The 72,089-nt window shown below is 42.3% G+C and overlaps 1 protein-coding gene across 2 annotated transcripts; it reads left to right on the top strand.

The window, feature by feature from the left end:
- Nucleotides 1-12,243: 12,243 nt before the first annotated feature.
- On the top strand, nucleotides 12,244-52,372 carry YKT6 (YKT6 v-SNARE homolog). Of its 2 annotated transcripts, none has more exons than XM_073622186.1 (8): nucleotides 12,244-12,424; nucleotides 13,639-13,753; nucleotides 16,696-16,778; nucleotides 18,661-18,761; nucleotides 39,010-39,114; nucleotides 44,206-44,271; nucleotides 47,921-48,022; nucleotides 51,839-52,372. In XM_073622186.1, the coding sequence occupies exons 2-8, from the start codon at nucleotides 13,650-13,652 to the stop codon at nucleotides 51,872-51,874; spliced, it is 597 nt and encodes a 198-aa protein (XP_073478287.1). In that variant the 5' UTR covers nucleotides 12,244-12,424; nucleotides 13,639-13,649; the 3' UTR covers nucleotides 51,875-52,372. The 2 variants fall into 2 exon arrangements, with proteins under 2 accessions (XP_073478287.1, XP_073478286.1); XM_073622185.1 differs by having other exon boundaries at nucleotides 12,245-12,424; nucleotides 13,642-13,753.
- Nucleotides 52,373-72,089: the final 19,717 nt, after the last annotated feature.

Here is a 72,089-nt window from a genome sequence, read left to right as displayed (position 1 = left end):
GTCCTCCACTCATTACCTGTATTAATGGCACCTGTTTGAACTTGTTATCAGTATAAAAGACACCTGTCCACAACCTCAAACAGTCACACTCCAAACTCCACTATAGTGAAGAGCAAAGAGCAGTCGAAGGACACCAGAAACAAAATTGTAGACCTGCACCAGGCTGGGAAGACTGAATCTGCAATAGGTAAGCAGCTTGGTGTGAAGAAATCAACTGTAGGAGCAATAATTAGAAAATGGAAGACATACAAGACCACTGATAATCTCCCTCGATCTGGGGCTCCACGCTAGATCTCACCCCGTGGGGTCAAAATGATCACAAGAACGGTGAGCAAAAATACCAGAACCACACAGGGGGACCTAGTGAATGACCTGCAGGGAGATGGGACCAACGTAACAAAGGCTACCATCAGTAACACACTACGCCGCCAGGGACTCGGATCCTGCAGTGCCAGACGTGTTCCCCTGCTTAAGCCAGTACATGTCCGGGCCCGTCTGAGGTTTGCTAGAGAGCATTTGGATGGTCCAGAAGAGGATTGGGAGAATGTCATATGGTCAGATGAAACCAAAGTAGAACTGTTTGGTAGAAACACAACTCGTCATGTTTGGAGGAGAAAGAATGCTGAGTTGCAACCAAAGAACACCATACCTACTGTGAAGCATGGGGGTGGCAACATCATGCTTTGGGGCTGTTTCTCTGCAAAGGGAACAGGACGACTGATCCGTGTACATGAAAGAATGAATGGGGCCATGTATCGTTAGATTTTGAATGCAAACCTCCCATCAGCAAGGGCATTAAAGGTGAAACGTGGCTGGGTCTTTCAGCATGACAATGATCCCAAACACACTGCTTGGGCAACGAAGGAGTGGCTTCATAAGAAGCATTTCAAGGTCCTGGAGTGGCCTAGCCAGTCTTCAGTTCTAAACCCCATAGAAAACCTTTTGAGGGAGTTGAAAGTCCGTGTTGCCCAGCGACAGCCCCAAAACATCACTGCTCTAGAGGAGATCTGCATGGAGGAATGGGCCAACATACCAGCAACAGTGTGTGACAACCTTGTGAAGACTTACAGAAAATGTTTGACCTCTATCATTGCCAACAAAGGCTATATAACAAAGTATTGAGATGAACTTTTAATATTGACCAGGGGGCGCATGCGCGGCGCGATGAGGGGAAAACGCGAGTAGCTTAAGCTCCGTCAGACCCGCTCACAGCAGGCTCAAAATACCAGGGCTAAACAGCACAAACGGCGGCGAAAACAACACCTATACCGGGGCAACATCCCCGCTCATGCCTACAAGGAGATCCAGGCATTTAAACCGCTCAAAACATAACCTGACGAACTTTCTCCTTGACACTGCTTCCAGACAAAGCAGGAAGATGTCCCAAGATGGCGCCGGCGCCAGCTCTCATGCCAGCACACAGGGGAAACATTCATCCATCCATCCAAACATCTCAACTAACAACGGGAACTGTGAGTACACCTCTCCCCTTTCCAAGGCTGATTTAGATGCCAGTCTGACTGCAATCTTTGATAAACTGGTAGACAAAATAGAAAAAGAAGTACACAAATCCACTGAGGCCTTGTCCCAGGAGATAGCAGGCATTGGCAGTCGCACAGACATCCTGGAAACAAAACATGACGAACTCTCACTCGCCCATAATGATTTAAGGAAAGATTATGAATCGCTTGCTGACAGCTTTGCATTTATGCAAGCTCAAGTCGAAGATCTCGACAATAGAAACAGACGACATAACATTAGATTACGTGGAGTCCCTGAATCGGTCACAGATCTCATGCCCACAGTCTCCAAGATTTTTCATAACCTCCTCCCAGACAAACCGCTATCCGCATTTACATGCGACAGAATACACAGAGCACTACGCCCTAAACCCACTTCTGATAAACCTCCCAGAGACATTATTATGTGCATGAAGGATTTCCTGGTTAAAGAGGACATCATGCGCGCTGCGAGAAACTCGCCCAATATTGCCCTGGATGGTAAAAAATTACAAATTTACCCAGATATCTCCCCTGCCACGTTGGACAGAAGACGCAGGATGAAAGAGGTCACTAATATTCTGCAAGCAGCAAGAATAAAATATAGATGGGGTTTCCCATTTAAACTCACTATTCCATACAACGGTTCTACATACACAGTGTACAACATTATTGAGGGCAAAGAATTGCTCGTAAAATTGGGCCTACTGGAACCAGAACCCCCTAACCGTTTCCCATCAACTCCAAGACCCTCTCCAATTTGGTCTACACCGTCCTCCAGACGCAATACAAACGACCGAAGAAGTTGGCGCCAACCATTTCAAGATCAAGCCCCCTGAATACATCCCACGCCTAACCACTTACTGGAAATTTTTATTTATGTGCTAAATATATATATATATATATTTTTTTTTTTTCTCTCTCTAAGAAAAATGGAATGACTCTTTTTTGATTTTTCTGGTTTCTTTTTTCCTTTTATTCTCCAATCAACACTGTTTATCGTGCTCCTCGGTTCGATTGTCTTCATAAACTGTATCACATACATCTCCGGTAACCCCTATCCTCTGAAGACGGAAGGAACTTTGATACCTATGACACTTCTTCCACCCCCCCCCCCCTTTTTTTTTTTTTTTTCTTTTTTCCCTACTACTTCCTTTCTCCCCCTTACTCTTCCCTCCCCCCCATTTCCCCCCTTCCCCTCCCCTCTCCTAACCTACTCACCCCCTGGTAACAATTTCTTACTGTTTTAAACTAGTTTAATCAAAAAGCCTATGTGGTCCGCCGCCGCTGGATTGTCCCCCCTCCTGCTTTTGTGGTTAACTGCAGCGCCCTTACTTGTAGGGGTGTTGCACCTGGCCATGACTGCAGGTCTAGGACAGATTTGTCCTTCAAAAATGATGTTCAGTGACAAGAAAATTCTTGTCCCAATGTTCTTTTATTTCTTTATGTTGTTACATATTATATTCGCCCTTAAGGCCAATGGAAAATTTTTCTCCAAAATTGGAAGTTACTGGTTTTTTTTTCAGTTACAACAGATAAAACAAAGTTATGTTTATCTTTGCTACTACGGGATAATTTCAAAGTATGATGTGCAATTCAGGTTGTTTCACCAAAAATCATCACACATCTCCCCCCAACTCCTAAATACCCTCGACATAATATTTTCTGAATATACTCCAGAACTATATACTTTTATGCTACCCTATTTATACAAGTTTGACTCTTTTCTTAAACATTATCATTTACCCATAACCAATGGTTCTTAAAGTATTATCACATAACGTACAAGGTTTTAACTCACCCCATAAACGGAAAAAAGCCTTCCAACACTATAAGAGACTAGGGGCTGACATCATTCTTATGCAAGAAACACACTTTTCTACTACTAATCACCCAAACTATTTTAACAAGACCTATAACCAATATTATTATACTACTTTCCATAACAAAACTAGAGGTGTGGCCATTTTTATTCGTAATACCATTGTCTTTGATATACAAAATATATATAAAGATCTAGATAGCCGCTATATCATTCTTAAAGGACAAATAAATAACAAAGCAATAACTATAGCTTCTATATATGCACCTAATGAATCTCAATCTACTTTTTTTATAAACTTCTTTGAAAAGCTTGACAAATATAGCTCTCCCCACATAATTTTGGGTGGGGACTTTAACCTAACCTCACACCCGACCCTTGATAGAAGCAGGACATCATCTTCCTCCAAAGCGTTTTCCAAATCATTGAACCGCTCCCTAAACAAATTCCAACTGGTTGACTCTTGGAGGGCCCATAATGTTGGAATCAAAGCGTATACACACTACTCTCATCCCCATGAAGTCTATGCCAGACTCGACTATATATTCTGCACTCCCATCTTGTTAGCCAACTCCTCCAAAGCTCTTATCCATCCCTGCCCATGGTCGGACCATGACATCACCTCATTTGACACATCACATATTGGACTCTTGCCCTCCCCCTACAATTGGCGACTAAATGATTCAATTTTAACTGACCCATCAATAACACAAGCTATTACATCACATATTGAAAACTATTTTATAGAAAACGCGGTAGACGACACTCCCCCTACAACACTTTGGGTAGCACATAAAGCCGTTATCCGAGGCCATCTAATCAGCCTAGCGGCAAACAAAAATAAAGAAAGAATCTCCAACATCAAAAGTCTCACTAAAGATCTAAACTCTTTATATAACAAATTACAACACAACTCAACTCACGAAATCACAAAACAAATACAAGACAAACGCAAGGCCTTGGACCTTATTTTATCCGCAAATACAGAAAAATCCCTCAGATTTTCAAAAGCTAAGTTTCTACTTCATAGTAACTCCCCTTCAACTATGTTTGCCAAAAAACTAAACAATGAACACAAACCCCCACATATTTACAAACTAAGAGATCAAACCGGTAACATGATTACCCACCCTCAGGAAGTTCTTAAAATATTCTCCACATTTTACAAAGATTTCCTTTCCAGTTCACAACCCCCTCTTAACCAATCCGCAAAATCATGGCTAGATGATATACAATTACCTACCCTCAACTCACAACAAATAGAATTCCTTAATGCTCCATGTACAGAGATGGAGATAACCAAAATAATTAAATCCCTCAAGACATCCACCGCCCCTGGTCCAGATGGTTTCTCATCTTCATACTATAAAAAATTCACTTCCTCATTAACACCTTACCTGACCAAACTCTTTAACCATATTCTCAACGGCAACCACTTCCCAGATGAGATGCTCCTAGCTAACCTTTCCCTTATCCCTAAACCACTGAAAGACCACTCCCTTCCCCAAAACTATCGCCCTATCTCGGTCCTTAATAATGACCTTAAAATCTTTGGGAGAATGCTTTCTGACAGATTGGCTACGGTCATTACAAATCTAATACATGTTGATCAAACTGGCTTCATCCCAGGACGACAGATTGTCGATAATGTTAGATTAGTAACCAATATTATACAAGATGCTAAGATACACTCCCGCCAAGTATGTCTCCTTAGTTTAGATATCCATAAAGCGTTTGACAGCGTTAGCTGGTCTTACCTTAATTTTCTCCTGCCCAAATACGGAATCTCAGATAAATTCCTGCAAGGATTTAACGCACTCTATCACTACCCTCAAACTAGAATCAAAATCCCTGGACATATCTCTGAATTCTTCCCCCTTAGTAGAGGTACTAGACAAGGTTGCCCCTTATCGCCACTATTATTTGCCCTCGCAATTGAACCCCTAGCCCACAAAATTAGAAACAGCATTGATATTAAAGGATACACTAAAGGAAATAAGGATTTCAAACTCAGTTTATACGCTGATGATGCACTTATTTTTCTCACAGAACCCCTTACTTCTATCCCATCTCTCCTCAAGGAACTCCAGTCTTTCCTCACTATTTCAGGACTCAAAATTAATACTAACAAATGTTCTGCCCTACCAATTAATTATACCCAAGAAACGCAATCCTCACTTTCAAAAAATTTCCCATTTGTATGGTGTCCTCAGTCATTTAAATATCTAGGTGTCACAATCCCCTCATCACATAAGCTCTTGTATAAATCCAATTATATTCCACTATTTTCGCAGATCACAACCCTTTTAAAATCTTGGTCATCTTTTCACATATCATTCCTGGGCAGAATATGCGCCATTAAAATGACGATCCTTCCTAAACTCCTATATTATTTCCGTGCCCTACCAATTAATGTTCCAAAATCCAAATTGATCTCCCTTCAAAGAGAAATCAATAAATTTATATGGGCGGAAAGAAAACCCAGATTTAGTTATACCCTCATGCATAGACCTCAATCAGCAGGAGGCTTAGGCCTTCCTAATTTATGGCTTTATTACCTCGCTGCCAGATTAATACAACTTACCCAATGGTTCACACCTACCAATGAATTACCTTGGAAACAATTCGAAACCATCTCTATATCCCCGCTACACCTACAAGGAATATTGTGGTCTAATTACACCTCATACAACAAACTTGTTAAATATAATACTATCATTGCTCAATTCTATCAAATATGGAATAAATGCAAAGATACATTCAAGCTCTCATCTGACACCCCACCATTAGCTTCCTTTCTAGGTAACCCTAGATTCCCATATGCTTATAACAATAGCCAATCCTTCTCCCTTTGGATCAACAAAAATATCACCACACTTAGATCCCTTCAACTAAAATGGGAATTTGTCCCATTCTCTACATTACAAGCTACACATGGCCTACCCATTACCGAACTCCATCATTACCATATAATTAAAAATTTCTATGCCAAATACTTTTCACTCACCACACACCCCACTCACACTACATTTGAACAAATATGTATCTCATCTCCCAGAGACAGAGGCCTCATCTCAAGACTATATAATTATCTTAGAGATTTTGGATTGCCAGATAAATCCACACTGATGCTTCATTGGGAGACAGACATGGATGTCGTACTCAATATGGAAGATTGGACCTCCATGTCAGATAATCTCCGCAAAAGTAATAGAGCTATTTCCTTTAGAGAAACCCCAATAAAAAATTTTTCCAGATGGTACCTAACTCCCTCCAAACTTCACACATACTATCCATCCATCTCTCCAAACTGTTTCAGGGGATGCTCAGAATCGGGCACTCTTTTACATACATTTTGGGGTTGCAGACATCTTAATCAAATTTGGCTCAAAGCCATTGAGATAATAGAAAACTCCTCTAATCAAAAAATTATACCCACCCCTCAGATATGCTTACTGTACGCCAACATACCAAACATTCCCTCTCCCTGTATGAGACTATTCCACTCCTTGTGCAGTTCTATACAATGGATGATAGCCTATAACTGGAAATCTGATACGCTACCCTGGCAACAAGTAATTAATAGAATGGAATCACTTAAACTCACTGAATGGATATACCATACTCTAAATGATACAATTCACATTCACAAAAGAAAATGGTCTTAATGGAACCCTATGTAAATATTCACTGTGATACTATATTATTTCTCTATAATTATATATTTTTCTATTGTACTATACCGCATATCATCCCTGTATAAGCAATTTGTTAATAATTTTACTACCGTGTTGACAACTTAATGTTATATTCCTTTATTATGACACAATTTATATAATTGTAAAACACAATATGCAAATATACTTAATGATTGTTTATTTGAACTTCCAAATAAAACTTTTGTAAACAGAACTTTTAATATTGACCAAATACTTATTTTCCGCCATAATTTGCAAATGAATTCTTTCAAAAATCAGACAATGTGATTGTCTGGATTTGTTTCCACATTTTGTCTCTCATAGTTGAGATATACCTATGATGACAATTACAGGCCTCTCTCATCTTTTTAAGTGGGAGAACTTGCACAGTTGGTGGCTGACTAAATACTTTTTTGCCCCACTGTACATGGAAAAGTCCTTGTAATAAAAAGGAAAGGACTTTAACTTATCATTATGATTTTTTAATTATGTTTTAATCAATATTGATTTTAAAGGGATATATACCCCCATAAGAGCTTGCAACAGACGTGTCACCAATAACTGTTGTTATCTTACTATATCAATCAATTATGTATATATCAATGACTGTATGTGTGTTTGGTACAGAGGAAGAGACATATATTCATCAATTTTCTTGTCAGATTTGGCAAATTAATTTGTCTTCACTGAGGAAAAGCCGAGGGCTGTAAGGTCCCTTGGGGCTTTGAATTCTCTCATAGATTACCTAGAAACATTCTTTTACATCCTGGTCATTATTAGGTTTGGCATCTAGACATTTGAGTAACAAATTGCATCCAAATAATTGTAGGTCTTTTGTGACTTCAAAAATATCTTTATCTTGTTTTGGACAAAAACTAAGACCTCTAGAAAGGACGTTTTTTTCTGTGTGTGTTAGGTTGTATGGGGAAAGGTTAATGACATTTAAGGGGTTAGTGATTTCAACATTACATGATTCTGTGTTCAATTTTGGTATAGGTATGGCCTTATTCCCCTGCCCCCTCGGCCTCTCTGTAGGGGGGGTAAACTCCCCAAGTGTTTAAAGTATATGTGGCCACAGAGCTTTGGCAGTTGAGGATTTTATTTCCAGACACCCACTGTGGATGCCACTCATTAGCCAGCATACTCTCATTACACTCATAGATATCATTTTCCCTTTTGTTATCCACTTTTGTTGCTGCTGCTTATACTCATACAAGAATTATTTCTCCTGCCCCAATATTGCCCTTTCCTGGCACCTCTCCTCCATCTCTATGAAAACAAAAAAACAAATTCAAATGAAGTTCTTATTGTTTAGGGAAGCTTCTCTATGTGACTTTGCAATCAAAGCCTTTTGGCACTGCCATCAAGCTCTGTTGCCACTGGCTAAATTGCCCCACCCAAAAATTTTTGCTTTAGCTCTCATTTTTATTTATATATTTTATTTTGGAAAAATAGCTGCTTATGTCTTGTGTCTCTGCATTTAAACCTGTACGTGCGGGCTGCCATTAAACTGCTGTGTCCATGCCACTTTATACTCACCCATAACAGAAGGCTATAGCTCAAATTTTTTGGAGAGGCTGACTGCCTGTGTCTTGTTTCTCCACATTAGCCCGTTTTGTTGCAGCTGTCATGATGTCTAAATGTTACCCATCACTTACGGGATGTAGTTCCAATTTTTGTAGGAAAACAGCTGCCTATGTCCTTTGTCTCTGCATTTGAGCTGCCTTGTGGTGCTGCTGGCCAATTTCTTCTAAAACCTACACCTGTCAAATCCTTCAGCACCCTTATCTTGCCACCCTTAGCCACAAGACCACCACCTTCATCCGGCAAGGCTCTGATGCCAGCCTCACCATCACACCACTCCTGCCATGATTCAGTGGTCAGAATTAGCCTCATTCTCATTAACTCCATCAACACCTGGAAACCCCCTGCAACGCCACACTCATTTTGGGCAGCTTTACCCACAACACCACTTACATCTGGCTTGCCCTCCATATAACGCACAACATGCTTGCAATGGCTCAGCCTCATTACTCTATCACCAGCCTTTTTTCTTAACCTACACCTGTGTAGCACCCTCTGCTGTCACACTCTATTATAACATATTTATATCACTGATATATTGCAGAGTGCTGTACAGAGAAAACTCAGCTTTTCACACCCTTACCAGAAGAGCTTACACTCTAATGTCCCCTCAACTACTATACATTCTTATTGTTTAATAATTCTATCACTCTGATGTATTGCAAAGTGACGTACAGAGAACACTGAGCTATTCACATCTATACCAGATAAGCTTGCACTTTATTGCCCCCTCTGCTGTCACACTATAATACAGTGATGCCTCGGTTCACGAACCCTTCTGTCCACGAACAACTCGGTTCGCTAACAGAAGAGTTCACAAATATTTGCTTCGGTATTCGAACTCCGCTTCGGTTCACGAACATGGGCCGTGGCCATCTTTCTTGCTCTGACACTATATTGAGAAGCTTTTTGGCACATACTGCACTGTACAACCCTGTGCACACTTGCTGTAAAGCTTTTTTGTGCGCTTTTAATCACATATTGTACTGTACTGTACCGGACATCCAGTATGGCTCCAAAGAAAATTCAAAGCAGGCATGGTGGTAAGAAGAAAGTGCGGAGCAGTAATGAAGGTGACAAGACTGTTCCTTCACGCCAGAAGTTGTCTCAAGCAAGGTTAGTGTTCTCTCTGTTCATACTGTACTGTACTTTGTTTCATATTTTTGCGGTTCAAAAAAAAAAAAAATAGTTCAGAATGGATTAACCTGATTTACATTGAACCCTATGGGAAATTTGCCTCGGTTCACAAACAATTCAGTTCGGGACCAGAGTCATAGTTTCATAGTTACATAGTAGGTGAGGTTGAAAAAAGACACAAGTCCAACCTATGTGTGTGATTATATGTCAGTATTACATTGTATATACCTGTATGTTGCAGTAGTTCAGGTGCTTATCTAATAGTTTCTTGAAACTATCGATGATGCCTGCTGAGACCACTGCCTGTGGAAGGGAATTCCACATCCTTGTTGATCTTACAGTAAAGAACCCTCTATGTAGTTTAAGGTTAAACCTCTTTTCTTCTAATTTGGCCACGTGTCTTGTTAAACTCCCTTCTGCGAAAAAGTTTTATCCCTATCGTGGGGTCACCAGTACGGTATTTGTACAGTATATTGAAATCATATACCCTCTCAAGCGTCTCTTCTCCAGAGAGAATAAGTTCAGTGCTTGTAACCTTTCCTCATAACTAATATCCTCCAGACCCTTTATTAGCTTTGTTGCCCTTTTTTGTACTTGCTCCATTTCCAGTACATCCTTCCTGAGGACTGGTGCCCAGAACTGGACAGCATACTCTAGGTGCGGCCGGACCAGAGTCTTGTAGAGTGGGAGAATTATCATTTTATCTCTTTAATTAATCCCCTTTTTAATGCATGTCAATATTCTGTTTGCTTTGTTAGCAGCAGCTTGGTATTACATGCCATTGCTGAGCCTATCATCTACTAGGACCCCCAGGTCCTTTTCCATCCTAGATTCCCCCAGAGGTTCTCCCCCCAGTGTATAGATTGCATTCATATTTTTGCCACCCAAATGCATTATTTTAAATTTTTCTACATTAAACCTCATTTGCCATGTAGTTGCCCATCCCATTAATTTGTTCGGATCTTTTTGCAAGGTTTCCACATACTGCGGAGAAGTTATTGTCCTGCTTAGCTTAGTATCGACCGCAAATACAGAGATTGAACTGTTTATCCCATCCTCCAGGTCATTTATGAATAAATTAAATAGGATTGGTCCCAGCACAGAACCCTGGGGAACCCCACTACCCACCCCTAACCATTCTGAGTACTCCCCATTTATCACCACCCTCTGAACTCGCCCTTGTAGCCAGTTTTCAATCCATGTACTCACCCTATGGTCCATGCCAACGGACCTTATTTTGTACAGTAAACGTTTATGGGGAACTGTATAGAATGCTTTTGCAAAATCCAGATACACCACGTCTACGGGCCTTCCTTTATCTAGATGGCAACTTCCCTCCTCATAGAAGGTTAATGGATTGGTTTGGCAAGAACGATTCTTCATGAATCCATGTTGATTACTGCTAATGATACCGTTCTCATTACTAAAATCTTCTCCTCTCTATAATCCCTTATCATCCCTTCCAAGAGTTTACATACTATTGATGTTAGGCTAACTGGTCTGTAATTCCCAGGGATGTATTTTGGGCCCTTTTTAAATATTTCACGAATTAAGTTGGTGAACCGAGGTATTGCTGTATCACATATTTCTATCACTCTGATATATTGCAGAGTGCTGTACAGAAAACACTGAGCTATTCACACCCTTAGCAGAAGAGCTTACACTCTAATGTCCCCTCTACTGTTATTATTATATAATTCTATCAGTCTGATATACTGCAGAGTGCTGTACAGAGAACACTGAGCTAATCACATCTATACCAGAAGAGCTTACACTCTATTGTCCCCTCTACTGTCACACTCTATTATTAAATATTTATATCACTCTGATATATTGCAGAGTGCTGTACAGAAAACACAGAACTATTCACACCCTTACCCATACCTCCCAACTGTCCCTGATTTGGAGGGACTGTCCCTGATTTGGAGCAATGTCCCTCTGTTCCTCATCCCTCCTCATTTGTCCCTCATTTTGGTCTGATCTATTTAGTTGTATTTAAATGCACTTTTTATCTTTCAAAAAAGTGCTAAACCTTTCTTCCAAATTGTAATTTTTAAAAGCCAATATAAAGTAATAGTAGTAGTAAAAAAAAAGCCCCTGTGGATTTAATTAACCCTTTTTTCTGTTAATTCTCCTTTAAGGGGGTGTGGCAGTGGGCGTGTCCTATGCCTACATACATTTGCTAGTAGGTGTCCCTCATTCCCATCTCAAAATGTTGGGAGGTATGCTTACCAGAAGAGCTTACACTCTAATGTTGCCTCCACTGTTGTTATTAAATAATTCTATCACTCTGATATATTGCAGAGTGCTGTCGGGAGAACACATATTTATTCGCACCCTTGCCAGAAGAGCTTACACTCTAGTCACTGTCACACACTATTATTATTCTGCAGCTGCTTTTCCAAAGTTCCCATTCGCCCCGCCCCCTTCCCGCCACTGAGCTTCTGATTGGCTTTCAGCACCCCCACCCGACACCCTTACTGGCGTGCACAGCGCATTGCACCTTGGGAGACGTAGTTTTCCTGACGGAAACAAGTGGGAGACGTACCCGTTTCCGCTGCGTGACGTGTACGGGAAGGGCCGCTTCCGGGCTTTTCAGCTGGACCGACAGAGCGGCTAGAGAGGAGAAAGAAAGCGATAGAGAGGAAGAGGAGACCCCGAGGAAGAAGGGAAGAGAGGCTGAGGTGAGGCTCTGCATATATTGTACCTGCTCTGAGCACACTGTGTGTATGTGAGAGCTACAAGACCCAGCTGGAGGACTACAAGTCCCAGCATGCCTCTGCACACACACACACATTACAGGGACTTGGGAAGGACTTCAGGACTCAGCATGCCTTGGCAGACTCTGCTGCTGGTGGAGGACTACAAGTCCCATCATGCTGTGGAAGAGTTGGGCAGACATGCTGAGAGTTGTTGTTCCTGTACAGCTAGTGGGGTCAGGTAGATTGCGTGCCTATGGCCTCGTTCACATGGAAATGTGTGTGTTTTTTTGGAGGGGCAGTCGGGTTCCTGTTGGCAGAAAACCGCATCTGTTTAGACACTTTAAGACGAGTTTTATATGTGTAATGTTCGACACGTTCTGTCCATTACTTTTAAATGCATTTTAGAAGCATTTGCGCGCACACATGCAGTAAAGATGCAGGTCTGTGTGGCAGCGGACACATCTCCGCTCTATTTTGTAGCCAATGTAAAAAAAAACAAAAAACCACCCCCGTCACACTGGTTTGAATGGTCCAGTTCATTTTGCCACATACAGACCTGGACATTGCTGGCATCTGTATGCAGTATTTTCTGAACGTTCTGTGTGAACAAGGCTGTAATCTATACAATGTGCTGGGCCTTGTGTACCGGAGTCGGGATCTACAGGTGTTGCTTAAACCTCCCCCCAGGCTGAAAGTCCCATAGTTGTCAGTTGGGATGCAGCTAGGGTTGCCACCTCATCCCTTTAAACCAGAACACCTATTAATTACACAGGTTCTGAGGCTAATTTATTGCAGATAAGGCAACACGTGAGTTTAATTACCACTTAATAAGCCACAGAACCTGTGTAATTTTAATATGTGTTCGGGTTTAAAGGGATGAGGTGGCAACCCTAGATGCAGCGGTTGTTCAGACAAAGCCACTGCTCCCAGTGCGAGATCCGTGCGGGTGTACGGCCTAGGGTGCATTAGAAGCCGTGCACCCGCATGGATGTCACATTAGGAGCAGTGGCTGCATCAATGCATTCGCCTCCTTCCAATAGACAGCTATGGGGCTGCTGGCACGTTGATGCACACAACACTGTGCATGCCAGTAAAACTCGGCCCTGCATGGGGCATAGATCATATTGCCCTGTGTGAGCGAGAACTACATCTGAATACATAAAGCAGTGTGTAACCGTAATTGTGTGTCCTTCCAGCAGAAGCCACCATGAAGTTGTACAGCTTGAGTATACTCTACAAGGGGGATTACAAGGTCCACCTTCTTAAAAGTGCCTACGATGTCTCCTCATTCAGCTTCTTCCAGAGGTCCAGGTAAAGCCTTGTCTTCCCTTCTCAAAGTACAAATGTTCTCCTGATGTCCATAGAAGTCAGTGCTACAAAGAAGCAGGCATGACATTCCAGTGCTCTGTTTGGCCTTGATGACAGTAATAGCTCCTTTTGTTATCCTGTTCGCCATGGTCACTGCACAGTAAATCTTTAAAGGCGTGTAAATGAGTCACCGCTGTACAGAACAAGGCATGGCAGCTTTCATTTTTTTCTCCAAGATAGAAAATGAAAGCAGAAGCCTGGCTAGCTGTTTTGGGTGATGTAATCAGTTCTCAATGTATCCAGTCTTTAGTCAAATTTTTTTTTCCATAGTAGCCAACTGGGACTCATACAAATGGGTGTATGAATTAATGCAGAAGCTTGCCACAAGGATCCAATTTTTAAAGTTGTTCTGTACGCAAGTAACATTAGTGCTACGTTTGAATACATACAGCCAAAAAAAAAGTGCATTTTGTTTTTTTCACAGTAGCCTGCAAAGCATTGCACCCGCCATCGGTGGATGGCGGGTGCAGTGTCTGGCTCCTGCATTACTCCTCCTCCGGCTCTCTGCGCATACCTCTGTACGGACTTTCAGTTATGCCCCGTACACACGATCGGACATTCCGACAACAAAATTCATGGATTTTTTTTCCAACGGATGTTGGCTCAAACTTGTCTTGCATACACTCGGTCACACAAATCTTGTCGGAGATTCCGAACGTCAAGAACGCGGTGAAGTACAACATGTACGACGAGCCAAGAAAAAAGAAGTTCAATAGCCAGTGCGGCTCTTCTGCTTGATTCCGAGCATGCGTGGAACTTTGTGCGTCAGAATTGTGAACATGCGATCGGATTTTACGACAACGGATTTCGTTGTCGGAAAATTTGAGATTCAGATATCAAATTTTGTGACACAGAAATTCCGATGAAAAATGTCCAATGGAGCCTACACACGGTCAGAATTTCCGACAACAAGCTCCCATCAAACATTTCCAATCGGAAAATCCGACCGTGTGTACGGGGCATTAGAATGCTGGAGGAAGAGTGAATAAACTAAGAGTCCTCTAAATACCACAATTGTATTCCATTGAGAACTGCAAGTCTGTCTGCTGCAGTGGAAGATGGGACTTGTCATTCATTAATTCAGAGATCTCTATGAATGAATAACCCGACTGTGCAGGCGGAACTTTGCACAGCCTTGCTGATTTTCAGGCCTAACAGCTGCTGGTCACTGGCTACCGATCATGAGTGGGGACCGAGAGCTATCTTTGACAGCTCACTCTCAACACAGAAACATCAGCCACCAGTGTTTCATATGTGCAACGTGTGGATGTTAAGGCCCGCCCTTTTTCCACCACGCATGTTATGTGGGCGGCAACAGGTTAACATGGTATATTGTACAATTTGTTTTTCTTGATCTATGGAAGATTTAACCCCCCCCCCCCCCACATAACAGGTCATTTTTTGCGATACAGCACTGCGTTACTTTAATTGACAATTGCACGGTCATGCAACGGTGCACACAAAATTTGTTTGGTTTTTTTTTTCCCACAGATATAGCTTTCTTTTGGTGGTATTTGATCACCTCCTATGGCTTTCTTTTTTGCACTATAAACACAAAACAGACTGACAACTTTGGAAAAAAAAACAATGTTTTTTACTTTCTGCTATAAAACATATCCATTGTAAAAAAAAAAAAAATCTAATTTTTTCATAAATTTAGGCCAATATGTATTCTGCTACATATTTTTGGTATAAAAAAAATCCCAGTATCTGTATATTGATTGGTGTGCGCAAAGGTTATAGTGTCTACAAACTGTGAGATATATTTATTGAATTTTTTTATTTTTTATGCTAGTAATGGCGACGATGAGCGACTTGACCGTGGTATTGAAGCGGACAATCGGACACTGACACTTTGTGGGAACCAGTGACACTAATACCTAAAAATATACACTGTCACTGTACTAATGACACTGGCTCGGAAGGGGTTAAACATTTAGGGTGATCATAGTGTTACCTGTGCATAGCCATTGTTTTTCTGTAGTGTTAGCTGCTTTTACTAAGGCTACTTTCACACTGAGGCGGTTTTCAGTCGCTTTAGCGCTAGAAAAAGCCTCTGAAAACAGCCTCCCATTAATTGCAGTGTCTCTTTTCACACTGGGGCAGTGCACTTGCAGAACGTTACGAAAAGTCCTGCAAGCAGCATCTTTGAGGCGGGTTTAGGAGCGCTGTAAATAGCACTCCCAAAACACCCTGCCCATTGCAATGAATGGGCAGCCCTTCCAAAGCGCCTTAAAAGCGCTGCAAAACTGGACGTTTTACCTTTTGGTTTTTAAAGTAAGAACTGCCACACTAGCGGCCGAAAAGCGCCGCAAAAATTCTTTAGCACTAATGGCCGAGCGCTGCGGTGTGAAAGTAGCCTTAGGGAAGTATATCCATTCCTCCTCTCCCAGTGGCCATATATAGATAAATGAGTCCAAGAAATGCTGCACTTGTGATTTATCGAAAACAAATAAACAAAAATTTTCATACAAAATAGTTACGTGTTCCACAAATGCTGCTATACAGGGTGCAACATTAGACATAGCTGTCTGAATGGGTCTGTAAATATGTGTACTGCTGTGTACAGATGCATAAAAAAAACAGAAGCTAAATGCTGATATCAGCTGGTTCAGTAGAAACCGGCTGACATTCAGCCCGTGTGTACGACAGCTGATTTGGCTTGTCTATGGGGCATGACGGAAAAAGGTCTGCCAACTGGCTCCCGATCCGTGCTCTCAGCCAATGGAGTCTGGCCATGCAAGGCCATAATGCTGTACATTAAGCCAATCTGTTTTGGTTGGCAACACATGCACTTTCTTTTAATAGTTGACCCATAGATTTGTTATGTTACGTATTCTCTTGGTACATATCCCCTCCCTGCTTAGTTTTCCATGTCTTTACAGTTTGCAAGAGTTTATGACATTTACCAGCCAGCTGATTGTTGAGCGGTCAGAGAAAGGGAGCCGATCGTCAGTGAAAGAACAAGGTAAGACTCTAATGGTCAGTACACAAAGCCATGCATTAGTTCAAGAAAACATACAGGGGTTTTGTGATCAACTTTCAAAAAAAAAAGGAAAAAAATCAACACCTTTAAGGTAACTCCACCCTTACCCTGTTCTCTTGTTGTTCAGATTAGGCTGTGTGGCAGAAATAATAAAAACTGACAATAATGGACAACTGTTCCTAAACTCTTGATTTGGTTAATGGCAAGTTGAATCAAATGCCGGATCTTATGTCTAGGAGATTCCAGTCTAAATTCCAACTACTGCAAAGTTAACAAAACCAACGGTGTCAGTTTTGCACAATGGACTATAAGGCCCCTTTTCACAGCAGCGTGCCGATTCACACTAGTGCGATGCGAGAACCCTGCCAATCCGGTGCAGGTTCCCGAATCGCACAGTGGTTCACACTGAGATCTGCAAACTACTGCAGGTGTCAATGTAACGTTAACGACACCCCCAGATTGGTCAATAGATCGCAGCGCGAACTGTGAAATGGTGCAGGAATCGGATCGCATAATTTTGGTGCGACTGTGATGCAATTTCAGCCATACAGTTTGTATATGGCTGAAATCGCATCGCACAGACATCGCGTGTGATCTGAACAGCAATGCGATGCGAATCACATGCGATGGGCCTTAAGGAGACATTAGCATTTTATATAGGTTTGTAACAACCTAGTCTCTCAAAATGTATAACCAATACTGGGGAGGCTTCTTTAAGTAATGAGTTTTGGGAAAAACTCTAGGGCCTCTTTTCATGCAGGCAGCAAAGGGATGGGGAAAAACAGATGGTCGAGTTACGTTTTTAACACCCCCAGAACACTTACCTTTTTTGGAGCTTTTTTACCTCCTTTTGTATAAGAGGATACTTTTTTTTTTTTTTTAATTAATTTTTTTAAATTCTACATAGAATTTTAGAATGGAGTCAGAACATAAAAGTAATTTGTCTATTCAATCTTCCTTGTTTGAGTTTTGTCGTGTTAAGAAGGTCCACTCGATGTAAATGTATGGCTTTAAAAAAAAAAAGTTTTGTTTTTGTTTTTTTTTTTTTTATATAATTTGTACTTAGCTATATACATGGGGGGGGTTACATTTGTTCATTACATGCTCATCTTCTTTTTCTATTGCAGCACTACTCAATAGTTGTACTTTACTGCTGCTGCTTAAGTCTGAACTGCCCAACTCATTTAAAAAAAAAAAAAGTGCATTCCCCATGATGCTGATATTATATCTCCACAATTATTATCTTTAAACCTGCACAAAGCAAAATAAGGAGACTATCATTGCTCACCCATTTCAGAAAATGCTTATTGACTGGCTCTGGGTCTGCATGACAGCCAGGCAGCGAGCATTTTTAGGAGTTGCCAGCAATGGCAGTTCTCACATTTTTCTCATGACCAGCTTGCAGAAAGCAGAATGACAGCACTTGAGCACCCTTATTGGCTAATATACAAAGCTCAATTTTAAAGTCAAGTCATTATCTGTTCTATCATATGCTGCTGCTTTCCCAAATACAAATATATAAAGGTGAGAACCTCTGTCAGTTATTGTCATTGGTGTCATGGGAAGATCTCCTCACTTTTTAACAAAAGAGAGATCCCTTCCACTCGTCAAAACCCCAAAAAATATATTTTGTCTTCTACACTGATGTAGATATTAGAGAATGATGCTGGTGAACCCTATCATTTGGGGTAGGGGCAAATCTACCTGGGAGGCTTCCTGCGTCCTGTCACAACCCTGCAAGGGTGGTATTCTTGGCCACTGCATTCTGGGATGGAGTTAATTTACTTATCTATCAGCTGGAAGTATAACCATGTACTGGTAGCAAGCTTTATCAATGTGACATTATCCTCCTCTCTCCCCACAGAATATCTTTGCCATGTTTATGTGCGGAATGACTCCCTGGCAGGCGTAGTTATTGCTGATACAGAGTATCCTCAAAGAGTTTGCTTCACACTCCTTGAAAAGGTAGGACTGATATAGGTTTAATGTTTATACATAATAGCATTGGCTAAGAAATATGCTCACTTTAAAATATCATAGGATGAGAAGAACCTGACCAACCAGATTCAGAGTCACTGGTAGGGCAGAATTGTCTTTTTTTTTAATGTATGTATGTGTGTGTATGTATGTGTATATATATATATATATATATATATAGCTTTAAAGGTAGAAGGTGTTTTTTTTTTTTTTTTTTATCTTAATGCATTAACATAAAAAGCCTTTTGTGTGCAGCAGCAATCTGCACTTTAACCACTCGCCCTGACTGCCCATAGCCAAAAAAATGGCTACAAGGCAGTCGTATAACTCTGGGAGGGTTTACTATAACGTCCTCCCAGAATTGCGCCCCATATTCCAAAAACTTGTGGAAAAAAAATGACATGTTCAAAAGGCTCATAATGCCTCATAGAATATACGTTGGGATGGTTGCTTTCCAAATGGGGTCATTTTTTGGGCGTTTCCATTGTCCTGGTGCTCCAGGGCCTTCAAGTGCAAGTGGTAGTCAAGAAAATATATATGTGTAATTTATGTCCCTAGAACGTCTGACGGTGCCCCCTGCATGTTGGACCTCTCTATGTGACCAGGCTGTGTAAAAGTCTCACACGTGGTATGACCATACTCAGGAGAAATAGTAGAATGTGTTTTGGGGTATAATTTGTGTGTGTGAGAAATAACCTATTAATATGACAATTTTGTGAAAAATCCTAGTTTGCAAAGAATTGTGGGAAAAAATTACAACTTCAAAAAACTCAATTAATTTGGGGGATATTTGTACTTTCCTGGCTTGTTGGGGTCTAAAGAAATGAGTGCCATCAGTGCATTAGATGTGATCAATTTTCAACGATTGGCACCATAGCTTGTAGACTCTATAACTTTCACAAAGACCAAATAATATACACTGATTTGGGTTATTTGTACCAAAGATATGTAGCAGTTTAAATTTTTGGCCAAAATTTATGAAGAAAATGTACTCATTTGCAAAATCTTATAACGGAATCGAAGAACAATGCATTTTTTTTTTTTTTTTTTTTTTTTTTTTTTTTTATCAGAGAGGGCTTATTGTGCCACCAAAGACAAAAAGCAGCAAATCATGCATTGTACAAATAAAGATCAGTAAAACAGTGGTTCCAAAAAAAAATTACACAAACAAAGCTCTCTTTTTTAATGCGTTGAAACGCAGGTCTATGTTTGTCCATGTGGCCATGCACATCAAGCATTAAGACAAGTATTTTAAGAGCAGTGTTTAGAGGCATAAAAAAAATGCACTAAAGCTGCTTTCAGAGAGAAGCTTATGCACATAAATTTCTCCAAGCGTCTTCCAGGACAGCCCATGAGACCTTGGGCTCCTCCTACCAGGACAGGAAACACGTCACCCCCACCAGATAAAAGGGCGGTCCTCCAGGCCCATGTCAGTTATTTGTGTTTCCTCCGGACGGGGGTAACATGTTCATGGAACCTGCTCCCATAGGCCTTATAAGCAGGGGCTATGTATGGCTATTTTCTGGGGCATATCACTTACCTCTTCCTCTGCCAGAAGCAGCACACCGCTGGGGAGGTTGGCTGTGCTGCTGTTCCCTGTCCTCAGTGCCCGGAGAGGGCCAGGACCGGTGTGAGGTCGTGCCCCTAGCGCAGTGCATTGCACTATAGCTCAGCTGAGCTTCGGTTGTCCTTCCCTGCCGACAGCGTGGCTGATCTGAGCAGGGAATGGAGGAAGCAGCAGCGCTCGAGGGGGCGGAGCTATTGCGCTCCAAGCTGGCCCACAGGAAGTGCCTGGAGAGGGTTACTTCCGGGGCATATGACCTCATCATCGGGCGTCGGAGACGAGGTTCCAGTCTTCATAAACGGCGCGAACAGAGAACGCTGGCTGCTGGTGTGTGTTGGTGTTAAACAGCCAGGCTGTGGATGACCAAGAGGGGCAGAATGGATCCTCCTGCAGTACCTACACAGGCAGCGGATGCAGTTCCCAACACCAGCACCTCACAGGTAAGCCTGGGGTGTTCTGTCACCACCTTGCTATCCCTGTGAGTGTTCCCTCCCCCTCCCCCCTCTGTAGTAGTGGGTGTAAGGGGACACATTTCCTCCCTCCTGCACGTGGTGTTACGGAGTGATTGGGTGGCTTTAATTACATTGTGGGTCATTTATTTTTGTCTTGCAGACCAAGACTCAGGACAAGGCCCAAGCGCAGCCACATAAAAGGAAATGTGCGGTTTGCGCAAACAAATTGAGCTCCTCATGGAGCAAAGCAGTTTGTCGCTCCTGTATAGAAGGCCTAGTAAAGGATGACCCGGTTGCCTCTTGCCAGAAGATGCTTACTTCTGTTAGGGATGAGCTTGCGTCCACCTTCAGTTCCTTTAGAACGCTTATTGACAAGCTCCAGACTCCAGCAGAGAGTTCATCTTCACTGAAGGCGTCAGTAAGCACTCCTCAGCAGGCAGAGAGTGAGGACTCTGAGGCTGAGGTCAGATCTACCCGTTCTTCTCTGGAAGAATCGGGGTCAGATACAGAGCCCAGAGATAGAGAATCCACTCGAGGCTCAAGATTTAAGTTATCTGTTGAGGATGTAGATGACTTATTAAAGGCTATCTATACTACCCTTGAATTAAAAGAGGAAGAGGTTCAGTTATCCAAACATGATCTTATGTATAAAGGATTGCATAAGAGAAAATCGAGAGTTTTTCCAGTTCATAGTTCTTTGGTTGATACTATTAAACTAGAATGGGATAATCCTGAGAGAAAACCATTCTTCTCTAGTAACCTAAAAAGGAGGTTTCCTTTTGATGAGGACACTGCGCAGCCATGGAATAAGAGTCCCAAGTTAGACGCACCTCTTTCAAAGGTTTCAAAAAACTCGGACCTGGCGTTCGATGATATGGGTACGCTTAAGGATCCGATGGACAAGAGGGGGATATCCTCCTCCACAGAGCCTAGGACTCAGCAGTTGGAAACCTGAAACCAGCTCTGGCTTCCACTTGTGTGGCCAGAAATCTGGAGGTTTGGTTGACTCAGATTCAGTCACATCTGTCAGCAGGTACCTCCAGAGAGCAAATTTTAAAGTCTTTTCCTCTCCTATTTCAGGCAGTGGGTTTTTTGGCAGATTCTTCCGCTGAGTCGGTAAGAATGTCAGCCAGGACTTCGGCTCTAATGAACTCGGCCAGGAGAAGCTTTTGGCTTAAGACCTGGTCAGGGGACTCGGCCTCCAAGTTGCGTCTTTGTGGCCTTCCTTTAACTGGCGATCATTTATTTGGCCCAGGTCTACAGGAGGCACTGGAACACACGGCTGATAAGAAAAAGGCGTTTCCAGAGAAAAAGAGAGTTCAGACAGCCAGAAAATTTTTTTCGTGGCCAAAGCAGGCAACAGAGTCCTAGAGAAAAGGACAGCAGGCTGAAAAAGCATTGGACTGGGCACAAAGGCAGAGGCAAAGGGGGAGTGCTGTTTAACCCTCCTCAACAGCCCGCCAAGCCGCAGTGACTTGTGTTCCCCGGTGGGAGGGAGATTGAGGGCCTTCATCCCACAGTGGGCAGCAGTCACTCTGAGCCCCTTCGTCCTGGACCTAGTGACCAACGGGTACAGGCTGGAGTTTGTTCACCAACAGCCAGAACGTTTGTTGGTCACATTTCCTCCACAAGATCGGGAGAAAGCGAGGGCTCTGGGTCTCCACATCGGAGACTTATTAGATCAAAAAGTACTGATTCCTGTTCCTCGATCGGAGCAGGGCAAGGGATTCTTTTCCCATGTATTTGTGGTCAGAAAGCCGGCAGGAAAGTTTCGACTTATCCTGAATCTCCAGACCTTAAACAAGTCCATCAGATACAAGCATTTCCGTATGGAGACGGTTTTTACAATCAAAAACCTACTATACCCAAACTGCTTTATGGCCACATTGGACTTAAGTGATGCTTATCTTCACATCCCTATCCATCCAGCCTTCCAAAAGTTTTTGAGATTGGCAGTGAAGACGGGTATGGGGACTCGACATTTTCAATTTCAGGCCCTCCCCTTCGGTCTTTCCTCAGCCCCACGCATCTTTACGAAGGTGTTGGGGGAAGCGCTGGCTCCACTAAGATTAAAGGCAATAACGGTTATCCCTTACTTAGACGACCTCCTGATAGTGGCAAAATCATACCAAAGGCTGTTGGAGGATCTCCAGGCTGTACAGGACTTCTTACAGTCCCTAGGCTGGCTAATAAACAAAGAAAAATCGTCCTTGATTCCGGCCCAGAAAGTAACTTATCTGGGTTACGATTTTTGCTCAGTGAACCAAAGAGTTTTCCTTCCTCAGGAGAAGATTACCAAAGTGTTCCAGACTATGTCAGCATTGCAGACCAACCAGTCGGTCTCTCTGAGACAGGTGTTGACGGCAGTGGGTCTTATGACCTCATGTTTTCCCGCAGTACCATGGGCTAGACTCCGTCAGCGTCCGTTACAAAGGTTTCTTTTAAGAAACTGGGACGGGGACGTAAGGTCCCTGGAGTCAAGGATCTGGCTTCCCGACAGGATAAAAAGAAGCCTGTGGTGGTGGAGAGCTGGTCAGCACCTAGCAGGAGGTCTCCCATGATCCTTTCCCATTTCCCGAAGGATTACCACGGATGCGAGTTCCTGGGGATGGGGGGCCCACCTCAGCAATGCAGTAGCACAAGGAGAGTGGTCCCCAGAGGAGGCAAGGGCCTCATCCAATCAAAGAGAGCTGCTTGTAGTACAGAGAGCCCTCCAGTCTTTTCAGATGGAGATCAGGGGTCACAACCTCCAAATTCTGTCAGACAATATAGCGACAGTCGCGTATATCAACAAGCAGGGAGGCACGAGAAGCCGGAGGCTTCACTCCATTGCCCAGGAGATCCTTTCATGGGCAGAGGGGAATCTAGCCTCTATTTCTGCTGTACACCTGAAGGGGACAAACAATTGCCTGGCAGATTATCTCAGCCATCACAGGATAGACCGAGACAACTGGTCCCTTCATCCCGAAGTCTTTGCAGACCTCACCAAGAGATGGGGTTATCCCATAGCGGATTTGTTCGCAAACCGAAACAACCGCAAGACGGAGGTATTCTTTTCCATGAACCCGGCAGACCAAGCCTTGGGGATCGATGCTCTGGCAAACCCGTGGCCTCCAGGCCTATGTTATGCCTTTCCGCCAATCGGACTGATTCCAGAAGTCCTCCGGAAGTTTCGGCTGGAAGAGACAGATCTGATTCTAATTGCCCCGTTTTGGCCCAAGAGGCCATAGTTTTCCCTGCTACAGTCTCTGGTTTCAGAGCCTCCGTGGAGTCTTCCGAAAAGGGAAGACCTATTATTGCAGGGTCCAGTATCACACCCTCAGGTGGTTTCCTTAAACTTGACGGCCTGGTATCTGAAGAAAAGATACTGAGCGCCCAAGGGTTCTCTGACAAAGTAGTCAGGACTCTCGTTAATTGCAGGAAGCCGATTACTAGAGCCATATATTCCAAAGTTTGGAAAAGGTTTAACTCATGGTTATCTCCGTCTATTTTGGAATTTTTCCAAGATGGTGTCGACAAAGGTCCTTCTGTCAGTACCTTAAAAGTACAGGCAGCAGCTATTAGTGTGTTCCTCCAGTTTTCTCTCCTGGAAAATCCCACTATAGCCAGATTTTTCAAATCTATCTCTAGGGCCAGACCAGTAGTAGTGAGAAGTTGTCCAACGTGGGATCTGTCCCTAGTACTTCAAACTCTGGTAGAATTTCCGTTTGAACCTCTGGAAAGTATGTCAGTTAAGTTACTTACATTAAAAACTGTGTTCCTTATAGCTGTTACCTCAGCTCGTAGGGTAAGTGAGTTGCAGGCCCTATCAGTAAGGGAGCCCTTCCTCACGATTTTTGAGGATCGAGTTGTGTTACGAACCGATCCAGGTTTTTTGCCCAAGGTGGCAAGTACATTCCACCGATCTCAGAACATTGTATTGCCAACCTTTTGTAGTTCGCCACAGGGCGACTTAGAAAGAAAATTTAGTTTTCTAGATATAAGGTCTATCTTGAGGTCACGAAGACCTTTAGGAAAACTGATGCCTTGTTTGTCCTTTTCTGGAGTTCACAAGGGGAATAGTGCATCTAAAGCCACATTGGCTAGATAGATAAAGCAAGCCATCTTGGAAGCTTACAAAATTAGGGAGGTCCCTACACCTTTTGTTACTGCGCACTCAACTAGAGCCTTGTCTACGTCTTGGGCTGAGAGGGCTGGTGCCTCACCGGAACAAATTTGCAGGGCTGCCACTTGGTCCAGTTACTCGACCTTCATTAAACATTATCGCCTGGATCTTCTATCAGCTCAGGAGCAGGCGTTTGGTCGTAAGGTCCTTCAGGCAGTTGTCCCTCCCTAGACTGGTAAGTTCTGGCTCATCGTCTCATGGGCTGTCCTGGAAGACGCTTGGAGAAAAGCTGAGTTAGACTTACCGGTAACTCCTTTTCTGAGAGTCTTCCAGGACAGCTGGATTCCCACCCGGTATTGTCTGAAGTTATGTGTATTATGCATATGTTTTGCAGGGTCCTACGGTTCTTGAGAATACTGACATGGGCCTGGAGGACCGCCCTTTTATCTGGTGGGGGTGACGTGTTTCCTGTCCTGGTAGGAGGAGCCCAAGGTCTCATGGGCTGTCCTGGAAGACTCTCAGAAAAGGAGTTACCGGTAAGTCTAACTCAGCTTTTTCTTATGTAAATGTATTCCAGGGGCCAGATCAAATTAATATTCTGGCCAGTAGAATACATTTATGCTCAACACCATATACACGTAAATGTGCATACATAAGCAACATTAGAGACCCTGTGCATAAGACCCTAATAAAAATATTTGGTGTACAGAGTATATCTATAGCAAAAACTTTTTCATTTTGGATGAAGAAGAGATTCCCATTCCTTTTGTGGGTAGTGCCAACTCAAAATTTTCCCATCACTTTTAGTGACAGTTTTTACCAGAAAAATTCGGACTGTGGGTAGTGCCTTACAATCATCACGTACAATGCATTACTATGTACATGGAGGAGGCAGATGTGCGACTGCAGCTGGGAGCTTCTTAGGAGACTTCACCGGACCTGTTGCACTGCTAAAAGGACCCTGATTGGGCAAGCAATAAAGTAAACATTACTCCATATTGGATTTTTTTGTTGTTGTTATGCCTGTAGTTGGACAAAATAAAAACTTTTGGCTTTAGATACATTTTAAAGCATTTGTTAACACAAAAAAATTAAAAAAAGATCATGTTCCCTTAAAGCATGTTTCACAGCACAGTGCTTGTGCTGTGTCATTTGGACCCCTGTATCACCTGAAATACCTGGCTGATCCACCTAGCTATGCCCTCCCCTCTGCAAACAGACCACGATAATCATGGCTGCTGAGCCCTGACATCGTGGTCTGTTTGGGTGATTCCGTAAGCCGCAGCCTGCTGTCTCCTGTGTCCTTCTCCCCTCTGTGTGTGTCTCTGCTCTACCAGTGCCCGCGCCCACCCTGCTCCTGCTGCTCTCATTTCACATATTATATGCTGCCATCATCTCTGCAGCATTATACTAATTGTCCCTGTGCCTGTGTAATGTAAAAAAAACCTGCAGGATTGTACCTGTATGAGCTCCGCTCTCGCCACTCAGCTGATTGGATCTCCGCTCTGCTCCCCTCCTCTCTCCCCCCTCCTCCCCAGCTGACGTCAGCGAGAGGGCTCGGCCCCACCCACTGCAGCTGTGAGTCGGAGAGAAATCGCCTGAGCGCTGGGAATAGAGCTCATACAGGTACAATCCTGCAATATTTTTTTTTTTTTTTTTTTTTTTTAACAGGCACTAGTATAATGCTGCAAAGAGGATGGCAGCATGTAACAAAAGTGGGTTAACAACCACTTTAACTAGTTGTGGACACTGGGCATCCTGTAAACGCTCAGCAAAAACTTAATCAAAGTAAACTGGGTGTGTATAGCTTGTCCTCTCCTTCTCCTGTGCCCCCTCCCCTTACATTTTCCAATTGCCGACTTTCAAAATGACAGCCGGGAGTTGTCGTGTAAATACAGCAACTATTACAGCTGCTGCTGTCAAAAAGAAAAAAGTAAATGTATATAATCAGGGGTGTCCAGCCCCTGGGCTGCATGTGGTCAAAGAGAACTATGCATGCGGCCCAGCAAAAAATTGTAAACTTGTGGCTATGAACATTCACATCTGGAGAGATGTCGGGGATGCTTTTATTTTGCATAGCACCCACTGCGGTGGCCAGCACAGACAAGCAGGGCCAAGGAACATCTGTAGAGATGCCAGGAATGCCGTGTTTGCGGCCCATGCAGGTGCTCCCGCTAGCTTGCGTCAGCCAATTAAGTGCTGCATGGCCGGATCGGGGGGGGGGCGGCTGGTGTGGGCTGCACCACTCCCCTCTACCTCTGACAGTATGCCTAGCAGTCTTCCATCCCTGCACTGTACACACACAGCCTGAACACAATTGAAATCCGATCATCTGTCCGACTTTCTGCTCATCAGCTATCTTTAGGCCCCATTCACACTTCACAATCACTGCTATTTGGACCATAATTACAAATCCCACTGCATTCATGGCAAAATGCACCACATGTGTTTGGGTGCCATTCATTCTTAATGGCACCTCAAATGCGGTGCGATATTTGTCGCATGACAGAATCCCATGGCAATCGCGGCAAAACACATTACGCAAAGATTGTCACCCAAAGAGGAGCAGGAGCTTTTTTCTGGGCAACAGCTTCGCTTGGTACATTGTGCGCGATTGGTGTCTGGATTCGTAGCTATAGTACTGGGAATACCCCCAGGGAGCCATATGCAGCTCTGTGAATATTTCCACCGCCCCTATACCCTTGGACACAGCTGTATTATACTTTTTTTATATTGTGACAGCTAGAGTCACCTGTCATATGTTTACAAGTACTTGGGAAATATATTGCTTTATTCACATGGTGATGTTTTGATGACCGACAAGGAAACTTTTTTTGTCTTCATCTGCATGCGTTTTCATGCTGACAAGATAGTGAGACCTTTTTCTTTAAACAACCCCTGAGTGTGTCCTGACGGAGCAAAACATTGAAACGCGTTGACGCACAAGGGCTCACTGTGCTTACATGGTGCAAGTATCCATCTGCGCCATGTACACATGTTTTTAATTCTTATTGTTTCTTGCTCTGTGTGCACAATATATATTTTTGTATCAATAAAGCTTATTTGTTTTTAATCATATACCGTCTTATGTGCCTCTAAAGTCTGACAAAGGGCTAATTTTTTGCCCTGTTCTCTTGTTCCTACTGTCGTTTATTGATGTGACAATAGGAGTGTTCTTGCTCTATATTTAGAGCATGTGTATATTTGTTATTCTGGACTTCCGCCTTCAGGGGGCACGCGCCAGAAGCCGATCTGCGGGTGCCGGCATTTGATCTCCTCCGGCACCCGCTGACCACTGGCAATATAAAGAGATCTGAGATATGCCAAATGTAAACAAGGCATATCTCAGTTCTGATAGCGGGGAAGGAATGGATTCTAGTTCCTGCAAAGCAGGAACTAGAATCCATTTTTTACCCTTGTAAAAGCAGCACACAAACACTGGCTAGGCCCTTGATTGCCTTATTTGTTAACCCCTTCCCAGCCAGTGTCATTACTACAGTGACAGTGCATATTTTTACTGATCACTGTATTGGTGTCACTGGTTCCAGGCAAAGTGTCAGAATGTCCGCCACAATATCGCAGTCCCGCTATAAGTCGCTAATCGCCGCCACTACTAGTATTAAAAAAATAAATATAACTTCATAAATATATATCCCATAGTTTGTAGATGCTATACCGTTTGTGCAAAACCAGTCAATATACACTTATTGGGATTTTTAATTTTTTTTTTACCAAAAACATGTAGCAGACTATATATTGGTCTAAATTTTATGAAGAAATTTTAGATTTTCTTCTTCCCCTTTTTTTTTGGACAGGTTTTATAGCAGAAAGTAAGACACATTAGTAGGTTTGTTTGTTTTTTTTTGTTTTTTTTTTTTTTTCTTCTTCAAAACTGTAGCTCCTTTTTTTTGTTAATGGCGCAAAGAATAAAAACGCAGTGGTGAGCAAATACCACCAAAAGAAAGCTCTATGTGTGGGGGGAAAAATGAAATAAATTTTTGTTTGGGTAGTGTCATACAACCGTGCAATTTTCAGTTAAAATAATGCAGTGCCATATTGCATAAAAAAAAAAATGGCCTGGTCATGAACGGGGTAAATCTTCCGGAGGTCAAGTGGTCCAGGGGTAGGTAACCACGGCCCTCCAACTACAAATCCCATCATGCCCCTGCCTCTATAGGAGTCATGCCTGTGATTGTCGGGGCCAAGGTTACTTACCCCTGGGTTAAATAATAACAAAAATAGAATACAATGTGTCATTTTTATCTATCTATCATAAAATATATATATATATATATATATATATATATATATATATATATATATATATATATATATATATATATATATATATATATGAGAGAGAGATTTTGTTTTTTATTTTGTTTTTTATAACACTGATCAAAGGAGAACAAAGTGCATTTATTTTCTTTATGGATTGCATAAAGAAAAAAATTACTAGACCATATCGCCTCAAGAAAGCCTTGTTATCCTAAAATGATATATGTATTACTTTTAATTTAAAGCTGAAGGTTAGTATTTTATTTATTTTGGCCACAGCACTATACATATTTGTTATGTGTATCCCGTTACCTGCAGGCCGCCTGTCCCCTTCTGCCCTCTCCAGCATTCACAGAACCTTAAGGCTACTTTCACACTGAGGCTCTTTACAGGCACTATATCGCAAAAAATAGCGCCTGTAAAGCTCCTCTCCTGTCGCTCTAATGTAAAAGCCCGAGGGCTTTCACACTGGAGCGGTGCATTGGCAGGACGCTAAAAAAAGTCCTGCAAGCAGCATCTTTGAGGCGCTTTAGGAGCGGTGTATACACCGCTCCTAAAGCGCCCCTGCCCATTGAAATCAATTTTGCAGGCAATTTTAACCTGTTTAGCACTGTTAAAACGACGGTAAAGCGTTGCTAAAAATAGCAACGCTTTACCGCCCACGCCCCAGTGTGAAAGTGCCCTTAGTTATTGCCCCACAGTGCATTTGGTTTCTGTGAATGGAGGAGGAGCAGTTGAATGACAGGATCACTCCTGCCCTTTCGCAGAATGCGATGCATTGTCCAATGATTATAGAATAAGGCTCAACTAAAATCCATCTTTAAGTTTACTTTAAGTAAAATGTCAAGTTTCTGTGATGTAAAAAAAAAAGAGACAAACTTTTTCAACCTATTTAATGTGACCTATAAACTGTACAACTCAGTTGAACAACAAACTGAAATCTTTTAGGTGGAGGGAAGTAAAAATAAATTAAAATATGGTTGCATAAGTGTCCACACCCTTAAACTAATACTTTTGTTGAAGCACCTTTTTGATTTTATTACAGCACTGTCTTTTTGGGTATGAGTCTATCACTTCTTGACTTGGCAATATTTGCCCACTCTTTGCAAAAACACTCCAATTCTGTCAGATTGCAAGGGCATGTCCTGTGCCCAGCCCTCTTCAGATCTTCAATGGGATTCAGGTCTGGGCCATTCCAAAACCTTCTTCTTCTGGTGAAGCCATTCCTTTGATTGGTTGGAATTTGGATGTATGCTTTGGGTCGTTGTCATGCTAAAAGATGATGTTCTTCATATTCAGCTTTCTAGCAGAAGCCTGGAGGTTTTGTGGCAATATTGACTGGTATTTGGAACTGTTCATAATTCCCTCTACCTTGGCTAAGGTCCCTGTTCCAGCTGAAGAAAAACAGCCCCAAAGCATGATGCTGCCACCACCATGCTTTATGGTGGGTATGGTGTTCTTTTGGTGAAGTGTTGTTTTGTTTTGTTTTGTTTTTTTTGTTTTTTTGCGCCAAACATATCTTTTGGAATTATTGCCAAAAAGTTCAATCTTGGTTTCATTGGACCATAACACATTTTCCCGCATGCTTTTGAGAGACATCAATTTTGTTTTTTGCAAAATTTAGCCAGGCTTGGATGTTTTTCTTTGTAAGAAAAGGCTCCTGTCTTGCCACTCTACCCCATAACCCAGACATATGAAGAATACTGGAGATTGTTGTCACATGTACCACACAGCCAGTACTTGCCAGATATTTCTGCACCTCCTTTAATGTTGCTGTACGCCTCTTGGCAGCCTCCCTGACCAGTTTTCTTCTCGTCTTTTATCAATTTTGGAGGGTATGTCCAGTTCTTGATAATGTCACTGTTGTGCCATATTTCTTTATCGTACATCATGGGACACAGAGCACCATAGAAATCACTATGTGGGTATATAGGCACCTTCAGGTTATGGACACTGGTATACCCAATACAGGAGGTTCACTCCTGTAGGAGCTTTTTGCCTGTAACACCTCTCTCTGCAGGGCTGGATCCCGGGACCCAGGGCTTTTTGGTCATGCTCCCATTACCTAAAGTTTTCCTGAGGGGTGCTATACAGGTCCAAGGGAGTGGAACCCCGATAAAAAGGGACCCGGTCCTTGAAGGTTTGCTAAACACAGCCCGCCGTGAAGTTTGGATCTGTCTGACTTCAGCAGTATCCTGCAACGAGGATATGGTAAAGGGAAGAAGCCTAGGAACTGTAAAAAGTTCACCTATGGCTGTTTCTTCCATGAGTAAAATGTTGTTATGCCTTAAAATCTCTACTAGAGGGAGTAAATGCACGTACGTCGCTTCTCAGTCAGCTCAGTGTCTCAGCTAACAGCATGTATGTGGTCTCTGCAGATCAGGGGGGATTCCTCATCCAGAGAACAGCATGTTTGCTTTCCCCCTTGGGGAAGGGAGGTACAACAGTAGTTTGTACTCCTCCCACACAGAATGTTGAATTTGGGGGTGTGTGGCTTAAGGGATCGACGCCGTGTGGAGCACACAGCGCAGGCGCTGGGGACAAACAGAAGCAGAGACAGAGCAAACGCTTCTCAGCTAACAGCTGCAGTCTGGCACAAAGAACACAAGGGGCGCTGAGGGCACGTAAGGATTTATACAGGCATTTCCGCTACAGGAATAACATTTATACTCCACACCAAAGCTGAACTTTATTAGCAGCATTGTTTTTTGGTAGACTATTGCTCAGCGAGTTGTGTATTTACTTAGTGCCTCTGCTTTTTGTGCTCAGCACTATGGCTTCCAAAAAAGACACCAAAAATCCCACCCCCAGGTGCTGGGAATTCCAGCCGTGCCTCCACACTGTCATCCTCTCCTGAAATACCAGATTTGGCAAGCCAGGGTGAGTCATTGGAACCAGTTGGTGGTGCAGCTGCTTCTCACATCCCAGCCCCTGTATACGTGACTGAAGATACATTTTCCTCTGCCCTGCAGGGCCTAGAAGGAATATTAGCGGCTTTAATCGCATCCTCCATCCAAAAGTATAGGAAGCGTGTTGGACCCCCCTCCCCCACCTTAGACCCTTTTTTTTCAAGGGATCAGTGGGTACATGATGAGGTGTTACCCTCAGGAGGAAAGGCAAGCCAATGACTTCTCTTCGGAGGAGACAATGGTGGATGAATTTCCAGCCTCGCAATCTGAAAAATTGCTGGTACAATCTCTTACGGAGATGGTTCATTCCACTTTCAAGCTACCCCTAACGGAGTCAGCTGAAAGTTCTATTCCTTCTTTAGGTTCCTTTTTAAAACCTTCACAGCCTTTGCATGCGTTTCCTGTCCATACATTACTAGAACAGCTTATTTATGCTAAATGGGATCACCCGGATAAGCATTTTCTCCCTCCAAAGAGATTCACAGCACTCTATCCCATGAAGGAGAAATTCACCAAAAAATGGAATGTACCAGCAGTTGACGCTGCGATTTCCAGTGTGAATAAAAGTCTAACTTGTCCAGTAGACAATGCACAAATGCTTAAGGATCCAACAGATAAAAAGTTGGAATTCCTGTTAAAATCCTCTTTTTCCTTGGCAGGTGCCGTTACTCAGCCTGCAGTTGCTGCAATAGGCATCTGTCAGTCCCTAAAGGACCAGTTTAGACAGGCCCTTAAGGAGGTTCCTACACAACAAGCCCGGGAATTGGCCGAACTACCAAGGGTGTTATGTTTTGCCATAGATGCCATGAAAGATTCTATTCACCAGGCGTCCCGCCTTGTGCTTGAGCTAGTACACATGCGTAGGAGCCTGTGATTAAAAAGTTGGTCAGCGAAAGCCCCATGCAAAAGGCTCCTGACTGGTTTTCCTATTCATGGGGTCGGCTATTTGGGGATGATTTGGACAAATGCATCCAAATGATTTCTAGTAGGAAAAGTACTCTTTTTGCCAGTCAAAAGAAAGTATAAACGCCCTTCCATTTAAGAAGACTCTTTCTCCTGCGCCAGGGGCATCCGCCTCTAGGCAGTGGCGACGGCCTCCGCCGTCAGACTCTAGAGGAAAGCCTCAAGTCCTGGGAGCAGAAAACTGCAAAGCAGAATTCCAAAGCCTCATCATGAAGGGGCACCCCCCTCGCCAGAGTGGGGGGGGAAGACCTCTGCAATACTCAGAAGTCTGGCAAGAGGAAATTTAGGACAGATGGGTCATCTCCACGGTGTCCCTAGGGTACAAACTAGAATTTTGGGAGTATCCACTGTCTCATTTTCTGAGGTCAAACGTTCCCAAAGATCCAGGAAAAAGGCAATCTCTGTTTTGGGCACTAGACCGATTACTGGCTCGGGGTGATCATACAAATCCCCATAGAAGAGCAAAGTTTGGGGTTTTATTCAAACCTATTTATGGTACCAAAACCCCATGGAGATGTCAGACCCATTCTAGCTCTAAAGAATCTAAATCATTTCCTGAAGATCCGCTCCTTTCGCAAGGAGTCGATCAGGTCAGTGGTGTCTATCCTACTAGGAGGAGAACTTCTGGCGTCTATTGACATCAGGGATGCATATCTGCATGTCCCTATATTTCTTGCTTACCAAAGGTTTCTGCGGTTCGAGGTAGAACAGCAGCATTTCCAGTTTGTAGCCTTGCCCTTTGGGCTAGCTACAACACCCCGGGTGTTTACAAAAGTCCTGGCCCCACCTCTAGCCAGGTTAAGGGCACAGGGCATAACAGTCTTGGCGTACCTAGACGATCTATTGCTAATAGACCAGTCGGTGGCTTGTTTGGAGCAAAGCGTGCGCATTTCAACCAGTTACCTGGAAAGTCTGGGTTGGATTCTCAACCTAGAGAAGTCTTCCTTAAAACTGCTAAAAAGGCTGGAGTACTTGGGTCTGATCATAGACACAGCCCAGAAAAAGGTGTTTTTGCCTCAGGCAAAGATCAGTGCCGTAAGAGAGCTGGTGCAGGTGGTCAGGTCGAAGAGAGATCCCTCCATTCGCCTTTGCATGAGGTTGTTAAAGACGGTGGCTTCATTCGAAGCGGTTCCCTATGCCCAGTTTCATTCAAGACTGTTGCAAAACAGTATCCTGTCTGATTGGAACAAAACGATTCAAGCTTTAGACTTGCCAATGCGGCTGTCCCCAAGGATGTCCCAAAGGCTCAGTTGGTGGTTACTAACCCAGAATCTGCTGAAAGGAAGATCCTTCAGACCAGTTATCTGGAAAGTGGTAACGACAGATGTCGGCCTTTCAGGCTGGGGGCAGTACTAGAGAAGACAACTGTCCAGGGACCGAAAGAGCCTTGCCTATCAACATCCTAGAGATTCGGGCAGTGCGCCTGGCTCTGAAGGCCTGGACTTTCAGGTTACTGGATTGTCCTATCGGGATCCACTCCGAGAATGCCACAGCTGTGGCCTATATCAATCACCAAGGGGGCACCAAGAGTTTCGCAGAGCAGACAGAGGTGAACCATATTCTAACTTGGGCAGAAAGGAATGTTCTGTGCCTATCAGCAGTCTTCGTTCTGGGAGTAGAGAATTAGCAGGCTGACTACTTGAGTCGCCAGCAGTTATTCCCGGGAGAATGGTCCCTTCACCCCGACATCTTTCGGGCTCTGCCAAAGATGGGGGACTCTGCACGTAGATCTTCTGGCGTCCGGATTCAACATAAAGTTAGTCAACTTTGTGTCCAGGACAAGGGATCCACTTGCATGCGGAACAGATGCGTTGGTGACACCGTGGGATCAGTTCTCACTGATCTATGAATTTCCCCCTGTTCAGTTACTGCCACGACTTCTTTGCAGGGTCAAGCTGGAAAGAAATCTGGTAATTCTTGGTAGCACCAGCATGGCCCAGAAGGTCATGGTATGCAGAAATCGTAAAGATGGCAGTGGTGGATCCATGGGCCCTTCCACTATGGCCAGACCGATTCTCACAGAGGACGATATTCCATCCTACCTTACGAACGCTAAATTTAACGGCTTGGCTATTGAAACCCACATTCTGAAGAAATGGGCGCTATCCGGGTCAGTTATCTCTACCTTGATTAATGCAAGGAAACCAGCTTCCAGAACTATATATTATAGAGTCTGGAGGTCATATGTTTCCTGGTGTGAATCCAAGGGTTGGCACCCTCGGCGGTATATCATAGGCAGAATTCTTGCCTTTCTACAATTAAGGGTAGAGATGAAGTTGGCCTTGAGTTCTATTAAGGGCCTCAAGCTTTATCAGTCTTATTTCAAAGACCGCTTGCTACACATTCTTTATATGCAAGGGGTGATGTGAATTAACCCGCCAGTTAAATCACCTTTGTGCCCTTGGGACTTGAACTTAGTTTTGTCAGTGTTACAAAAATAGCCATTTGAACCGATCCAACATATTCCCTTAGTCCTTCTGACAAGCTGGTGTTCTTGGTTGCTATATCCTCAGCAAGGAGGGTTTCGGAATTGGCTGCTCTTTCTTGTAAAGAGCCATACTTGATTATTCATGAGGAGAGAGTGGTGTTACGCCCTCCTCCAGATTTTTTGCCAAATGTGGTCTCAGGTTTTCACCTGAACCAAGATGTTGTCCTGCCATCATTTTTCCCAAAACCATGTTCCAGGGAAGAGAAGTCACTGCATTGTCTTGATGTGGTGAGAGCGGTCAAAGTCTATTTAAAGACGACTGCTCAGATTCGGAAGACTGATGTCTTATTTATTCTGCCAGAGGGTCCTAAGAAAGGACAGGCAGCGTCAAAATCCACTGTCGCTAAGTGGATTCGGCAGGTTATAATTCAGACTTATGATTTAAAGGGTAAGATTCCACCTTTTCAAGTCAAAGCGCACTCTACCAGGTCGGTTTGTGCTTCTTGGGCAGTGCGTCACCAGGCCTCCAGATCTGTAAGACCGCAACTTGGTCTCCAGTACATACATTCACCACATTTTATCAGGTGGCTGTAAGGAGGCATGAGGATATCTCATTTGGGTGCAGTGTGCTGCAGGCAGCAGTATAGGTCCCCAAGTCTGGGGGGTACCCTACGGGTTGTGTCTCCCTCCCCTCAAATAGCATTGCTATGGGACGTCCCACATAGTGATTACTATGGTGCTCTGTGTCCCATGATGTACGATTAAAAAAATAGGATTTTTATAACAGTCTTTTTCTTGGAGTACATCATGGGACACAGAGGTCCCTCCCCTCTTTTTTGGGGTTTAGGTATATTGCTTTGCTACAAAAACTTGGGTACTCCTGGTAGGAGGAGGGGTTATATAGGTAGTGAACTTTCTGTATTGGGTATACCAGTATCCATCACCTGAAGGTGCCTATATACCCACATAGTGATTACTATGGTGCTCTGTGTCCCATGATGTACTCCACGAAACGGTAAGCTGTTATAAAAATCCTATTTTTCTCCACTTGATGACTTTCTTCACCGTGTTCCATGGTATATCTAATGCCTTACATTTTTTTTTTTCTACCCTTCCTCCTGACACCTTTTAACAATGTTAAAAAAGCAGGAGTAGTATGGCGCTGCCCTTATGGAGACAAAAAGATATTTTCTTCTTTGTAGTGAATGTATTGCCTAGTGTCCTTTATAGAATTGCTTCTAAAACCTGTATGTGTTCAAAAATTGAATAAACTGTGACTGGTGGCGAATATTTCTATTAGAAGTGAAAATACAACAACTGGTGCTCCAATTGTTCAACAAAGGTGCATTGTGCCCTTTAAATTAAGTAATAAAGTAGTTATGGATATGGATACAATATCATCTAGGTGGAAAGTGTAAAAAAGGAAAAAGGAAAAAAATGAAAAAAGGAAAACGGGAATAATATGGCGCTGCCCTTATGGAGACAAAAAAAAACCTCTCTTTATAATGACTTTATAATTCCTAAAGTGTGTGTGCCAAAAATGAATAAATATGTGACTGGTGCCAAGTCCTAACTGTTAAAAGTACAATTGCAACCTAAGGTGCTTCAATTATTCAACAAAAGTGCATAGTGCAGCTTCACTAAAGTGACCAGTGTTAAATCATACAAATCCATACAACATTGTGCAAATTATCCATCATAAATAGTGACTCTTGTGCTGTGACCAGTATTAGTTGGATAGGAAAAGTTCAGTTTATGAAAAAACAAGTCCTTTTTGGAGTGTTTTGAGGTGTTCAATCTTTGAGGGTCAAATATCTGTAGGAAAGCTTCTTATCCAGGTGCTGGTTTCTTTAATTAGTGCCTTGTCTGCATGCTCTGACAATGCTTGCACTCACCGGATTCTCCTTTCCCCTACGGGGGTATGGATGGTCACAGTGTCTGCCACTGTGTAGCAATCGAGGATATCCCCCAAATTTTACTTGCGTATTGTGGTGTAGTAATTACATGTAAAGGAAAGAAGGTATGCCCATCGCGTAAAACCATAGGAGAACTTTTATTAAAACTTAATAGACAAATGTACTCACATTTCAAATGAACAAATAAAGCATGGCAAAAGTTAGCGAATTCCCTTTGTTAGAGGTGCTGCAAGACGTTCGTAACCCGACCTACGCACGTTTCGTCGTCAGACTTCTACTGGGAGGACTTGGCACCAGTCACATATTTATTCATTTTTGGCACACACACTTTAGGAATTATAAAGTCATTATGAAGAGAGAGGTGTTTTTTTTTTTTTTTGTCTCCATAAGGGCAGCGCCATATTATTCCTGTTTTCCTTTTTTTATTTTTTTCCTTTTTCCTTTTTTTATTTTTTATTTTTAACACTTTCCACCTAGATGATATTGTATCCATAATTACTTTATTACTTAATGTAAAGGGCACAATGCACCTTTGTTGAACAATTGGAGCACCAGTTGTTGTATTTTCACTTCTAATAGAAATATTCGCCACCAGTCACAGTTTTATTCAATTTTTGAACACATACAGGTTTTAGAAGCAATTCTATAAGGACACTAGGCAATACATTCACTACAAAGAAGAAAATATCTTTTTGTCTCCATAAGGGCGCAGCGCCATACTACTCCTGCTTTTTTACCATTTTCTAATACTTTCCACTTAGGTGGTATTGTATGTGTAGAGGCAGCAGCCATATCCATAACTAAAACATTCAATTAATTGCGCGGATTTACCCCATACACCTACCTTTTTAACAATGAGCTCCCTCTAATGCTTTGGAAGCTCTCTGTGGACCAAAAATGTCAGGAAACATTATTTGGGGTTAATCAAGGCACTTTAAATGATGGCAGGGGGGTTATCTATAAGGATATACATGCCTCCTGCAATGTATCTTTACCTGTCAAATGTCTCCCCTCTGTCTGTTATGAGACCCGAAAAACTGCAGATTCTGTGGGTGGGTCTGTTGTCTGGAGCTCGGTGGGTGGAGTCGTGATGTCAGTAGACTCCCCGCCCATCTCTACACTCCCCTTGTCAATATGCATTTTCTCCTGTGTATTTCTAACACTGAACTTCTGCTATGATCTCTAACATCCAGTGAAAAGACAGGAAAGTAACCACATGACTTCAGCATGTCAAATCATGCTGAGGTGTGGAACAGCCAATCCTTGCAGAGCTGCTGAAGAAAGGAGTGGGGGAGGGAATTAAAAAATAATGCATGTCTCTTAGGCTAATGCACGAGATATGTAAATCACCTGTCATTAACTCTGTGTGGCAAGACTGGGTTCAAATGATAGGAAATCTTATACTCTACAGTATATCAAAAAAAAAAAAAAAAATCGGGCTTACATCCACTTTAAAGGTGGAGAAAGTTCTGAAATTATTTATCTTTATCTAATATTTAAACTTTTTTTTTTTTTTTTTTTTGCACAGAAACCTGACATTTTAACAGGGGTGTGTAGACTTTTTATATCTACTGTATGTGTTGTGTTATGAAGCTGATTTTCATTTTCATTTTCTTTTCAGGTCCTGGAGGAATTCTCCACCCAGGTGGACAGGATAGACTGGCCATCTGGCTCTCCAGCCACTATTCAGTACAATGCCTTGGATTCTTATCTGGCTAAGTATCAGGTAAGCATTTTATTGCCATGGACACCCAATATTTGCAAATAATTCCTTCAATCCAGGCATCATTAGGAACTGGTGAGCCATACATAGGTTATTTATGGAGTGTCAGAAGGGCACATAGTTTTACCTAGATTTTCCATCAGACTGGTATACAGTATATCTAGTGTACATGCCCTATTTATTTTCTGTTTTTGAAATCTAATGGGGTTTATGGCAGGTCCTGAAAATGTAAGATTTAGGGCTCATTCAGATGTTAGATTAGTGTTGTCCTCCATGCAGAGCCGCTGGCAGATACATGTGCATCCACCTAGGAGCTTCATACAGGTAGCCTACAGAAGTGAATGTGCGCACCGGCACAGATACAATTGCATGTTAAAATTTGACATGCTGGCAGGAGTGGGTGCACAGATGGGAATGCAGAGCCCCTGCGCACAGTTCCATGAACCCACCCCTTTCGCACATGCGGTTGTGTTTGTGCCAGCGTTGTATGTGCATTCACTTCTATTGGCTGCCACTATGCAGCTCTGTGGTGAAGGCATATGCATGTGCCAGAGGCTGTGTGGAGGATGGCACTAATCTGCCATCTAATACTAGTAGTGATAAAGCACTACCCTAATGGACATAAAATTAAATGATCTCCGTACTCTGTGGATCTTCTAATGGGGAAAACAACACATAAACATTAAAACAGTGTAAACTACCGCATAAGTGTAATTTTAAACAAAATAAACTTACTAGTGATGATTATATACAGTATACCACCGGTGTGATGTCAGTGTCCATGAATAAAGAGCATTATGCAAATAAGCCGGTATCAGGTGAATTTGTATGGCATAATTAAAATACAGTCCAAAAATTCGAAGGAAGTTTGTGGATACTGTGCTGGCACGCAAACACCTCCAGTGTCCCTAAACCTTCACTCTGGATCTAATATAGGTCACCATGCGCCTTCCCCTTTTTAAGGGGTAAATAAATCCTCTGGTGGATGGCTGTATCCTCTGTTGGTGCTTTCAGCAATCTCTGGCAATAATAAATCCTGACAGGTGTTTGCAATGTGTTCTATGATAATTTTGGGCAGTAATGCTTAGAAAGGAACGGAAAGGACTAAGCTAATGTTGAATCTTTTTAACAGACAAGGGGAAGGGGAGAGAGGCGCCAGATGACCAATAGTGTAAAATAGTTTAATGAGTAAATGTAAAACATAGTAACACGTTCAACTCACATGGTAATCAAAGGCTGTGTGAAGGATCCTGCACGAGATAGTGAGATAGTCCTAGGCTCCGTGAAGACAGGAGGAAGGACGCTGGAGCCACAAGCAGCAGGGAGCTTAATGACAGCTGTCAGACCCAGAGTAGAACTGACCAATCCGAACGTGTTTTCAGTGGCAACTCACGCCTTCTTCCTCTAGCATCCTTCCTTCTGTCTTCATGGAGCCTCGGACTATCTCACTATCTCGTGCAGGATCCTTCACACAGCCCACCTGGGCACAGACAACCTTTCATGGTTACTCTGAGTTGAACATGTTACTGTGTTTTACATTTACTCATCTAAACTGTTTGTGTGGGTTCCCTGACCCCAGAACAGGCTCCCTGTTTCCAATAGATACTACAGATATTTCTCATTAATTTTTGTGTCTTATTCTCATCCAGACGGAGTATATAATTTATATATAGGTGCTATAGGTAATTTCCACAATTCTGGACATTTCATTCACCATATTTTGGACCTTTTATCAGACATGCTAGATCAGCGCTGGGAATTTCTGTTTGTTTTTGTTTTTTTAATCTTTTTAGGAACTTTTATTAAAAATACCTTAAAATCAGGAAACTCACATTTGTTGGTGCACTGAATCCTGGTGCACTCAGATCAGACATGGCACATTTAAGGGTGTGCAGCCCCTTTTTAAGGAGCACTTGGCTATTTGGTTGGTAGCGACAAACGCACAGGGTGAGGTCTTCCTAGGTATGCATGCTAATGTCATTAGGCCCCACATAAGGGAATGACATCCCAGGGCTTTAATAAGTGACAATTGAATTAATGCGGGCGCTACTTATTCAGTGCCTTGAAAAAAGTATTCATACCCCTTGACCTTTTTCACATTTTGTCATATTACAACCAAAACCGTAAATGTATTTTATGCGATAGACACAGAGTGGCACATAATTGTGATGTGGAAGGAAAATGACAAATGGTTTTCAATTTTTTCTTTTTTACAAATATCTGAAAAGTGTGAAGTGCATTTGTATTCAGCCCACTTTACTCTGATACCCTTAACTAAAATCTAGTGGAACCAATTGCCTTCAGAAGTTGCCTAATTAGTAAATAGAGTCCACCTGTGTGTAATTTAATCTCAGTAGAAATACAGCTGTTCTGTTAAGACCTCAGAGGTTTGTTAGAGAACCTTGGTGAACAAACAGTATCACGAAGGCCAAGGAACACACCAGACAGGTCAGGGATAAAGTTGTGGAGAAGTTTAAAAGCAGGGTTAAGTTATAAAAAAAAATCCCAAGCTTTGAACTTCTCACAGAGCACTGTTCCAGCCATCACCTGGAAATGGAAAGAGTATGGTGCAACTGCAAAACTACCAAGACATGGCCGTCCACCTAAACTGACAGGCCGGGTAAGAAGAGCATTAATGAGAGAAGCAGCCAAGAGGCCCATGGTAACTCTGGAGGAGCTGCAGAGATCCACAGCTCAGGTGGGGCAATCTGTCCGCAGGACAACTATTAGTTGTTCACTCCACAATCTGGCCTTTATGAAGAGTGGCAAGAAGAAAGCCAAAAGATGTCCCGTTTTGCAAGAGGCCGTGTGGGGGACACAGCAAGCATGTGGAAGAAGGTGCTCTGGTGAGATGAGACCAAAATTGGCCTAAAAGCAAAACCCTATGTGTGGCGGAAAACTAACCCTGCACTCCATCCCCACCATGAAACATGGTGGTGGGGATGCTTTTCTTCAGCGGGGACAGGGAAGCGGTCAGAGTTGATGGGGAGATGGATGGAGCCAAATACAGGGCAATCTTTGAAGAAAACCTGTTAGAGTCTGCAAAAGACTTGAGACTGGGGCAGAGGTTTACCTTCCAGCAGGACAATGACCCTAAACATACAGTCAGAGCTGCAATGGATTGGTTTAAATCAAAGCATCTTCATGTGTTAGAATGGTCCAGTCAAAGTCTAGACCTAACTCCAATTGATAATCTGTGGCAAAACTTGAAAATTGCTGTTCAGATGCTCTCCATCCAATCTCGCAAAGCTTGAGCTTTTTTGCAGAGAAGAATGGGCAAAAATCTCTCTAGATCTGCAAACTGGTAGGGACATCCCCAAAAAGACTTGCAGCAAAAGGTGGTTCTACAAAGTATTGACTCAGGGGGCTAAATACAAATACATGCCGCACTTTTCACATATTTGTAAAAAAAAAATTTGAAACCCATTTATCATTTTCCTTCCACTTCACAATTATGTACCACTTTGTGTTGGTCTATCACATAAAATACATTTACATTTTTGATTGTAACCAGGGGTATGAATACTTTTTCAAGGCACTATATAAAGCCCTGGGATGTGACGATAATTAGCTCATTAGATTGTGACACCACGAGTCTACAATATTGAACTTTTTCACAATATTCTTATTTTCTGAGATATTGAATTTTGGATTTTCAGTAGCTGTAAGCCATAATCATCAAAATTGAAAGAAATGCTTGAAATATATTTGTGTGTAATCTATAAAATGAGTTTCACTTTTTAAATTATATTACTGAAATAAATTGTGTATATATAGCTATCTCTTCTGTGCAAAAAAAAAAACAAGACCAGTGTAAAACCTATTAATAAATTATAATAAAACTAAACAAATCCTCCATCATGCCTTAAATATCAATAAGGTGTTTGTTTTTAAAGCAGCGTTCCACCCATTTCTGTGTTTAGTAAAAGTCAGCAACTACAAAAAGTGTAGCTGCTGACTTTTAATAAACAGACACTCACCTGTCTCACGGTCCAGTGATGCGGGCGCCTGAAGCCTTGCTTCTCTCCGCAGTGCTGGCATTGCACATTTGGGCACCCGGCTTTGACAGCTTGTGGCTTCACAGTGGGATGCGCACTGCGCGTTCTGAATGGCTGGGCAATCTGGGACCGGTGACGTGTCCCAGAAGATTGCAGGGAGGGAGGGGGAGCTGTCCTTTAACAAATTGTGCAGTCCAAAAAATTAGTCCTCAGCAATCTAGTGTAAGTCAAAATATAATGACAGGTAATCTTCCAAACGGCCCTTTTTTTTTTTTTTTCATGCAGATATCTTCTTTGTGCATATCACCATGCAGTGCTAAAACCTCTATCAATTGTGCCACCCCCCCCCCCCCCCCCCCCAGATGTGCTCTCACCTGATAGCGTGTGAGGTAAAAAATGCTTTTAGTCCTTCCAGGACCAAAAGTTGAATCACTTTGACTCTCCTCCTTAATCCATTTGGAGCTTGGCAGAGAAGCAGTCCAGGAACGCTGTTATTTTGTCATCCAGGGACAGGACATGACTGGGATGACTATGCACTAGGAGCTGTGCATGCAGGTCATACATAAGCAAAATCCCAGTTGTTGCTTTGCTTAAAGCGGAGTTCAGCCCCAAGCACAAAAAAATACATACTGTAGCTGCTGACTTTTAATAGGACACTTTCCGGTCCTAGAATCCAGCGATGTCGACACGCCATCCGATGTTTCCATCGGCTCTCGGGTGCTGCCACCACCACTATGGCCTGTAAGAGAAACCGGCAGTGTGGCTCCACAGCCAGTTCCCCACTGCGCATGAGCGAAGCGCACTGCTCTCTCTAACTAGCCCGGTGGAGGAGGAGGGTGGGGGGGCCAAACTTCTTATATGTTCCTCGCTGCGGCGAGGTCCGATGGAAGTGGCGATAGGTACCTGTCAAAACCAGATACCCGTTACTCTTTCTCCCACCCGGAGGAGACACTTTTGGGTGGAACTCCGCTTTAATGTGTGACATGGTGGAAAATTGGAGGCTGCCAAATTTTTAAAAAGAAGAAATATTTTGTCGGTCTAAACATTGTCACTAGGTACGGGGCATCACTCACTATATTATTTCTTTCCTTTTTAGAATCCTCGGGACGCTGATCCAATGAGTAAAGTACAGGCTGAGCTGGACGAAACCAAAATTATCCTGGTAAATGCAGTGTTTTCTCCCTAAGTCTTCACATCTTATTTTTGGATAGCATGAAGAATGTTTTGAACTTCTCCCATTGGAGAGATTTCTCTTATGTCTGTCCCAGTGACACCAGGACAAATAATACATGGAATTGGATGGCACCAATACAGGCAGACACAGACGTCAATAAAAACCCAGCAGTGGTTCTAACTCTTTCCCACCATTGTAAAGAAATTTTTGTTTTTGCTTCTGTTAGGTCTCCCATATGGGAAACTGTCCCAACTTTTCCTGTCAGTAGGGTGGACAGGTAATGAAGGAAATCTCCCCAATGCCATAAAACCAGCAGTATAAATCTGGCAGAGGTTCTATCTATTCAATGCTCTACAGTGAGATGAAGAGAAAGAATTTAGTAATTGCGGAGAATTGTTGAGCCACAAAATTGTGAAGAGGATATAGTTAGGTTGGCTATGGAAATGGTTTTTAAATGGATCCCATCATCTCTGATCGAATGTAGAAAAAATATGCAGATTCAAAATGAATGAAGGGATTACAGAAGGTCCGTGTTAAATCTATAAGGCTGAATTTGCACTCTTGGTGTGCATTGCAGCATGTTTTGGTAATGCACACGTGTGAATAGGCCTCGACACTAAACTGTGTCAACCATGGAATTTCCTCTTAAAATGCATACTTTTGCTGCATGAAAATGGGCAGTGAATCAGTGAATGGAAGGAATGTGTTTTTAAAAGGATTATTTTACAGAAAAGTATCTAATACCTGGTGCTTCCAGAATACCCTATAGAAAGAGATGGCTCAGCATTAGCTCTGCTCTTGAAAATTGAAATTAGTTTTTGTACTTCCCTGTCTCATTTAGAATAGGTTATTTAGATTAACCTTTTTATTTGTATGGTCTAAAGCTAATATATGTGTTGGATACTGAACAAAGAACAACAGTGCTGTATAGCAACACTGGTATCTGCTGCAGTGCATTACATTTTGTAAAAGTTGTGCGGAAAATTGTATGTCATTGGTCCTCATGTGTCAGTGTCCTAAAATATTTTTTGGAGTTATAAGCCAACCTTGATATTCGAATAAGAATTCATAAGCTTGGTACAAAGTAAATTAGTTCTGCTGAGTATATATATAAATGGGGTAGTGGCGCTCCCTAAAGTTTGGTTGGGCAGGTGAGTGATATAGAATACCAATAGTAATTGGGACCAATATAATGGCTGCACGGCGGGTAGCCCCACCTGGGTAAGTTATATAAATAGATATCAAACAACAGTGAAATAACACTCCCTCTGCATCCGTGAGTGTGCAAATACAAATAGAGAATAATGAGAAATAATATGATAATGAAAATTATTACAGTCTCCTCGCCATAAGTGATAGTGTTGGTATATATGCCTACCCTAATTAAACATACATTCCATGTGAGTGAAACCATAAATAGTGCCGTTATTTGGTATACCAATCGTATACGTAGACACTCCAAAAGTATGTAATACTGTGCCTGTGACTAAAAAACAAGTGTTGATAACCTCAAATTGACAAAAGTACCAATAAGTCTATAAGTGACTATACAGTTGAGCACCTAAAAAATATATATTAGTTAAACACCTAAATACATATTAGGCCTCTACCAAATTATAAATCCTTAACCATATACATTGAACAAAATCATTTAAACCTTAGTTGTAAATCTTAATCACTTTTTGAGAGTGTTTATAAACAATCCACAATTGTTAGACAGTCCATAGTTGTGAAGAAATCTTCAATGCGGTGAAAAATAAACCATAAAAACCAAAAAAAAAAAAAAATCGTGACTTGAGTGCATTCAACGTCCTTGGTGACTTAGTGCTCCCCCTCAAGGGTCCCCACTCACCAGATCCATTCACCCCAAAGGGGTAATTCGCATATAGATGTAACCTCTATTATCTCCCTGCCGGCGTAGTGGATGGATTTCCCAGGATGGTCCTCAGCATATACAGGATGATGGAGCTTTGTCACTCATATAGAAAAAAGGAATGGTGGACTCCCATAGTGTAGTAATTTAAAATTATATTTATTCCAACATAAAATTCTTTCATTAAAAATACTACAATCCAGCTCAGCTGGCTATAGTAATACAGCAACAAAAAGATCTAAATATATACGCACACCATGGGCATAGGTATGCAACGTCATTTCCGCAAACTAGGCCGGTGGAACGCAGGTGGAGCGCAGACGCTCGTTTACTTCCACCTCGCGCTGTGGGCTACCCGGCTAGGAATTTTTTACCTATGAGAGCATTTGTGCTAGGCACATTTAGGTTGCATACCTATGCCCATGGTGTGCGTATATATATTTAGATCTTTTTGTTGCTGTATTACTATAGCCAGCTGAGCTGGATTGTAGTATTTTTAATGAAAGAATTTTATGTTGGAATAAATATAATTTTAATTACTACACTATGGGAGTCCTCCATTCCTTTTTTCTATATGAGTGACAAAGCTCCATCATCCTGTATATGCTGAGGACCATCCTGGGAAATCCATCCACTACGCCGGCAGGGAGATCGTAAAGGTTACATCTATATGCGAATTACCCCTTTGGGGTGAATGGATCTGGTAAGTGGGGACCCTTGAGGGGGAGCACTAAGTCACCAAGGACGTTAAATGCACTCAAGTCACGATTTTTGGTTTTTATGGTTTATTTTTCACCGCATTGAAGATTTCTTCACAACTATGGACTGTCTAACAATTGTGGATTGTTTATAAACACTCTCAAAAAGTGATTAAGATTTACAACTAACTAAGGTTTAAATGATTTTGTTCAATGTATATGGTTAAGGATTTATAATTTTGGTAGAGGCCTAATATGTATTTAGGTGTTTAACTAATATATATTTAGGCGCTCAACTGTATAGTCACTTATAGGCTTATTGGTACCTTTGTCAATTTGAGGTTATCAACACTTGTTTTTTAGTCACAGGCACAGTATTACATACTTTTGGAGTGTGTACGTATACGATTGGTATACCAAATAACGGCACTATTTATGGTTTCACTCACATGGAATGTATGTTTAATTAGGGTAGGCATATCTACCAACACTATCACTTATGGCGAGGAGACTGTAATAATTTTCATTATCATATTCTTTCTCACTATTCTCTTTATTTGCACACTCACGGATGCAGAGGGAGTGTTGTTGTTGTTTCGCATCTATTTATATAACTTACCCAGGTGGGGCTACCCGCCGTGGAGCCATTATATCGGTCCCAATTACTATTGGTATTCTATATCACTCACCTGCCCAACCAAACTTTAGGGAGCGCCACTACTAATATATATATATATATATATATATATATATATATATATATATATATATATATATATATATATATATATATATATATATATATATATATATATATATATATATATATATATATACTCTCAATTCTGAAACACCTTGGGGAGTTTATTTAGGGGGGCTGCATACCTTTACACCTGTCCTAAGCGCAGTCATCATACTTTATTCAAATTAGTTCTGCTAGCCATTAGCTTATGCTAGAGTGCGGAGAATCTTACACACCCCTTTTACATTCCAGCCTTACAGAACGTGAAGCCAACGAGCATCATTTGTCTGTATTTTTTTTATATGTCTCTGTTGTCTTCATCAGCACAACACTATGGAGTCCTTACTACAGCGTGGAGAAAAACTGGATGACTTAGTCAGTAAATCGGAAGTACTGGGAACCCAGTCCAAAGCATTCTACAAAACAGTAAGTGCCAATAGTCTGAGAACCATGTGTTTAGCATAAATTGTGTTTCAAACAATGACTTTTAAGCCATGCATCCCGTAGGCTCTGCTTACACCTATATATGTGTTTAAAGCGGTAGTAAAGCCTGTACTTGATTGGCTGTGCCAGAGCGCCGTCACTGCCGCACATGTACATGGGAGTCACATTGCAGCGGCACAGAGAACGGGCCATAAATGTGGTCTGAGCTGCGCATGTGTGGCTCAGATCACATTACTCGCTGACAGGCGTTGGGGGGGAAGATTATGAAAGAAGAGACCTCCTAAGGTTCTCTTCTGTAATAAAAACCCTGGCTAAAGGGGAGTTTTTGTAAGATCTGACTTTACTACCACTTTGTGTGTGTGGTGTGTTTTTATTTTCTTGTGTTGATGCAATGTTGTGTTAAAACTGAAGTTTAGTTTAATTTTTTTTTTCCCCATGCAGAACCGGGGATATAATTCGCCTATAATGAAGTGTGTCCAACCACCTGCTGCATAGTGTAGAAATCTTCTCCCCACCAATCCATACCAAATCCTTTGGGTCTGGTATGGATTTTGGAGGTAACTTTATGCCAGAAATAAAAAATTGGTGTGAGCCCCCCCCCCCCCAAATCCATTCCAGACCCTTATCTGAGCATGCAATCTGGCAGGCCATGAAGGAGAGGGGTGAAAGCAAGGAGCCGGCACCCGCCGCTTGCTCGACAACCATCTGAAATGTAATACATTCCTTAAATATCGCATACGTGGACCACTACTTAACCACTTCAGCCCTGGAAGTATTTACCCCTTTCCTGATTCCTAACCAGGCCATTTTGTGCGATACCGCACTATGTCGCTTTAACTGACAATTGCGCAGTCGTGGGACGCTGTACCCAAATAGTTTTCTTTTGGTGGTATTTGATCACCTCTGCAGTTTTTTTATTTTTTGTGTCATAAACAAAAGAGCGTCAATTTTGAAAAAAAACACTGCGTATATTGATTGGTTTGTGCAAAAGTTATAGTGCCTACAAAATAGGGCATAGATTTATGGCATTTTTTTTTTTTTTTTTTTATATTAGTAATGGTGACTATCTGCGATTTTTAGCGGTACTGCGATATTGCGGCGGACAAATCGGACACTTTTGACACATTTTTGGGACCAGTGACATTTATACAGCGATCAGTGCTATAAAAATGCACTGTTTACTGTGTAAATGTCACTGGCAGGGAAGGGGTTAACACTAGGGGGCGATCAAGGGGTTAACTGTTTCCTAGGTGTGTTCTAACTTTGGGGGATGGGACTGACTAGGTGAGGAGACTGATCAGTATGCATACTTAGTATGCACACCTGATCGGTCTCCCCTCTCCTGACAGACCCGTGATTTGTGTGTTTACACACGCAGATCCCGGTTCTCGCTCTGTCACGAGCAATCACGGGCTCTGGGGACACGCTGCGCGCCTCTTAAAGAGCAGACTTACAGCTACGATGGCTCGCCCAGAGGAGCCAACCTGCCGCGGTATAACTGTGGCGGCTGGTCCGGAAGCGGTTTATGTTTGTATGTATGTTTGTTTTTTTTTTTACAAATTTATTTACTTTAGTGAAATGACTAACTCTATTTTATGTGGTATTTACATCTTTTGCTTTTTGAGGTAAATATTGGATAGTTATTTGACATTTTCAGTATCACATGTGATATTTGGAATAAAATGTGTCTTGTGACCCAAATACTGTATGCAGTTATGCTTTTCCTCTGAATTGAGCCCAGTGGGGGGGGGGGGGGCATCTTTGGTTTGTAGTGTAGAACCAGAGAATACCCTCCAAACAGGGGGACTATTGTAGGCACATCGGACAAAAACCTCCAAAGCATAGGTATACATTTTATTAAATAACAGGATAAAATGGTCTAAAATAAGGGAACAGGGCTTGTATGCATGTATACAGTGGATATAAAAAGTCTACACACCCCTGTTAAAATGTCAGGTTTTTTGTGATGTAAAAAAAATGAGGCAAAGATAAATAATTTCAGAACTTTTTCCACCTTTTTAATGTGACCCGTAAACTGTACACCTCAATTGAAAAACAAACTGAAATCTCTGGGGGGGGGGGGGGGGGCGCTGCGGGGAAGTAAAATAAAGTTCAGCTGTTCTAGTAGGTTTTTCCTAACATTCTTAGTCGCATCCTACAGCAAAATCCATGGTCCACAGAGAGCTTCGAAAAGCATCAGAGGGATCTCATTGTTAAAAGGTATCAGTCAGGAGAAGAGTACAATCTAATTTCCAAGGCATTAGATATACCTTGGAACACAGTGAAGACAGTCATCAAGTGGAGAAATTATTGCACAACAGTGACATTACCAAGTACTAGATGTCCCTCCCAAATTTAAAAAAAAGACGAGAAGTAAACTGGTCAGGGAGGCTGCCTACAGCAACATTAATAGAGCTGCAGGAATATCTGGCAAGTACTTGCTGTGTGGTTCGTGACAACAATCTCCTGTATTCTTCATATGTCTGGGCTATGGGATAGAGTTGGCAAGACGGAAACCTTTTCTTACAAAGAAAACATCCAAGCCTGGCTAAATTTTGCAAAAACACATCTGAAGTCTCCCAAAAGCATGTGGGAAAATGTGTTATGGTCTGATGAAACCAGGGCTGAACTTTCTGGCCATAATTAATAATAATTAAAGGGAGATCGGTGATTATAACTTCCCCCGCCGCACTGATCATACCCGAGTGTCCAGGTATCGGACTAGGCTTCGGGAGCATTTGCATGAGTAAAAGTACTCCTGCAAATACTCGGTATCGGGACCGATACAATATTAGGAACAACCCTAGTTTTTGCAAAGAGTGGGCAAATATTGCAAAGTGAAGATGTGCCGTGCTGATGGACTCATACCCAAAAAGACTGAGTGCTGTAATAAAATCAAAAGGTGCTTCAACAAAGTATTAGTTTAAGGGTGTGCACACTTAAGCAACCATATATTATTATTATATTTTTTTTTTCTTCCACCTAAAAGATTTCAGTTTGTTGTTGAACTGAGTTGTACAGTTTATAGGTCACAGTAACTGTGGAAAAAGTTCTGAAATTATTTATCTTTGTCTCATTTTTTTACATCACAGAAACCTGACATTTAAACAGGGGTGTGTATACTTTTTATATCCACTGTATATGCATATAAGCCCTGTTCTCTTCTCTTATTTTAGACCATTTTAACATTTTATACTTTTTTTTTTTTTTTTTTTTGCCTTGGAGTTTTATTTGTTTGATGTGCCTACAATAGTCCACCTGTATGGAGGGTATTCTCTGATTCTATGTCATTTGGGGTGACTGCACTTCCACAGCTCCCTACCATATGTCTCTCTCCTGGTTTGTAGTGTAGGAGAATGATGGTACTCATGGTTTGCAGTGTGTAGGAAATATATACAGAGGAGATGATTGATAAACACGCTTACAGTATCACAGGGTATACAGAGAGGAGATATGACCTTTGCTGGTCACTTTGAAGGTTTTTTTTCTTTTCTTTTTTTGCACAACCAGGTGCGTTGGTCACTCTCTCATGTTTGAACCTTAGTTGTCCTCATGGGTAGACATTAAGCTTAATAATAGCAGGCAGATGGGAAAGTCTGCTTTTCATTTCAATGCAAAGTACTCCTGTCCATTAATCTATACTACTCAATGCACGCTTTCTGCCCAGAGTGTCAGGAATGGGGGTTGAGCTCCTCATATTTACTTGCATGTATGAACTTTTACTAATCTGTACAATTTTTGTTAATGCTTTGATGGCCTATTTTAAATCTTCTCTACTTCCCTTCATTTTACCCTCAGGCGCGGAAGCAGAACTCATGCTGCGGAGTCATGTGACGTGAGCAGGGCGGAGCCGATCAGATGCAGGACAATGAACAAACATGATATTCAGGGGGCTGATTTACCAAATCTGCTAATGTCTAGCCCTCTCCATCCCCAGCAGGGGGCAGTCAAATCGGCACTGCCCTTGGGTCACTAGCCTTACTCCATTATCAAATGTGGAGAAGGTCTTTTTAACGTTGTCTGTTGATGTGTGTTCAGTTTTTTTACTGCAAGATCAGATTTCCCACTAAGCTGTCCCTTACCACAGGTCCCCCAACTGGGGGATTACCTGGTCATTGTCTGTTCGATGCAAACATTCCTCTGAGATGTATAGTGGTACAAAGTATCACCATACATACTGTACATCAAAAACAAATGTCATATAAGCTGCAGAGTGGTGTTGAGTATTAATCGTTTGATCATGAACACATAAAACAGACTATATACTAATCGTACCCCAACATGATCTCTCTTCGGAAGGATGGGGCTCAGCCTCCCCCCCCCCCCCCCCCATACCTTTACACTAAAGATGTGCATTTGAATGTCATGTTAACCCCTTTCATGTCAGCAAACCTGACTTCTTCTAGTCACGGTTAACCTCTTACTAAATGAAGAATGGAGCAAAGCTGAAGGAGTTACAATTGGAACATTGAAACCAAACATGTATGTTCATACGGCACCTAAACTAACAATCTGGACTTTGTGAATCAACCCTTTCTTGCTTTATGCCGAAGATCTTGCGTCTCTTTAATAGTGTCTTATCCAAGTACATCTCAAGAGTCGAGTTTGGATGCCTCTACTTTTTGCTGAAAGGGTTAATTCTCATGCTGTATAGCTAACTTATTAATGTATTTCAGTGTTTTTTTTTTTTTTTGTTTTTTTTTTATGTTTATTCACCAGTGAATTTTTTTTTTTTTTTTTTCATTTTTTTGGCAAAATTGTATTTTAATAAAGATTGGCTAAACCTTTCTGTACCAAATGCTGGATAAGATGATAAAGTAAATTTGTAGGTGTTTCAAAGCTTTGTCTGAGGAGTTTTTGTACCCGTAAGACCATCTCAATTGACCTAATGCCTTAACTCCTTCAGATCCACGCTATAGCCGAATGACGACTACAGCACGGATCTGCTTTGCCAGGAGGGCGTCAATAGACGTCCTCCCCTTTGCAGGCTTGCCACGCCCCCCTGAAGGGCGTGCCTGGTGCGCGCTGTGATCACCCAAGTCAATGAGACTCGGGTGATCAAAGATCGAAGTAAGGGGTCGATCCAGACCCCTTACCACGTGATCAGCTGTCAGCTGATCACGCAATGTAAACAGAAGATCGGTAATTGTTTTGTTTTTCTCTTTTTCTTCTCGCACTGACAGCATGAGGAGAAAAAAAAAGCAGATTACCGACCTCTGTTGAAGACACGTCAGTCTCAAGCAGGGAGAGGCAAAGCCGCCTCATGTGCCCACAAGTACCGTCTGCCAGTGCCATGAATCCGTGCCCACCAATACATCAGTGGTGCCAATCAGTGCCACCTAGCTGTGCTGCCTATCAGTGTCACCTAGCAGTGCCCATCACTGCCACCCATCAATGCCACCTCCCAGTGCCGCCTTATCAGTGCCCATCAATGCAGCCTATCTGTGTAGCCTCATCACCGTACATCAATGAAGGAGAAAAATTTACCTGTTTGCAAAATTTTATTAACAAAATATAAAACGGTTTTGTTTTTTTTGTTTTTTTTTGTTTTTTAAATTCGGTCTTTTAAAAAAACAGAGGTGATCAAATACCATCAAAAGAAAGCTCTATTTGTGGGAAAAAAAATTTCATTTGGGTACAGTGTTGTATGATCGTGCAATTGTCATTCCAAGAGTGACAGCGCTAAAAGCTGAAAATTGGTCTAGGCAGGAGGGGGGTTTAGGTGTCCAGTAAGCAAGTGGCTTAGTGGGTGAGTTTGTCCAAAGTGGTTTACCTTCTGTTTCAAATGACCACTGTAGAGTGCTTTAGTCCTCGTGTACATGGGCAGAATAAAATGCTGCTGTTCGAGGAGTCGCAGAAATTACCATTTTTATTTTATTTTTTTTTTTTTTTTAATACGCCTCTGAAAGCAGCTCTAGGTTGTCTAATGTGCACATTGTCATTTACAGGCGTACTTCCAAGCAGCGCAGAAATGTATTCCATTGGCCAGAAGAAATGAATGTTCTGGCCAGTAGAATGCGTTTATGCTCAACGCCATACTTGTATACATATGTGACATTAGAACCTTTTTTTTTTCTGCCAAGCTCTAGCAGAGAAAATGTGGCGTATTTGGAAAATTGTTATGCCTGTGTGCATGAGGCTTTAAATTGTACCTGTGCCCTATACATTGAAATTTGGTTAGACTTTGACGATACAGAAGTCTGACTGCTCCCACGACAGTTTTTCTCCATGATACAGGTGCTAGTACTGCCAATTTTTGGGGTTTACTTGATGCACCATACTGTAGATGCTATGGTGCTGAATTATTAAGCCGTAGGGCACATTCATTTTTGCTATGTGAAAATTCACTTGGACTTGTGAATGAGGTGAAAGCAGAAGTGTGTGGGGTTTTTTTTTGTTTTGTTTGTTTTTTAAATTACACATATTTGGGTGTTCTTTTCACTTGGGTTCACCTCATTCACTAAGCAAACTGAAAATTAATTTTACAAATGCGCATGCTTTTCTTTAGTAAATCAACCCCTTGGAGTATATTAAATGGCTGCAGCCTCTGTTCAGCTGCCAATTTTCTGCCCATCTCTTTCAACAAAAGTTGATTGCTTATTCAATTTTTGTCAAGCTGCCAGGGCCTTCCACTGTTAAAATTAGTATACTGTATGACCAGCTTAAAGAATAAGTTCACCTTTGGGAACATGTTACATTCTAAAAATGAGTGGAACATGTTCCCACTTTTGCAGCCTCTTCCTGATTCCTCCACCCCCTCATCGTGGTAGTGGGCCGGGGGATCTTCTCCCCACACCTGCTGTCACAATTTGAAAATAACGTGGTAATGTGGGGCTCTGGTAACACGGCTGCGTCATTCATTCACAGAGATCTGTGAGTGAATGAACAAGTACCGACAGACTGTGCAGCTGATGGCTTGTAGTTCTCAATGAACTACTAGGGTACTAGTGAGCACTCTAGGCAGTTAATTGAGCCTTCCTGTTATTGTGTAACTGCCTGCCCATACAAGGTATGGACAGACACAGTCTGTCTGCAGGAGCCTGAAATTGCACATGCGATATGCTGATCGTGGGTGATTTTTAAATAATACACTACATTACCAAAAGTATTGGGAGGCCTGCCTTTATACGCACATGAATTTTAATGGCACCCCAGTGTTGGTCTGTAGGGTTCAGTATTGATGTGAATCCACCCTTCGCAGCTATAACAGCTTCAACTCTTCTGGGAAGGCTGTCCACAAGGTTTAGGAGTGTGTATATGAGAATGTTTGACCACTCTTCCAGAAGCACATTTGTGAGGTCAGGCACTGCTGTGGACAGAAGGCCTGGCTCGCAGTCTCCACTCTTAATTCATTCCAAAGATGTTCTATTGGGTTGAGGTCAGGACTTTGTGCAGGCCAGTCAAGTTCCTCCACCCCAAACTTGCTCATCTCTGTTTTTGTGCACTGTTCCGAATCATTTGGTGGAGGGGGATTGTGTGTGTGTGAGTGATTTTTATTTTATTTTTTTTCCCCATGGATGAGTGAGTTTGGTGTGGAGGAACTTGACTGGCCTGCCCAGAGTCCTGACCTCAACCCAGTTGAACACCATTGGGATGAATTAGAGTGGAGACTGTGGGGGGGGGGGGTTTACAGTAATTTCTAGTAAAAATACAGATTTTAATAGTACAAAAAATGCCCCAGTAGACAAGTGCTTAATGCGTTTCTTACCCTAACACTTCATATTCTTGATATGTGTCTGCTGTACCATGTGCTTGTATGAGAAAGAATCCTGTTCTCTTTGGGTTGTTTCTTTTATGTGAAATGTTCTTGTCAGTCCCTCTGCTTTCCTATAAAAGAAGCTGACCATGCTAATTAGAAGAGCACACTGTGGTCAGCCCTCTAGCTATACTGGAAACTGTATGCTCTCCTTCAGTGATCAGACTTGTCCTGTGCAGCCATTCTCTGGGACGCTCAGTGAGCTGTTGCTTCTCCTTCTAAAATGTTTTGCCTTTCATTTTTATTGTAAACTGAATGGGTTGTTTTACCCAGTCATTTTACAATCACTTTAATTGTGGTTAAAGTATGGTTGCCATGGTTTATCCAAAAAAACAAAAAAAAAACTGACCATGATCGTGTATTGTTTTTCAGTTTGGGAAAGATTTTTTTTTTTTATATATGTGACATGTAAAGAATGTGTATTGTAGAGGTCTCTATAATCCTGCTGCCCCATGCACTGGCTCCCAGAGGCTTTCCTATTCGTATGCCTGTGAATGTAGCCAGGAGATCTATTCCACCTGCACACATCCCATTTATCGAAGTTGCAGGGCTGTGGGATTAAGCTGTCTCCATTGGTGAGTATTGCTCGTAGTACACGTGACAATCCGTTCTCAGGCCTAATGTCACCATGATCCTGTGCAGGACAGGATCTGACAGACCAAACAGGAGGATATTAACAAAATGACATCCGAAAGTGGGGGCTGCTGCTGACATGTGACTGTAACGGACAGATTGTAAAGAAGAGATTATAAACTTCTCTGTATAATGAGTGACATCTTTTTTTTATCTGCCTGTCATGCACAGTGTGTATATTAAGATAAAGTCACTCATAGCAACCATATTCTTGACTTTCTATGGACTCTGGCTGCAGCAGACAAAGCCACCTTTTGTACACCCATGTGTCATTTCTTACAAATGTTCCACTGGACAGGAGAAGTTGTTTCAGATAATTCCACCTATATTCAACTTCTGGAGCTTGTACAATGTGTCATGGACAGACCACAGGCTGAGCTAAAAATAGGGATTATTAATTTATATGCACAGCACCTTATCTGTATACAAGAGCCATGGTTTAATGTTCTTTAAATTATCTGTACCTTGTAAAACACCCCATTCACTTTAAAATTAGATCTGCAAGGCTAAACATTCATGCATTCTTCAGAATCGACTAGCACGATAAGTAAACAAGCAGGTCCCCCTGGTGTGATGACACCTGCTCATCTGCGGTGTATTTTTCAATATTCACCAGAGCTCCTGATGGTGGAGATTGGTTTTGATCGTGTTTGTACAAGGTCATGGTCTTCAGAATAGACTAGCAGCATAAGTAAACAAGCAGGTCACCCTGGCGGATGGTACGGGCTCACCCGAGGTGCGGGCTCTAAGCACTTATCGATATTCACCAGAGCTCCTGATGGTGGAGATGGGTTTTGATCGTATTTGTACAAGGTCATGGATGGTCTTTAGAATCAACTAGCAAGATAAGTAAATAAGCAGGTCACCCTGACAGAGGATACAGGCTCTCCCAACATACGGGGTTTAAGCACCTTTTGGTATTCACCAGAGCTCCTGATGGTGGAGATGGGTTTTGATCATGTTGGTACAAAGCAATGGTCTTCAGAATTGTCACACCAGGAGCTGAGCAAGCTGGGGTCCAGTAACAGATATAGCAGGTAGGGATCAAGCAGAAGTGTAGTCTGTAAACAAGCCAAAGGTTGGTAACAAGTGGAAGTGTAGTCGAACAACAAGCCAAAGGTTGGTAACAAGTGGTCATTGAGATAAGGACAGCTGCAGGTACGCAAAGGAGCAAGATACCAGTGGAAAAAGCACAATAATCTGGCAAGAATGAAGTACAGAGACATGGGTTAAATCAGGAAGTTCATTGGAGGAGCAAAAAGTTCAAGGTTTACCAGAAACAAGAGACAAGGCAAGAATGTTCAAAGAATTAGATGGGAGCTGTCCAGCATCTCAGGTGGCTCAGCAAGAAGAGGTACTGCTGAATGCAGCAGAGCATGTGGGTTCAGATCCCAGTCCTGACAAGTATACTGGTCTTCCCTGTGAAAAGCTTTGCAGGGGGTTGTGTCAGTCCAAGTTTTGGCCATTGGAGCACATGCAGGCTGTAATTCCAGCACAGCCAGAAAACCAACCACACTGGGAAGAATGTGCTTCTATGCCTAGCGACCTAGCAAGGTGAGTTTATTTGGAATGCAAAGAGAAGGGTTCCCCACTGTTGGCCAACACACTGGGAAAACAAGCTTTTACTCTTTTTTTTTTTTTTTTTTTTTAACTCATCATCATTCTTTACAAATGCAAGCTTTGATGTCTTAAAATAATGTAACAGAAATGCTGCCAATAGAGCTTTGGCTGTGGCTGAAAAAAAGGGTGATATTCTTGACTGTCTCAACTCCTATTCTGCCTTGCCATGCATATACTGTACACCATAACCCGAATGACCCACAGGGTATTTGGCTGAGCTTTCTGATACAGGTTGAATTCTGATAAAGGGTGGAGTTTTTCATAACAAAAGCTATAACATTTCCACTCTTCCCGAACTGCCAACTGGGTCATTACAAGTTTCACCTACATGTATGAATACGTATGAGTACCTGAACAGCAGACACACCATATATAGTACAATCTTTTGGCCACATTCAGTTCTTTGTGTTGGAAAATCAGGTGAAATATGATTGGTAATTTGTAGAACACACTTTCTTGGAAACCTTTGGTTCCATATAAAAAATTCACAGAACCAACCGTGCGGTTGATTTTTTAAAATCATACCTGGTACAAGTAAGAACAATGACTTTGCCTGCAGGCTTTTTTGAACTTTAAACAGAAACAGTCACAGTTAAGCTTATTCAGGTTAAAAAAAAAGTATGCAGACAGCTTATGAAATATTTACAATTGCTCCTGTATTCAGCTGTACATTTTATCTAAGAATGAATGTTCGAGCTGAAAATCAAGGATGAACAGAAGCCTGAGATCTGACTTTTTTAACCTGAACTATAAAAGATGTGCCCAAAAAAAGGCAAGAAGAGGACAAAGGACTATTGACTGTAGACTCACTGCAGCTGATTTTTTTCCTATTACTGACTTACCATGACTTGCTCTCCACTATGTCTTTGTGTGAAGGCGGCCACCTCTTGTACATGTCAGAACTGCTCTTTTAAGGTTGGTGATCTAAATGACTGGTACAGGATACTCAAGAAGCAACAGAAGATGGGGAGAAAGCACAGAGCTACAGGAGTAGAAGCAGGGTCATCCTAGCACTACAGGCCCTTAGGTGCAGTTTCCTCTCCAGCAAAAACAACAGTGAGCAGTGCAGTAGTTAGATCATCAAATATCACTTTAAATCTGAGAGGCAGATTTCTTGTTAAAAAAAAATCTGAGAGTCAGTAGTACCTTAAAATGGAACTTTACCCATAACTACTTGAATAAAAATAATGTCAATACTTTGTAGATCCACCTTTCGCTGAAATTACAGCTGCAAGTCTTTTTGGGGATGTCTATACCAGCTTTGTACATCTAGAGAGTGACATTTTTGCCCATTGTTCTTTGAAAAATAGTTCAAGCTCTATCAGATTGGATGGAGAGCGTCTGTAAGCAGCAATTTTTAAGTCTTGCCACAGATTCTCAATTGGATTTAGGTCTGGACTTTGGGCCATTCTAACACATGAATATGCTTTGATGTAAACCATTCCATTGTAGCTCTGGCTGTATGCTTAGGGTCTATGTCCTGCTGGAAGGTAAACCTCAGCCCAAGTCTCAAGTTTTTTGCAGACTCTAACAGGTTTTCTTCTAAGATTGCCCTGTATTTTGCGCCATCCATCTTCCCATCAACTCTGACCAGCTCCTCTGTCCCCGCTGAAGTAAAGCATCCCCATAACATGATGCTGCTACCAAGATGTTTCATGGTAGGGATGGGGTGTTCAGGGTGATGTGCAGTATTAGTTTTCTGCCACACATAGCATTTTCCTTTTGGCCAAAAAGTTCAATTTTGGTCTCATCTGACCAGATCACCTTCTTCTACCATAATCGGAATCCCAAGGTGACCATGTTTTTGGAATAGATAACCCCAATGGATCTATAAGGCTAGAACTTACAGCCCCTATGGCATGAACATAATGGGATGTGAATGCATTTATCAGCAATGCATGAGTAATGGGTTTTATAGTTCTTTCTATTTGGAATAAGCTATGTGTTTAAAGTTATGTAGATGCTGATCATTTTTAAAAATGTTATTACTGTAGATTATTTTGATGTAGTATCCCCTTTTTCTACAAGATGGCGCTGCGTCCGAGTGTTAATTTCTGCATTGAGTTTTTATCATTTTTTAATAAATGTCACCTTTTGGTGTTTGTCAAAGGGTCAATACCTTTCTAATTCTAGATCGTTTTGACGTTTTTAAATTCTTGAATGAATTAATATATTTCTAAAGAGTAATGCTGCTGTCTTGATGGACGTGATCGTTTATATTACATCCTGTGTTTGGAGCGCAGCCCACTTCCGCCTTTCAATTACTTTGTCCCACATATATAAATCAATAGAGCATCCGTCTAGCCATGCCTCTGACTATGTCATTCTGTGACGAAACGACGCAGGGAGGAGTCGGCAAAGGGACTCTGGTGTATGCTGGGATGCCGTGGCCATCTTAATGGTGGGGATTGCTGGATTTATATACAAACACAAGTGTTTTTAAAGCTGAAAATTTGAGTTAATTCTCTTGTTTTTATCTACAATAAAACGCTGGTTAATATTTACCGCGCAATGAGGTTTATCTCCTTTTATCTACATGGGATGACATATGTGTGGTTAATATTATCGGAGCGTTTTTGGAAAAGGAAAGCTGTTACTTGGGGTTGCTGCACACATATTCCAGCTTGCTGTTTTAGGAATACGCTGTATGGAAATTAATGGATAATGGGAAATTAAGGGGAACCCCCTACGCCAAACAAAATGGCGTGGGGTCCCCCCAAAATCCATACCAGACCCTTATCCGAGCATGCAGCCCGGCCGATCAGGAAAAGGGGTGGGGACAAGCGAGTGCCCCCCTTCCTCAACCGTACCAGGGCGCATGCCCTCAACATGGGGGTGGGTGCTTTGGGGGAAGGGGGCGCCCTGCGGGCCCCCCCATCCCAAAGCACCTTGTCCCCATTTTGATGAGGACAAGGGCCTCTTCCTGACAACCCTGGCTGTTGGTTGTCGGGGTCTGCGGGCGGGGGGCTTATCAGAATCCAGAAGCCCCCTTTAATAAGGGGGCCCCAGATCCCGGCCCCCACCTTATGTGAATGAGTATGGGGTACATCATTCCCCTACCCATTCACCTAGGGAAAAAGTGTCAAGAAAAAACACTACACAGGTTTTTAAAGTAATTTATTAGACAGCTCCGGGGGTCTTCGTCTGACTTCAGGGGTCTTCATCTGACTTCGGGGGTCTTCATCTGACTTCGGGGGTCTTGTTCCAACTTCGCCGCTGTCTCTTCTCCCGGTGTCCAGTTCTTCTGCCGCTCTTTTCGCTCTTTTGCTCTTTTGCTAGTGACACCGGAAGAAGAGGCCGCAGACAGCAGCGAAGTCAGAAGAAGACCCCCAAAGTCCGAAGAAGACCCCCAGAGCTGTCTAATAAATTACTTAAAAAACCTGTGTAGTGTGTTTTTTTTATTGACACTTTTTTCCCTAGGTGAATGGGTAGGGGTATGATGTACCCCATACTCATTCACATAGGGTGGGGGGCCGGGATCTGGGGGCCCCCTTATTTAAGGGGGCTCCCGGATTCCGATAAGCCCTCCGCTCGCAGACCCCGACAACCAGCGGCCAGGGTTGTTGGGAAGAGACCCTTGTCCTCATCAACATGGGGACAAGGTGCTTTGGGGTGGGGCGCCCCCTCCCCCAAAGTACCCACCCCCCCATGTTGAGGGCATGCGGCCTGGTACGGTTCAGGAGCAGGGGCGCTCGCTCGTCCCCACCCCCTTTCCTGACCTGCCGGCTGCGTGCTCGGATAAGGGTCTGGTATGGATTTTGGTGGGACCCCCACGCCGTGTTTTCAGCGTAGGGGGTTCCCCTTAAAATCCATACCAGACCTAAGGGCCTGGTATGCCCCGTGACAGGTCTCACAAGGTGTCAATCTCGCCGATAAAAGCTTAACCTTTTCTAGTCCCGTCGTACCTGAGTCACGTTCCAAATGAACGGACTTGTTCATGTGTGGGCAAGTCCGTTCATTTGGAAAGTCCGCCGTAACTCCGTCGGGAACTATGTCCGCCAGAAAGTCCGGTCGTGTGTAGGCAAGTCTGTCCGTAGTCCGGTCTAAAAAAAGTCAGTCGGACCAGTCCGGTCGGAAAGTCTGCCCGTGTGTACGCTGCATAAGTCTAATGTAATATGAGCTCACACACAGGGCTGTTTATTCTGTAGCCTCCCTTGTGCCCCTATTGGCAGGAAGAAGAAAGCCAATTAAAGGCCATATTCCAGAGGGTAATATTGGGGGCATTAGTGGTAGGTTGACTAAAGCACATAAACCCAAGGTAAGTATAGTAACAAGTCCTAGTTGCAATCTTGGAACACCCAATAAGAGTATAGTATGCGACCGGTCTAAAACAACATGGCATGTTCACCAATGCCAGGGGCCTGGCAGGCAACATTGGTGAATCAGAGATACTGTTGTACGAGAGGATTTGGATCTTGTGGGAATTTCAGAGACCTAGTTCAAGAGCTTTCATAATTGGCTGGCAACCATTCAAGGGTATACCCTTTATCACATGGATAGAGAGGGTAAAAAAGGGGGAGGAGCATGCCTATATATCAAGAATAATGTACAAGTGAATGTGAGAGATGACATAACTAAGGGAGCTAGGGAGGAGGTGGAATCCTTATGGGTAGAGCTCCAAAGGGATGAGGGAAAATATTACTGGGAGTATGCTATAGGCCCTCTAACCTGAGGGAGGAGGGGGAGACGGATCACCTATAACAAGTTGGATTAGCAGCAAGGATGGGAAGTGCTATCATAATGGGGGATTTTAATTATCCAAACATAGACTTGGGCGGAGGGAACCACGCATTCGTCTAAGGCTCGCCAGGTCCTAAATGTCTTGCAGAACAATTTCATGGTTCAGATGGTAGACGCACCAACTAGAAATACAGCGTTACTGGATCTACTGATTACCAACAATACGGACCTGATCACGGATGTGGAAATACGGGGCAATTTAGGAAACAGCGATCACAGGCTAATTGGCTTCAGTATAAATCACACAAGTAGGAAACATAAGGGGAATTCAAAGATACTGAATTTCAAAAGAGCTAACTTCCCTAAACTACGAACCTTGTTAGAAGGCATGAATTGGGATAAAATCTTAGGGATAAAGAACACGGAGGAGAGAGGGGTTTGCTTTAAGAGCATATTAAATAAGGGCATTAGCCAATGCATCCAATTCAATGCAATGCAATAGTAATAAATTTAAAAGAGCAAACAAGTCCTGATGGCTTAACTCCAAAGTAAAAATGCATATAAAAGCAAAGGAGAAGGCCTTCAAAAAATACAAGGTTTAGGGATCATCATCAGCATTCAGACTTTATAAAGAATGCAACAAGAAATTTAAGGGGGAAATTAGGGCGGCTAAGATAGAACACGAAGGACACATAGCGGAGGAGAGCAAAAAAAATCCCAAGAAATTCTTTAAGTATGTACAGTAAACAGCAAAAAAGGAGGACAGACCATATTGGCTCCATAAAGAATGAAGAAGGACATCTGATTACAAAGGATGGGGAGATGGCAAAGGTATTGAATTTATTCTTCTGCTCAGTCTTCACGTCTTCAGTAACCAAAACTGCAGTGTTTATCCTTATGACACATAACAGGAAGCACCTGCATGGTTAACAGAGGACAGAATTAAAATTAGACTTGGGAAACGTAACATTAATAAATCACCAGGACCAGATAGCTTGCATCCGAGGGTACTTAGGGAACTCAGTCAAGTAATTGTCAGACCATTGTTTCTAATTTTTACTGACAGTCTACTGATTGGATTGGTACCAGGTGATTGGAGAAAAGCCAATGTAGCACCAATATTTAAAAATGCCCCAAAATACAACCCTGGGAATTACAGACCATTTAGCCTAACATCAATAGTATACAAGCTCTTGGAGGGGATAATAAGGTACTATATACAAGATTTTAATATCATGAAGAATCGTTCTTGCCAAACCAATCTATTAACCTTCTATGAGGAGGTAAGTTGCCGTTCAGATAAAGGAAGGCCCGTAGACATGGTGTATCTGGATTTTGCAAAAGCATTTGTCACAGTTCCCCATAAACGTTTACTGTACAAAATAAGGTCCGTTGACATGGACCATAGGGTGAGTACATGGATTAAAAACTGGCTACAAGGGCGAGTTCAGAAGCTGGTGATAAATGGGGAGTACTCGGAATGGTCAGAGGTGGGTAGTGGGGTCCCCCAGGGTACTGTGCTGGGACCAATCCTATTTATTTTGTTAATCAATGGCCTGGAGGATGGGGTAAACAGTTCAACCTCTGTATTTGCAGATGATACTAAGCTCAGCAGGGCAATAACTTCTCCGCAGGATGTGGAAACCTTGCAAAAAAATCTGAACAAATTAATGGGGTGGGAAACTACATGGCAAATGAGGTTTAATGTAGAAAAATGTAAAATAATGCATTTGGGTGGCAAAAATATGAATGCAATCTATACACTGGGGGGAAAGCCTCTGGGGGAATCTAGGATGGAAAAGGACCTGGGGGTCCTAGTAGATAATAGGCTCAGCATTGGCATGCAATGCCAAGCTGCTGCTAACAAAGCAAACAGAACATTGGCATGCATTAAAAAGGGGATCAACTCCAGATATAAAACGATAATTCTCCCACTGTACAAGACTCTGGTTTCGGCCACACCTAGAGTATGCTGTCCAGTTCTGATCACCAGTCTTCAGGAAGGATGTACTGAAAATGGAGCGAGTACAAAGAAGGGCAACTAAGCTAATAAACGGTCTGGAGGATATTAGCTATGAGGAAAGGTTGCGAGCACTGAACTCATTCTTTCTGGAGAAGAGATGCTTGAGAGGGGATATGATTTCAATTTATAAATACCGTACTGGTGACCCCACAATAGGGATAAAACTTTTTTGCGGAAGGGAGTTTAACAAGACATGTGGGCACTCATTGAAATTAGAAGAAAAGAGGTTTAACCTTAAACTACGTAGAGGGTTCTTTACTGTAAGAGCGCCAAGGATGTGGAATTTCCTTCCACAGGCGGTGGTCTCAGCGGGGAGCATTGATAATTTCAAAAAACTATTATATAAGCACCTGAACGACCGCAACATACAGACATATAATCACACACATAGGTTGGACTTGATGGACTTGTGTCTTTTTTCAACCTCACCTACTATGTAAAGGCACAGTTACAGCAGCCAATCAGGGAGACAGTACTGAACTGCAGGAAGCAGCTGCAATGGATTCTGGCACATGCAGTAGCCCTCACAAAACGGCCCCATAGACTGGTATACAGAGAGAAACTACAAAGCCCTGGATGCTCTGCACAAAAAGGAGCTGAGGACTCCATTTTGTGTCCCGAGGGAAAGTCGGTCATGATGAGGCAGTTAGAGAGATCAGACCCGTAGGAGAGATGCTGTCTCTCAGATGATCTTCCTGTACAATTTAGGCATCCACTACCAGTGGGGACATCAAGCCTGAGAGAGGGGGATTCCAGGTGCATATGGAGGCACACCTGCACCAACGGTGAAGAGTTCTAGTGTGAGGTGACTAGTTGGGTCGCCCGGAAAGCCTGCTGTTCCAGGCCATTCGTTTGGGCCTTAATCACAGGATTTGGCGAGAGGGCATTTTGCCCATCTGCAGGGAACAGAAACACTGCACCATAGAAGGAGTATGAACACTGTATACAGACATCGTTGCTGGTAGTCATCTTGCTGACACTTGTAGTGCCACGGGGATAAGGGATAAGGTTATCCATTTCTGGGACACTGTGTACAGACATCATTGTCCTCTCACCATGCTGAGGAGGATCCTGCCTATTTCATTTGATGAGCTGGACCAGTTGTGTTGTTTGGGCTCGCTATACAGGAGTTTGATTGCACCAACGAAAGTGGCTAGCTGAAGACACCAAATCTTATCTTTTCTTCAAAAGGACTGAAGCTACTAGTGCCATACAGATCCGCACACACATATTCAGGGCTCTGTATATGCATTGGGGGTGTGGGACAGTTTATATAAGAAGTTAAGCCATTACCTGTTGACTTGTATAGATAGTTTAAAGTTGGGCCTTTGGTGTCAGGGGACAGGAGAGAGGGGCCTCATACAAAGGGAGTCATTTCTCTGCTCTCCTCCTGCCTGGACTCCTAGAGCTAACCTGAGTAAAAGTAACCAATCCAATTTAAAGTGTCATATTGTGCTTTATTTGCCATTTAAGTGTGCCTCTGCTCTTGGGGACATTCTCAGGTTTGGAATCCCCTGAAAGCAACTTGAATACAGGATTGAGAGCTATATTGCTCTTAAATCTCAGTTATTGCTCTTTCTAGTTGATTTCTTGACTATATACTGTTACTGTCTGCTATTCTTCCACAGAAATATTGCAGTAAAGACAATTTCTGTGTTTTTTTTATAACGTGTGTGTTTCTCATTGGTCACTGCACTTACACTATTGCCAGGTGTGCCAAGGGGGCTGAGGCTGTTTTTAGGGTTGAGAGGCAGAGTAATGGACTGAACTAACTTAAGCAGCTCCTGCGGGGGGATCTCTACACCACTCTTCCATAAGGGCCAAATTTGTGGAGTGCACAACTAATAGTTGTCCTGTGGACAGATTCTCCCACCTGAGCTGTGGATCTCTGCAGCTCCTCCAGAGTTACCATGGGCCTACTGGCTGCTTCTCTGATTAATGCTCTCCTTGCCTGTCAGTTTAGGTGGACGGCCATGTCTTGGTAGGTTTGCAGTTGTGCCATACTCTTTCCATTTTCAGATGATGGATTGAACAGTGCTCCGTGAGATGTTCAAAGCTTGGAATATTTTTTTATAACCTAACCCTGCATTAAACTTCTCCACATCTTTATCCCTGACCTGGTGTATTCCTTGGCCTTCGTGGTGCTGTTTGTTCACTAGGGTTATTTAACAAATCTCTGAGGGCTTCACAGAACAGCTGTATGTGTATATGTATATATATATATATATATATATATATATATATATATATATATATATAGAGAGAGAGAGAGATTAAATTACACACAGGTGGACTCTATTTACTAATTAGGTGACCTCTGAAGGCAATTGGTTCCACTAGATTTTAGTTAGGGGTATCAGAGTAAAGGGGGGTGAATACAAATGCATGCCACACTTTTCAGATATTTATTAGTTAAAAAAATGAAAACCATTTATTATTTTCCTTCCACTTCACAATTATGTGCCACTTTGTGTTGGTTTATCACATAAAATCCCAATAAAATACGTTTATGTTTTTGGTTGTAACATGACAAAATGTGAAAAATTTCAAGGGGTATGCATACTTTTTCAAGGCACTGTACATTCCACATTAATAATCATGCTACCAAAATTAGTGTGTATTGTAAATTGTCACCAGCATTGCTCTTGGAAGCTGCCATTTTGCTGAAGTCCAGAGCCCTTGAACAGCAGTAAATCATAAAGCAGAACTAGACCCAATGATTTAAAGGTTTCAAAAAACAGTTACATTTCTGAAATGCCGGGATTGCTAACTGTCACATTTGCTTGAGTCCTCAACCAAGCTGTCAAACCATCAAATGGCTGGTGTCATAATTGATCACATGTGCAGCATCATGACAGGTTCAGATCAAACAGAAGCAGCTTCCTTGGTTGTAAAGAATAGGAGGGTTTAATTCCACTTTAAAGCTGTCAGCAGACCGCCTTCTACAAATTCTGACGTGCCTAAAAAAAGAGAGCAACTGAGCATGTGCAGAGCAGTGTGAATTACTGGATTTTAAACAGTATATATAGACACTTATTTTTAATGTTTTACATAGCTATACCTGCAAAAGGGGGCAGCCAGAAGTGATCTAGCAGAACCTAATTTTCTGACTAAAGTTCAACTCTAAGCAGATATACAGCTAGTGGAGTAATACAGGCTAGGCACTAGGCACAAAAAGCACATTGCTATATTTTTTTAGGATGAATTCTAAACACAAGGTACATTTTTTAAGGGGACTGCTTGGGCACAATTAACTTTTTAAAATGTTACCTACAAGATAGTTAACTTTTTTTCAGGTCTACTTTAATGGGCTGTAATGAGCAATAAAGGTCTGCATACCACCAACCAACAATATATTATTATTTAGGGTGCTTCGCAGTGTATCAATTTGTTAGTACAATAGTTTTGAATATATAGAGTAAGCACACGACATAGCCAAACTGCTTTAGCAATAAGTTTGTATTGGGCATATGCATACAATTATAAAACAGGTTCAGATAACCAAGTACCGGTATGTCATCTAACATTATATTATGATATATGATCATATGATATTCACTCCAAGGTTGAATCATAGCACAAGAAAAACATGCATGAATATGGGTGCAATGAGCTACACCTAAAACTTATAAGAGCTGATACATAGAGGAATTCAGTACCTTTGATAGTGTAATGTAAAGGAAAGCTGAGCCAGACCCTGGTGAAAAGAGAGAGGAGGAAAAACCAAACCAACGCTTTGGGGATGTAAAAACCCTCTTTCTCAAGAAAGGGAGGCTCTTGAGAAAGGGGTTTTTTTACATCCCCGAAAAAAAAAAAACAGATCCAAGAGGAATGGAATCTGAGATAAACTTTCTTTATATTGTAATTAAAGAAAATGTAGCAGTCGGATAATTGCAGATTCTTGATTTTGGAATGTGAATCCAGCCGATAGCTATGGTAGGCAAATTAAAAATAGTTAAAAAAGAGGTGTAATTAGCCAAGAGGTGATTTCTTCCACTAAGATCCACCTATAACTGAAATGTCGCTTATGTTTGATTTTAGGATTGATGGATCTCCACATGAGTAATTAAAAGGATTAACAACTGTAATGGCTAGGACAAGAAGACATGGACTTTGGACTTTTTTTGGCCAAGGGTCATCTAATGCCCCGTACACACGGTCGGATTTTCCGATGGAAAATGTCCGATCGGAGCGTGTTGTCGGAAATTCCGACCTTGTGTGGGCTCCATCGGACATTTTCCATCGGATTTTCCGACACACAAAGTTGGAGAGCAGGAGATAAAATTTTCCGACAACAAAATCCGTTGTCGGAAATTCCGATCGTGTGTACACAAATCCGACGGACAAAGTGCCACGCATGCTCAGAATAAATAAAGAGATGAAAGCTATTGGCCACTGCCCTGTTTATAGTCCCGACGTACGTGTTTTACGTCACCGCGTTTAGAACGATTGGATTTTCCGACAACTTTGTGCGACCGTGTGTAGACAAAACAAGTTTGAGCCAACATCCGTCGGAAAAAATCCTAGGATTTTGTTGTCGGAATGTCCGAACAAAGTCTGACCGTGTGTACGCTCTATAACAGTGACAGGCTTTAAAGTTCTCATCCACCTTGAAGCACACTAAATGAATGACGAATGATAGCTCAGTGAATTTCCTGTACACTATTTCCTGTTCCCTCTGTCTTCTGCTGTCACCTTAGACAAGTTAATTGTTAATGCACCTTTCACTGCCTCTTGATCATTTACAACCTTTATCAAATAGATGTTGTATTATTGGACTAATTGGCACGGCATGCGTGCTTGTGATGGTCTTCTTCATTATTATAGAGAAATAGAGGACAGAATATGAAGTCTCTAGGATAGAAATCATGTACAGAGTGTAAGATGACATGTTTAATATTGATCAGCTGGCGTTACATAGCAGCCCGAAAACCTTGAAATCCCGTGACCAGCATTATAACAGCGTTGGCCTGCACTGCCAGTTACTGGCCCCTGTACAGCCCTGGCAGAGTACTCAGCTACTTGTAACTACAGTCACATTCTCAGCAATGTTCTGCAATTCTTCATACCCCTCTGCTTGTTCAGTCTTGTTTATCAGACTGCAGCACACACAGTTCTTATTCATCTCTTCACAGTCTCTTCCCATCTTCAGATAAATCCCATTTGTTTGGATTTTCTCAGGTGTATAGAAGAATTTCTCTTCCCTACCTCCCCTCCCTCGGTGGACTGTCTGTCAATAATTCCAAGGAATACTGTATGCTCATGTCATCCATTTCACAGAAATGCCACATACCGAACACAATGGGAGAATAGAATTTTGCTTGTGCAAAATGTGCTGGTACATGGAGACTGTCAGAGCCAACATGACAAGTGCAAAGTCTACAATAAAGAGGTCTTAGGCCTTGTTCATATAGGGCATACGTCCTTGCAAGGATCATGTTTACCCACAAGGGGATGCACAGGGGTTCCGTGCATTCCCATGCAGGCAGTCCCATTCATGTCAATCGGGATGCAGCAGCTGCACAGACACAGCTGTTGCTCCCAATTTGACATCCCCGTGGGTGCAGGTGCATGACCCCGAACGCACACTGTCTGTATTCGGGGCTGTGGGAATAGCAGCTGTGTCGGTAAAGCCTCTGTGTCGCAATTGACAACAATGGGACTGCCTATAGGAAGATGCACAGAACACCTGTGCATCCCTGTGTTTGGTAAATATGGCCCTCACAAGAGCATATGAGGTAGTACACCCCATATAAAAGGGTTCGTATACAATGAATTTGGGACTTGTTTAGACTGTCACAAAGGAGCCTTTAGTATTTTAAAGCTGAGTTTAGTTAAAAAAATATAGCTGTGGATACAGCACCAGGGAAATCCCATGTCATGCTGGCTGCTTCTTTCGGTGGAAATCTTCCCACCACTAAATAAATACCCAACCCACAAATGTAATCTTCCAGCGCTGTGGGGATTAAGATCGGTGGTTTTGACTGTGAAGCATCGACACTTCTCACCCTCCAATTCTTCCTTTATCACCCATTCACAGAACTCGCATTTTTTTTGCCAGAATGGAAAAGTGCTCTGTTATTGAAAGAGTTGGATTCTGTCATTCACCTCCCCCTCCTCCATTCACAAAGCATACATCAGGCCTAGTTCACACTGCAGGGACTTGGAAGCCGAAATCCCAACGCGACTTTGGCACAGCTTGCATACAATTTCTTAAACAGAAGTCAATACAAGTCATGCCAAAGTCAGACCAAAAGTAGTGCAGGAACCGTTTTCTAAGCCGGTCGCTCATATTAGAATGGTTCCATTGCACTTAATGGGCCGCGACTTGTCATGCAACATGTGCTCTCAAAGTCGGCACATGTCGGACCAGTGTGAACCGAGCCTCAACATCTATTCACAAGTACTGTTAGATGGGATAGCAAGAAGAAGACGCCTTTATAGTAAGTGATATCTGTTGGATCATGAGCCTCTATATTTCTATTATTGCCGGAACAATAGTAACCAGCACTCCAGTGAGGAGACATCTGAAAGGTACATATTTTAGAATTCTCATTTATTTAGGTTATGGTATAACTAGTAGTAGTAAGTCACATTAAGTGGACTTATTTTGTAATGTTGAAGATGTCCCAAAGCTTTCAAGTGGCTTACTCAGTTAATACGTTTTGAGAACATCCAAAGTTTAGGGATTGGTGATCTAGATGAGTTTGGACTGAGAGGGCAAACCAATATGCAAGAGGCGTGAAAGAGGTCAGACTGAAACACACATCCCTAAACAGGGGTGGATAACTTCAACAACATTTGTTACCCATATAAAATGTGTTTAACATCTTTGCTATCAATCTGATTTGGTAACAATTTACATATTAAGCCTTAAAACTCAAATGGTTAACAGATGTCCCAGATTCATGCCACCATTGTGCTATGACTAAGTAAATGAAAATAGGGTGTTTAAACTTTCACATTCCACATCATCTTCTTGGACAGATAGCATCTAACCTTGAAACATTTCACGACACCATGATATTTGGAAAAAGTGGCTGGGAGTGCCTATAAATGCAGGGGTATGTTCCTGACACTCTTTAGACCTGACAAAGTCACTTGGATGAGTGCTGAAATGTTTTCAACATTGCAGAACAAGTGTAGCTCCTTGAATGTACCTAACTACTATATAAAGTGCCTTGGGTTCTTTTGCCAGAGGTTTCCTCGTGGGGAGAGAGATGGGTGCCTATAGTAGTGCAAGTGTGGAAAATGCTGCTGGCTGTTAAGCATTTTCATTACTGAGGCATGTACATAAGCTTCTTCAACACACATAGTGCCCACTGTCCACCCTCCTT

The sequence above is a fragment of the Aquarana catesbeiana genome, linkage group LG03 (assembly GCF_042186555.1).
Source record: "Aquarana catesbeiana isolate 2022-GZ linkage group LG03, ASM4218655v1, whole genome shotgun sequence".
NCBI classification, from domain to species: Eukaryota; Metazoa; Chordata; class Amphibia; order Anura; family Ranidae; genus Aquarana; species Aquarana catesbeiana.
The sequence above is the reverse complement of the archived record's forward strand: the minus strand, read 5'-3'. Positions and strand labels throughout refer to the sequence as shown.

Coding starts and splice junctions, on each gene's coding strand:
- YKT6 (XM_073622186.1), top strand. CDS start 13,650: ATGAAGTTGTACAGCTTGAGTATACTCTACAAGGGGGATTACAAGGTC. Junction 13,754..16,695: donor AGCTTCTTCCAGAGGTCCAG/GTAAAGCCTTGT, acceptor ATGTCTTTACAG/TTTGCAAGAGTTTATGACAT. Junction 44,272..47,920: donor ACGAAACCAAAATTATCCTG/GTAAATGCAGTG, acceptor TGTCTTCATCAG/CACAACACTATGGAGTCCTT.